At 38.7% G+C, this 72,089-nt stretch overlaps 1 protein-coding gene across 1 annotated transcript; it reads left to right on the top strand.

Annotated features, from left to right (window-relative positions):
* Positions 1–38,679: 38,679 nt before the first annotated feature.
* On the top strand, positions 38,680–67,898 carry ITM2B (integral membrane protein 2B). Its single transcript, XM_047723426.1, has 6 exons — positions 38,680–39,007; positions 61,245–61,373; positions 63,061–63,267; positions 65,288–65,398; positions 66,037–66,187; positions 67,143–67,898. Exons 1-6 carry the CDS (start codon positions 38,891–38,893, stop codon positions 67,226–67,228), a joined length of 801 nt encoding a protein of 266 aa, XP_047579382.1. The 5' UTR covers positions 38,680–38,890; the 3' UTR covers positions 67,229–67,898.
* Positions 67,899–72,089: the final 4,191 nt, after the last annotated feature.

Here is a 72,089-nt window from a genome sequence, read left to right as displayed (position 1 = left end):
CTGTGGTCAATAAGGGGTCATGTCAACAAATTTTAAAATAAGATTTATTTATGTGTCTATTTGTTGCAGAGAGAGAGAGAGATTGGCACAAGCAGAGGGAGCGGCAGGCAGAGGAAGAAGCAGCCTCCCCGCTGAACAAGGAGCCTGATGCGGGACTCTCTCCCAGGACTCTGGGATCATGACCTGAGCCAAAGGCAGATGATTAACCAACTGAGTCACCAAGCATCCCTACATGTAAACATATTTAGGGTCTATCTTTTGATATTATCAGACACTTGTTTGTTTTTTATGACTTGGGCAGAAAAGAAATCTTTAGGAGTAGAAAAAGCTATTTATACTTACTGGGATATCAAATTGATATTCCATTTTTTTAAGTTACAGGATTAAAAATCTAGTTTTCCTTGAGTTTAAATTAGTAATCTTGTTATGCAAATTAAGAATAATGCTCTCACTTTTCTTTGATTAGTATTTGATTAGCTATTGGTAAAGAAACTAAATTAAACAATCAATATCATTTAAAAAGTTGGATAATTACATCCCCTTAAACATTTTAAATGGCATTTATAAATTTAACAGAGTCAATTTTTATTTTAAACATTTTAAGTGCCTGCAGAGCACATTTATAACCTAATGAGAAAAACCTTCCCCAAGTACTTAACTAACTCTCATAAATCTAATGCATTATATGTATACATGTGGGTAATTAAATTCTCTTAAACATTCCAATTACTTGGAAAAAAGATGAGTGTTCATACTGACAGGAATCAGGTCTTGGGAAGGAGGTGTGATAGAGGCAAGCCAATGAAAGTCCTTACAGAGATGCCACAGGACCTTGGGACTAACAGATCTGGAACACACGTTCTCTGAAATCCAGGCCACAGGAGTTCCCAACCCAACCTCCATCTCATCTGCTATGAATATTTTGAAAATGTTTCCTGATGCCTGGTGTTACTTGAGTGTCCCCAGACTTCCCATGTCTTCACCCTACCCCTATCTTACACCCACCACATGTTTGCAAATAGTTGGCTGGAGTGCAAAAAAAGCTGCTTCAGGAGATGTGAAGGGGAGCCTGGGGGGCTCAGCCAGTTAAGGCAGTGATGACCTGCCTTCTACTCAGGTCATTATCCCAGGGTCCCGGGATCAAGCCCCGTGTTGGGCTCCTTGCTCAGTGAGGAGCCTGCTTCTCCCTCTTCCTCTGCACATGCTCTTTCTCTCTCACTCACTCTCTCTCTCAAATAAAAAAGAAAGAGCGAGAGCGAGAGAGAGAGAGAGAGATGTGGATTTGGTAACAGTCATCTCATGTCTCCCTCACAAGCAACTCCCCTCGGACAATTGGTTACAGAGGTTGGGAAGGACCTCCGTAGTGAGGGGACAAAAAGGAAGGGATGCCTGAAAACGAAATTATGGAATTCTATGTCTAACTATGTCTTAGACAAAATAATGAAGTCATAAAACTTAATATTTGTACCTAGCACATATGAGAACCCAAGGGCTGGGTTTCTACTCCCTTTTTCCCTCAAATATATGTTTATTTAGTTATTATCAGATACCTTAGAATAGGAATCTGGTGCCAAAAATCTACATTTAAATTCTTTTTTTTTTTTTGAAGATTTTATTTATTTATTTGGGAGAGACAGAAAGCATAAGCTAGGGGGAAGCCAGAAGGAGATGCAGGCTCCCCATTGAGCAGGAAACATGATGCAGGGCTGGATCCCAGGACCCTGGGATCATGACCTGAGCAAAAGGTAGACACTCAACTGACTGAGCCACCCAGTTTGAATTCTGACAAGACTGTGGTGAGGATTTAACTAATAGCCTAATATATACAGGTTCATTGTAGGGTTCAGGTAAAAACATTTTCAAAGCGGTTTCTCTTTCTGAATAACAAAAAATTCAATGAATCTTTTTCTTCTTATTTTAAAATGGGAGCTGCTGTATACCCAATACTGTGTGATGCAGTGGGGAGGTTGTGGGAGAAATCAAGGTGATGCTCCTTTCCTCCAGGCTGTACAATGTAGGAGATAAAACTTACCCACATATAACAATAACAACAACATAAGACCATGTACAGGCAAATGCTAGATAGGATGTGGCATTCTGTGGATGGTGTGGGAAACGAAGAGGGCAAGTTTCTGGAAATGCTTGCAGAAGGCAGTTTGGATTTCACGGAGATGTAAAGGCATCAGCTGACTCTTACAGAATGTGTAGAACTCATACCCCAACCCAGACACCGATTCCTCTGGGTACCTGGAAGGAAAGGCCCATTAGGGAACTATTGAAAATTATGGGTAAGCTGACCACGTTTTCCATAAAAATATCAGAACACATGGTCTGACACATGGTCTAACAACAGGAAAGAATATTTTAAATTGGGGCTGTTCCAGAAAATCTACAACATATGGTTACTCAATTTATGGGCCAAGAAAATCCTAACTATAATAAAGGACTGAACTGACCAGCCCAGATAGATAAGACAAAGCCATTGCCATCGGAGAAGCTCTGAGCTATTTCCTCACCATCATCAGAGTTTATGTTGTTCAGGAAGGTTTCTGTTCACCTTTTCAGAGTTAAGATCAGTGCCTCAACAATAAAAGACAAGATGAGGTGCCTGGGTGGCTCAGTCAGTCAAGTGTCGGCCTTCGGCTCAGATCATGATCCTGGAGTCCTGGATCAAGCCCTACATTGGGCTCCCCACTCAGCAGGAAGCCTGTTTCTTCCTCTCCTCCCTGTTCATGCTCTCTCCCGCTATCTCCGTTTCTCTCTCTCTCTCTCTCTCAAATAAACAAATAAAATATTTAAAAAGATAAGAATTTATATTCCAATTTATTAAATTATGCTTTAATATTCTCTAAACTTATTAAATAATTTTTGTGCTAGGCAGGGTATATGAATAATGAGTATAAAAATGTTTCTCCTAGCTGGGACAATAAAATAAAACCCAATGAAAAGTTTCCTTCCCTACAAGAAAAAGAGGACATCCATATGCCTTGAAGTTCCCAGGCTTTTTATCAGAGCCCTAATTCATACTGAAAATTGTATTTTAAACTACCAAGATTGTTGTCTGTTTTTCTCATCTGATGTCTCACTGTTTTTCTCATCAATAGTCTGCTGTCTGAAATAAAATAAATGCCAGAAGCTTCCTTATCCAGTTTTACAATTAAAATTCTTAGCAATTATTGGAAAAGAAACAATTTTAAGGACTTGAACTCAAGTCTTGGCAGGTTAAAACATCTTCCATTTCACCTTTCAGCCCATCCCAAAGCTCAGAGATCACTTGCTAACTCATTCTCAATATTATCAAGGAAATGCACATTTTTTCTCCTTTTATGGTTAGTGAATACATTGGCCAATATGATGTGGTAATCATTGCTGAAAGAGAACAACAAAGCCACACATTTGAACATTTCCCTTGTTTCTAAAACAAAATCTTAAATGCATCTTAAAATACATTTATTTCTGATAAAAGCAAAAAGACATGTTTTTAATGAGATTTCCTTCCATTATTATATTAGGGCCAAGAAAACCTGGGTACGTTTAAAGACTGAGCCCGACTTTCATTAACAGAGTTGTTAAAAGGGGGAAACACCTAAAGATACAAAACAGAAAGGGAATGTTTTGTAACCATTAAAATAAAAAAATTGTTTTTAGCTCTAAGAAGGAATGCAGTCTGACACATGCTACAACCCAGATGAACCCTGCAGACAGGCCAAGTGAAATAAGCCAGACACAAAGAGACAAATACTGTATGATTCCACTTATATAATGAGAAACCCAATGTAGTCAGATTCATAGAGATGGGAAGTTGAATGGTGGTTGGCAGGGGGCTGGAGTATGAATGGAATAAGGAATTATTGCTTAATGGATATAGAGTTTCCATTTTGGAAGATGAGAAGAGGTCTCGAGATGGATGGTGGTGAGGGCTGCGTGATGGTGTGGACAGATTTAATGTCACTGATAGGCACATTTAAAAATGGTTGACTTGGGGGCGCCTGGGTGGCTCAGTGGCTTAAAGCCTCTGCCTTCAGCTCAGGTCATGATCCCAGGGTTCTGGGATCGAGCCCCGCATTGGGCTCTCTGCTCAGCAGGAAGCCTGCTTCCCTCTCTCTCTCTGCCTGCCTCTCTGCCTACTTGTGATCTCTGTCTGTCAAATAAATAAATAAAATCTTAAAAAAAAAATGGTTGAGTTGGTGGGGTGCCTGGGAGGTTCAGTCAGTTAAGCGGCCAACTCTTGGTTTTAGCTCAAGTAATGATCTCAGGGTCATGATGTCAGCATTATGAGATCGAGCCCACATGAGTCTCCATGCTCAGCAGGGAGTCTGTTTGAAAATTCTCTCCCTCAGCCCCTCCCCGCCACTGCTCACTTGTTCTCTATCTCTCTCTCAAATAAATAAACAAAATCTTTTAAAAAATGGCTAAGATGATAAATTTTATGTTATCTATATTTTACAAAAATATTTATATTTTAAGTCAAAAATTTAATTATGAATAAAGTTCCAGATATTCATATCACCAGTTACCTACCTGGATAAAAATTCTCTTTCCCAACCCCTAAACCTTGGTCCAGTACTGGCAGGTAAATAATCCATAGCCTTTGGAGAACTGAGTCAAATCCCAAGTATTCAATAGAAACAGGTTGGTCGGGGGAGCACCTGGCTGACTCAGTCAGTAGAGCATACTTTTGATCTCAGAATCATGAGTTCAAGCCCCATGTTAGGGGTAGAGTTTACTTAAAAATAAATAAATACATACATACATACAAACAAAATAAAAGCAGGTCGGTGACAATGGTATAACAGTTATTTTCCTTATCTCTTTGTATAAGTAAATGTCAATATATTTTACTATCATTTTAATATAATAATTATAGCTAAATTTCTTAAGTATTTATGGTATACTGAGTACTGGCCTAAATATTAAAATCCTGACAATGCATGTATTTTATATATGAATAAACTAGTCTTAAAGAGATCATTTGCCCTCTGTCATCAGCTAGTAAACTGTGGATCTGGGATACCAATCACAGCCTTCTGGCTTCCATACTTTCAAGTATTAGCCTAAAGTTAGGTTTTTGGAAAACAGATGAACCTAGTGTAAGTACTACCATTTTCATGGGTAAGTCTCCTTGTTCAATCTTTCATTTCTTCAAACATTTACTGAGCACTTACTATGTTCCAGGTAAAATGCCAAGTGCTGAAGAGTAACAAAACTAATAGAACATGGTCTTATGGTCCAATAAAGAGAAAGGGAAGTAAAAGGTACACAAAGAAAGCATATTAAAGAATACTGTGAGGACCACAAAGAGGAAGGGTTCAGTTTTGCCTGGCGTGGACCACTTTGCCTTTTCTCCCCCTTTGCATATTCTAAGAAACATTTCAACCTTTTTTTTTTTTTTTAAGTAGACTCCCTGCCCATTGTGGAGTTTGAACTCACGACCTTAAGATCAAGAGTCATATGCTGTACCGACTGAGCCAGCCAGGTACCCCAAAACATTTCTACTCTTTAATTTCACTGGAATAATATGTAAATAGATTGGGCAACAAAGAAAAGTGAAACAAGTAGCAGGAGATACTTGAAAATACCAGATACTAGAGAACAGAAAACACTCCGGATGGTGTCTTTTCACTATAAGGAAACCAGCTAGAATGGCCAGGTTACAACATAGAGAAGAGTAACTGGGATTGAGGGAGAAGGTAGTAAGAAGACAATGTAAGCAAAAGCACTATACTCATACAAAAACAGTAGGATAAACTACAAAAAATTTCAAGGATACATGGAGCGCTTGGGTGGCTCAGTGGGTTAAGCCTCTGCTTTCGCTCGGGTCACTATATCAGGGTCCTGAGATCGAACCCCGCATCAGGCTCTCTGCTCCGCAGGGAGCCTGCTTCCTCCTCTCTCTCTCTCTGCCTCTCTGCCTACTTGTGATCTCTCTCTGTCAAATAAATAAACAAAATCTTTAAAAAAAAAAAAGAATTCAAGGACACATGCTTCATTGTCAAGAATTCTACAATCTAGCAGAAAGGCAAAAGGCACAAACACATTTTACAAGCAATAATTCAAAGGGGTGAATAAACATAATAAGAAAGATATGTAGGTTTTAATCAGGGACCAGGCAAAAAAATAAAAACCAGTAAGATCCCAGAGGTTAGGGGTCCAACTTAGAAATCAAGAAGGGACAATGTCATTGAAGAGGAACGAAGGCATTGCAAACCAGGAAGAGCAACAACATAGCACAGAAATGGGAAGAGACTGTGTCCCATAAGCCTTGCACATGAACTTCGGAGGAAGCAAGCAGGGAGAGTGACTGTACCATAGGAGATTATTCACAGATGACCTGGAGGAATTCAAAGGAGCAACATGCCTACAAGTTCAAGGAAGAACATCAGAAAGTTGTACAAATTTTAGTTTTGCTGGTTAGAGAAAAGGGGGGAATCGCTGTAGTTGTGTGGATGCGGCCAGCCAAAGGCTGCACTTCAAATCGTTAAGAGGTCAAGTATTTACCTTATTAGAATGAAATTAACAGAAGAGCTCAGATTTGTCATGGAGACCTCAACATATGGGAAAAGGCTGAGAGAGCAGGATCCCATCAAACAGAAAGTCTGCTCTGCAAAGTCTAGTAATCCCAGCTCTCATAATATACATTGTATGTGTCAGTATGCACTGGACATTATCTTAAGGGCTCACGGAGGGTTCACTCATTTCATCTGCACCATCCAGCCGGTGGTAGTAAGGGCACTGCTACCCTCAGAGCGCAGGCCTTCACCATGAGGCCATACCCATTTTGTAGTGCTTTTCAAATAATTATGTCAGATTCTGTCTGTTCCTGGAACAGAGGGGCAATGAGCTGTATGAATGCAATGTAACCAACATTTTCCAACCGTGGTCTCTCCAGCCTCAAGAATCTGTTTTAGTTTTCTGAATTTAAAATGAACTTAATGAATTTACTTATAGCCTGCCACATGCCAGGAAGGGTTTGTGAGCAAAACAAATACAGGTTTGGGAAGTAGATGGGGAATCAGGTAGACTCTACATATGGCACCATATAAAATTGTTTTGAATTTTGAAAAGTGTCAAGAATGAGTCACAGAGAAGTAATTAGACTGGACAGAGTTTATTCCCCAGACCTCTGTTTGTTTACAGGTCTGGAGACTTAGAACCAGCCGAGCCCCCTTTTTGGGAATCATGACATATGCTCATCTGGGAACTCAGCAGGTATCAATTCACAACCCAATCTGTTCCCTGAACGATAATGAATGACTTTGTAATATCAGTCATCAAAGAATAAATATTCATCCTCTGACACTCTGAAGCGAAGATAAATTTAAAATGTCAGTTGTGTTTCATCCTAACTGGATGAAAATTTGTTTTATTCCTGTCAACCTGTTAAATAAAAAAGCCACAAAACATAGAAAAGCACTGAAGAGGAACCACTGAATGCAGCAAGCGTTGTAGTGCAGTGAACACAACACCACTCCCTAGAGATGACCAGTAGGGCTAAGAGCACAGGGTCTAGTCTTTGATCTCGGCCTATCCAGTCCCTCTTCTTGATGCCAGTGTTGTTTAATTGCTATGATATGGGCTGAGTTTTTGTCACCTCCAAATTCACATGCTGAAGTTCTGACCACCAGTCTTTGTGACCTCTCAGAAAATGACTATATTTGGAGACAGGATCTTTGAGGAGATAATCAAACTGAAAAGAGGTCAAGAGGGTGGACATTAATCCAATATGACTCGTGTCCTTATAAAAAGAGGAAATTTGGACACAGACACAGTTCTTTTTTTTTTTTTTAAGATTTTATTTATTTATTTGACAGAGATCACAAGTAGGCAGAGAGGCAGGCAGAGAGAGAGGAGGAAGCAGGCTCCCCGCTGAGCAGAGAGCCTGATTCGGGGCTCGATCCCAGGACCCTGGGATCATGACCTGAGCTAAAGGCAGAAGCTTTAACCCGCTGAGCACCCAGGCGCCCCACACAGTTCTAATGAGAAGAAGGCTGAGGGAGAAATTGGCCATCTACAAGACAAGGAGAAAGACCCAGGAATAAGCCAACGGTGTCAACATCTTCATCTCAGACTTCTGGCCTTCAGAACTGTGAGAAAATCAATTTTTCTAAGCCACTCAGTCTGTGCTATGGTGTTATGGTAGTCCTAGCAAACTAATGCGCTGTATTTTCCCTGGGACCATAAGCTGGATGAGGGCCAGCCTGGGTCTGCTCTCCCCTCACATTCCCAGGGCTTGACATGCAGTAGGTTCTTAATAAACAGTATTGAATGACTAGCTAACTGTAGCTGGATGTCTTGATCCATTTTACTGGAGTGCAGGGATATAACCATAACCAAAAATTATCAAAAGGAACTTCCTTCTTTTATCGAAAAATAACTTTAATTCGTATTTTTGGAATGATGCCCATCCATTCTGGAAATTAGAGAACAGTATAAAGAAGGGGTGGGGTGGGATCACTATAGCCCTGCCAATTCGAGATGACCACTTTAACTTTTGGCACTTGCTGGTCTTTTTTTTCTAGACATACACATATTTTAACATAGTAGAATAATATTGTATCACCTATCATATGTCACATTTTCCCGATGTTGTTAAAACTTAATAAGTATTTTAAATGCTTACGAAACATATCATACCATATATATTTTCATAGCTGAAACCTTCATGATTAGACATTCAGGTGTTCCTAATTTTTCCTATCATTATTAGTACCACAATGAATATCTTTGTGTGAAGAAGCTTTACTCCTCTTTTCTGAATTCTTTCAAGGATGACATTCTAGCACTATATTACTGATTCACAAAGGCATGGCCACTCAAATGAATTGTTAGGGCCTTTGATACACATTCTTCTATTGCTTTTGTGGAAAAGATGAGCCAATTTATTCTCTTACCAGCAGTCCATGAGATTTCCCAGCATGCTTTACCCTTAAGTATGATTTTTACAAATCTTGTTAATTTGATAATCTAAAACGGCATCTGGGAGTCATTTTCATTTTCATCCTTTGAATATTAATGAAGCTTTCCATTTTCCTTCATGCATTAACCACTTATAATTGTGTCTTTTGAATGGCCTACATGTGCCTTTTGAAAAGGGTCTTTTTCAGGGGTCATTTCTAGCTAGGCCTCTACTACAGTATTGCCTGCCTTTCAACAGAGACCTCTTCTTTTAAGTTAATGACACAGCATGTCCCAAAGCTGTCCCAGAATTTTATCATGAGCAGTGACACTATAATGAAGTCCACTGTTCTGAATAGACAGGGAAACTAGTTCCAATTATTTACCTCTTACTAACCAAATTTTGATACATCAAGTGCATGTGGATATATTTAATTCAGCTCTCTAGGTATGAAATCAGTTTTCTTGGTGGATTGAAAGTTTTCACTTCAAAAAAAGAGGAACTTTTAGGAGCAAGATGGCAGAAGAGTATGAGACCTAAATTTTGTCTGGTCCCAGGAATTCAGCTAGATAGGTATCAAACCATTCTGAACACCTACGAACTCAACAGGAGATCAAAGAGAAGAAGAGCAACAATTCTAGAAACAGAAAATTGACCACTTTCTGAGAGGTAGGACAAGTGGAGAAGTGAATCCGAGGTGATGTATAGGAACAGAGACCGCGGAGGGAGGGGCCAGCTCCCAGCAAGTGGTAGAGCAGCAGAGCGCAAAATCCAAACTTTTAGAAGTCCACTCCACTGAGCGACATCGATCCAGAGGCTAAGCCGGGGCAGGTGGCGGGGGGAGGGGTGGCGCGGGGGTGACGCAGGAGTGTGCAGCAGAAATCTGCTGAGTTTGGAGACTCTAAAAAGAGCTGTGCACCAGAGATAGAAACTCTCAGTCACCAGCCGGGTGAGCTCAGAGTGCGGCAGTGGAGACCAGGGAGACGGGAGAGATTGAGAACGTTTCTCTGAGGGCGCACTGAGGAGTGGGTCCCTGAGCTCTTGGCTCCTCCCGGCCGGAGATTAAGAGGTCGCCATTTCATTCCTGCCCTCCAAAGCTGTACGTAAAGCATTCAGGGAACAAAAACTCCTGAGAGCAAAACCGAGCCAATTACTTAGCCTGGTACCTGGGAAGGGCGGTGCAGTTCTGCCTCAGGCAAAGACATTTGAATACAGGGTTTCTTTCTTTCCTTTTTTTTTTCTGAAGACTTTATTTATTTGACAGACAAAGATCACAAATAGGCAGAGAGGCAGGCAGAGAGGGAAAGGAGGAAGCAGGCTCCCCGCTGAGCAGAGAGCCTGATGTGGGGCTCGATCCCAGGACTCTGGGATCATGACCTGAGCTGAAGGTAGAGGCTTTAACCCACTGAGCCACCCAGGCGCCCCAACAGGGAAAGACATTTGAGAATCACTGCAACAGGGCCCTCCCCGAGAAGATCAGCAAGAACATCCAGCCAAGACCAAATTCACTAATCAATGAGAACTGCAGAACACCACTGTTAGGGGAATATAACACATGGAATTCATGGTATTTTCCCCATGATTCTTTAGTCATTCAAAGTTAAATATTTTTAATTTTATTTTTTTCTTATTCTATTCTTTTTTAATTTTTCCTCTTTCCTATTTCAACCTATTTAACTATTTTATCTTATTAATACCTTTTTAAAAATCTTTCAAAATTTTCATTGTTATAGTCATATTCTATCCCCACATTGTATTTAACCTTATTTTTGTATACATATAAGTTGTTCTTCCTTTAAAATTTTGGAATATAGTTTCTTCTAACAGATCAAAATATAACCTAAATCTGGCATATGGTTTTGTTCTAGTCTCCAGCCTGATCACATTCTCTCCTTTTGTTTTTCTTTTCTCAACCAACTTCTTATCTTATCAATTCCTTTTTAAAAATATTTTTAATTTTTCATCTTTATAGTCATAGTCCATCCCTTCATCATGTTTGCCCTTATTTGTGTGTGTGTGCATGTGTGTGTGTGTGTGTGTGTGTATGTTTTTCTTTCTTTAAAATTTTGGGAGACATTCTCTTCTAACAGACCAAATTACACCCAAAATCAAGTGGGTGGGTCTGTTATACTCACCAGTATGTATGTATGTGTATACACACACACACACATACACACACACACAGTATGCGTATGTATATTTTTTTCCCTTTATTTTTTCCCCCTTTCTTCCCCCTCGTTTCAGGTCTCTTCTAATTTGTTTACAGTATATTTTTCTGGTGTTGTTGCTACCCTTTTAGTATTTTGTTCTTTCATTCATTTATTCTTCTCTGGATAAAGTGACAAGGCAGAAAAACTCACCTCAAAAAAGTACCAACAGCTAGGGACATAATCAATACAAACATTAATAAGATGTCAGAACTAGAATTCAGAATGATGATTATCAAGGTGCTAGCTGGGCTTGAAGAAAGCATGGAAGATACTAGAGCATCTGTTTCTGGAGAACTAAAATCCCTCTCTGGAGAAATGAAAGACCTAAAATCTAAACAAGTTGAAATAAAAAAAGCTATTAATGAGGTGCAATAAAAAAAGGAGGCTCTTATAACGAGGATAAATGAGGTAGAAGAGAGAATTAGTGATATAGAAGACCAAATGATGGAGAATAAAGAAGCTGAGAAAAGGAGAGATAAACAACTACTGGACCACAAGAGGAGAATTTGAGAGATAAGTGATACCATAAGATGAAACAATATTAGAATAATTGGGATACCAGAAGAAGAAGAAAGAGAGAGAGGGGCAGAAGGTATATTGGAGCAAATTATACTAGAGAACTTCCTTAATTTGGGGAAGGAAACAAGCATCAAAATTCAGGAGGCTCAGAAAACCCCCCTCAAATTCAATAAAAATAGGTCCACACACCGTCTAATAGTAAGACTCAAAAGTCTTAGTGACAAAGAGAAAATCCTGAAAGCAGCTTGGGACAAGAGGTCTGTAACATACAGCAGTAGAAATATTAGATAGGCAGCAGACCTATCCACAAAGGCCTGGAAGGCCAAAAAAGGGCAGGCATGATATATTCAGAGCACTAAATGAGAAAAGTACACAGCCAAGAATACCATATCCAGCTAGGCTGTCATTGAAAATAGAAGGAGAGATAAAAAGCTTCCAGGACAAACAAAAACTAAAAGAATTTGCAAACACAGGGACGCCTGGGTGGCTCAGATGGTTGGACGACTGCTTTCGGCTCAGGTCATGATTCCAGAGTCCTGGGATAGAGTCCCGTATCGGGCTCCCAGCTCCATGGGGAGTCTGCTTCTCCCTCTGACCTTCTCCTCGCTCATGCTCTCTCTCACTACCTCTCTCTCAAGTAAATAAATAAATAAAATCTTAAAAAAAAAAATTTGCAAACACCAACCAGCCCTATAGGAAATATTGAAAGGGGTCCTCTAAGTCCTAGCCTCAGTAATCAGACAACAAAAAGAAATAAAAGGCATTCAGATTGACAGAGAAGAAGTCAAACTCTCGCTTTTTGAAGATGATATGATACTTTACGTGAAAAACCCAAAAGACTCCACTCCAAAACTGCTAGAACTCATAGAGAAATTCAGTGAATTGTCAGGATATAAAATCAATGCACAGAAATCAGTTGCATTTCTATACACCAAAAACAAGACAGAAGAAAGAGAAGTGAAAGGGTCGATCCCATTTATAATTGCACCCAAAACCATAAGATAGCTAAAAATAAACCTAACTAAAGAGGCAACAAATCTGTCCTCAGAAAACTATAAACTACTCATGAACAAAATTGAGGAAGACACAAAGAAATGGAAAAACATTCCATGCTCATGGATTGGAAAAACAAATATTGTGAACATGTTTTTGATACCTAGAACCATCTATGCATTTAATACAATCCCTATCAAAATACCATCAACTTTTTCAAAGAAATGGAACAAATAATCCTAAAATTATATGGAACCAGAAGAGACCCTGAATAGCCAGAAGAATGTTGAAAAAGTTGGCATCACAATTCCACATTTCAAGCTCTATTTACAGAGCTATAATCATCAAGACAGTATGGTACTGGCACAAAAACAGACACATAGATCAATGGAACAGAATAGAGAGCCCAGAAATGGACCTCCAACTCTAGGGTCAACTAATCTTCAACAAAGCAGGAAAGAATGTCCAATGGGAAAAAAGTCTCTTCAACAAGTGGTATTGGGAAAATTGGATAGCCACATTCAGAAGAATGAAACTGGACCATTTCCTTACATCATACACAAAAATAGACTCAAAGTGGATGAAAGACCTCAATGTGAGACAAGAATCCCTCAAAATTCTCAAGGAAAACACATGCAGCAACCTCTGTGACCTTGGTTGTAGCAACTTCTTACTAGACACATCTCCAAAGGCAAGGGAAACAAAGGCAAAAATGAACTATTGGGACTTCATCAAGATAAAAAGCTTTTGCCCAGCAAAAGAAACAGTCAACAAAACCAAAAGACAATGGACAGAATGAGAGAAGATATTTGCAAATGACATATCAGATAAAGGGCTAGTATCCAAAATCTATAAAGAGCTTATGAAACTCAACACCAAAGAATAAATAATCCAATCGAGAAATGGTCAGAAGACATGAACAGACATTTCTCCAAGGAAGACATCCAAATGGCCAACAGACACATGAAAATGTGCTCAACATCACTTGGCAGCAGGAAAATACAAATCAAAACCACAGTGAGATAACCACCTCACACCAGTCAGAATGGCTAAAATTAACCGGTCAGGAAAGGACAGGTGTTGGCAAGGACGCAGAGAAAGCAGAACCCTCCTACACTGTTGGGGGGAACTGCACACTGGTATAGCCACTCTGGAAAACTGTATGACGATTCCTCAAAAAGTTGAAAATCGAGCTACTGTATGACCCAGCAATTACACTACTGGGTATTTACCCTAAAGATACAAATATAGTGATCCGAAGGGGCACGTGCAACTGAATGTTTATAGTAGCATTGTCTACAATAGCCAAACTATGGGAAGAACCTAGATGTCCATCAACAGAAGAATGGATAAAGAAGAGGTGGTGTATATATACAATGGAATACTATGCAGCCATCAAAAAACATGAAATCTTGCCTTTTGCAACAACATGGATGGAACTAGAGGGTATTATGCTAAGCAAAATAAGTCAACCAGAGAAAGACAATTATCATATGCTCTCTCTGATATAAGGAATTTGAGAGGCAGGGAGGGGGAGGTGTGTCATGGGGTAAAAGGAGGGAAAAATGAAACAAGACGGGACAGTGGAAGGAGACAAACCATAAGAGACTCTTAATCTCAGGAAACAAACTGAAGATTGCTGGAGGGGAGGGTTGTGGGAGGGATAGTGTGGCTGGGTGATGGACTTTGAGGAGGGTATGTGCTATGGTGAGTACTGTGTGTTGTGTAAGATTGCTGATTCACATAACTGTACACCTGAAACAAATAATACATTTTATGTTAATTAAAAAGATAAAAAATAAAATAAAATAAATGGAACTTTTATAAAGAAGGCAGATAGTTCTCTATTTTCAATATAATTTTGGCATAAATGCATCTATTTCAGCTGCATTTATTAAATTCAGGACACAAAGGACATTAAAAATACATGTATTTTCCAACTGATTTATTCTAAAATGAACATCCATAGTGAAGCAAAATTGTGTTCCTTGAATAAACCTTCGAAGTCTTCTAATCAAATGCTTATATATTCAGAGGAGGAAAACTTCAACAGAGCTCTGGTGGCAGAGCTCTGTTTCAGAGAGAGAATGGTTAGAATTTGCAGAGAAATGCTGATGGTGCAGATTAGGGGGGCCAGTCAAGTACAGTGAAATAAAGACCAGGCAACTTTGAATTCCTTAGTTTGCTTCCCTTCCACATCCCCACTTAGCTAATCTGTACCCATCCTTGTGCTCTGTTTCAGAGTCACAGGGGCAGAGGTGTCCTGTGTCTTTCCAAGGATGGCCCCTGCCCCTCCCTTCCTTATCCTCTCCCCTCGCACCTCCGGATGTCATCTGTCTCTTCCCTCTCTTGTGTTGTCATCCTTCCCTCTCCATCTGTTCTCAAACTAAAAATACATTCGACTTTCCTTTTCCTATAGAAAGCTTCATTCTAGGCTTTCCTCGCTAACATTACCCTATTTGTCCCCTTCTCAGACTCCTTGAAATGTACACTTTGTTTTTCTTTTCCACCAATTTCCTACCCACACATATATATTAAGGTAGTTGTTGCTCTGACTCTCCCGCTCCTCCAATTAGGTTTGCCTATTCTTGAACTTTGTATAAGTGGACTCACACAGTGTGTAGTTTTTTGTGTCTGGCTCTTTCATGCATTTATTCTTTTTTTAAATTTGGTAAAATATAAACTTTACATAAACTTTAATGATATATTTCTAGGTATATACTCAGAAGAATTGAAGCAAGGACTTAAGTAGTTACTTGTACACAAATGTTCATAGCACTTATTCACAGTAACCAAAAAGTGGAAACCACTTAAAGGTTCTGCTCATCCATGGAGGAGCAGATACACAAAGTGTGAGACACAGATGCAATGAAACATCATTCAGTCTTATAAGGGAGAGGTTCTGATACATGCTAGGACAAGGGTGAACCTTGAAAACATTATATTTAATAAATATAAACTTTATTTATATTTATATAAATAAACTTTACATAAACTTTACCATTCCATAAACTTTATCATTCCAACCATTCTAAGTATATAGTTCTGTGGCATTAAGTACATTCCCATTGTTGTGCAGCCATCACTATCTCCCCATCTCCAGAACGTCCTCATCTTCCCAAACTGAAACTATATACCTGTTCAAAGCTAACTCCCCATTCTCCCTTCCCCTCCTTTCCAGCCCCTGGCAGCCTGTTATCTACTTTCTGTCTCTATGAATTTGCCTATTCTGGGTGCCTTATAGGAGTGAATTCATACATTGTTTGCCCATCGGTGTCTGGCTTATTTACTTAACATAATGTTTTCAAGGTTCACCCTTGTCCTAGCATATATCAGAACCTCTCCCTTCTAAGACTGAATGATGTCTCATTGCATCTGTGTCTCACACTTTGTGTATCTGCTCCTCCGTGGATGAGCAGAACCTTTAAGTGGTTTCCACTTTTTGGTTACTGTGAATAAGTGCTATGAACATTTGTGTACAAGTAACTACTTAAGTCTTTGCTTCAATTCTTCTGAGTATATACCTAGGAATATATCATATGGCAACTCTGTTTAACTTATAGTTGCTACACTATTTTCCACAGTGGCTACACCATTTTACATTCCCAGCACTTCTTTTCTCCATATCTTCACCAACACTTGTACTTGATATCTGTCTTTTCCTTCTTTCCTTCCTTCCTTCCTTCCTTCCTTCCTTCCTTCCTTCCTTCCTTTTCCTTTCTTTCATAATAGCTATCCTAATTATCTTATTGTGGTTTTGATTTATGCACTTATTTTTAAAATGCTCTCTGTCCTTGGTTCCTGTCCTTATATTGGTTCTTTGTTCATTTTTCATTCTCCTTGGCTGACTCCTCTCTTGGCCTCTTGAATATGAGTTTCCCTGGTTCCTCCTCAGCCTCTCCCGCTTTCTTTGCACATGGTCCCTGGAGAGTTCATCCACTCCCATACTTCTATGATGGGAGTATCCTACCCATGTTGGGAGCTCTTAAATCTGTATTTCTCCAGTCAGGACCAAACTCTGAGCACCATATTGCCTTTAAATCACCGCCTTTGGAAAATAAAAGAAACTTGGCTAAAAATATGGACACAATTAATGGTCTTTGCTGCTGGTGAATGAGATTAGGAAGTGAGGAAGAAAGGAAAGACTCAACATTTTTTAAATATCGTGGTAAAAAATACATACAATTCAGCATAACCATTTTTGTTTAAAAAAAATAGACTATTTTTTATAGCACCATTAGTTTTAGAGCAAAATCAGCAGAATATACTCCCATATACTCCCCGCCCCCAATATCCACAGCTCCCTCATTTTAAAATCTCCCACCAGAGTGGCACATTTGTTACAATCAACGAAACTACTTTGATACATCATTATGACCCAGAGTCCATAGTTTACATTAAGGTTCCCTCTTGGCGGTGAATATTCTATGTGTTTGGGCAAATGTATGCACCATTACAGTATCATAGCCAGTGGTTTCACTGCCCCCCAAATCCTCTGTGCCCTGCCTATTCATCCCTCAATTCCTCCTAACCCCAGCAATCACATATTTTTACTGTCTCCATAGTTTTGCCTTGTCCAGAATGTCATATAGTTGGAATCACATAACACCTAGTCTTTTTAGATTGTTTTCTTTCACTTAATAATATGTATTTAAGTTCCTCCAGGTCTTTTCATGGCTTCATAGCTCATTTCTTTTTATCACTGCATAATATTCCGTTGTCTGGATGTACCATAGTTTGATCCATTCGAGGAACATCCTGGTTGCTGCTGGATTAGGGAAGTCATGATTAAAGCTGCTATAATCATTTCTGTGGACATGAGTTTTTGACTCATGTGGGCAAAATCAAGGAGCACAATTGCTGGATCATATGTTAAAAATATGTTTTGTTTTGCAAGAAACCACCTGAATGTCTCCCAAAGCAGCGTATCATTTTGTGCTCCTACCAGCAATGAATGAGAGTACCCAGCGTTCCACCTCCTCACCAGCATTTGGGGGTGTTTGTGAAAGAAAGAACTGATAAAAAAATTTCTTCTCTGCAAAAGACACTACCAAGAGAATGAGAAGACAAGCCACAGACTGGGAGAAAATATTTATAAAAGACACATCTGATAAAGGACTATTATCTCAAGTACACAAAGAACTCTCAAAACTCAACAATAAGAAAAACAAACAACTTGTTTAAAAGAGGCCAGAGACACCTCCCCAAGGAAGATATGCAGATGGCAGAGAAGCATATGAAACGACATTCAACATAATATGTCATGAGAAAATTGCAAATTAAAACAAGATACCACTACACACTTATTAGAATGGCCAAAATCCACGGAAACCATTTAAAAAAATAAAATAAAATAAAATTGGAAAAAATAAACCATTTTAAAGTGTACGTACATTCGCATTGCTATGCAACCAATCTCCAGAACTCATTTCACCCTGCAAAACTGAAACCAAACGCCTATTAAGCAATAAAACCGCATCTCTCCCTTCCCCCAGTCCCTGGTAACCACCTTTCTACTTTCAGTTTCTATGTATGTGACTACCTTAGTTACCCCCCATAAGTAGAATCATACTGTATTTGTCTTTCTTTGACTGGTTTATTTCACTTAGCATAATGTTCTCAAAGCTCATCCATTTTGTCACACGTGACAGGATTTCCGGTGTTTTTTTAATTAGAAAAAAGGGTTGATGCTTTCAATTAGGAAATATATGCTGTGCTGGGCATTTGCCCCCCTCCTCCAACAGCCATTCCCCACCCTTCTCTTGGCTCTGCTGGGAGTCCCAGAAGGCTGACCTCTGTGGATTGCCTCACCCTTGCCCTCTAATTTCTGGTTGGGTTTGGTTAATGGAGCCGGAGAGCATGAGGTATTTATTTGTGCCCCCACACAGCACTCCCTTCCTGCCTCGCCCTTCATTGAGGCTGCAGAGGCTCCAGATTCTTCTTCCCCAGCACTAGCTCACTCCGGGCTCCCTTCACACTGTTCCCTTCCCCCCCAGCCCCCGCCCAACCCCCTGGCCTCTTCAGGCCTAAGGGTAGGAACAACTTCCTGTTGTGGCCAGTCCCTGCATGCTTCACCATTCCTTTTTTGTGCCTTTAGCCTCACCTACACCTTGGTAGAGAAAATCTCTTTATTAAAGTCTCTTCATTAAATCCTTCTGAGTAAGCCATCTGTTCCTATGACTCCCGCTGTGATCCTGAATCAGACTCATCCAGCAATAAAAAGAAAAAAAAATGGTGTAGAAGGCTAGGAAGTGAAAAATAAAAATCTGTATCTACTTTCATAGCCTTTACTCCCTTCTCGTCCATCTACACCTACTGCCATTTTGTTTGTTGTTTGAGGGGCTTTTGGGGGGTAGGGGCCAGGGATTGGAGTAGGGGTGGTAGTATTGACCTTGAGTTCACCTATTGGGTGAACTTTAACTGGTCTCAGACAATCATGTTAACTCCTTCTCCTTTGCTGGTAACTGGTTCAAAAAAATTCAGGCCTAAGCCCTAACCACAAGATAGCTGGGACTGGGCTGAAAATGGGGTCCTGACCGATCCAGCTCAGGTCGATGAAATCCAAAGGGAAATTTGCTGCGGGGGGGGGGGGGGGAGAGGGGGGTTTCCTCTCAAGAACACCATGCTTGAAAATGAGGCCCAGAACTGCTAGAACCTGTTTGAGGAGTCCGGAGAGGAGGCGGAGCCAGGAGAATCTAGGAAACAGAATTGGGCCAGCAGGTGAAGTAAGCTAACCCTAAACCCAACTGGCCTCCACACATGCAGTTATGGTATCTGATAAATTTCATGGTGTTCTGTTTACTTGGAACTAAAGCATCCTAACCAAGACTTGTATATTCTGTAAAACATACACACTCAAATGGAATCGTATTATAGGTATTGTACTGAAAATTGTCTTTTTTTAAAAAAAAGATTTTATTTATTTATTTGACAGAGAGAGACACAGCGAGAGAGGGAGCACAAGCGGGGAGTGGGAGAGGGAGAAGCAGGCTCCCTGTGGAGGGCAGGGAGCCCCATGCAGGGCTCAATCCCAGGACCCTGGGATCATGACCTGAGCTGAAGGCAGATGCTTAACGACTGGGCCACCCCTGAAATTTGTTTTGTTCACTAAATCATATAATCCTGAACATCTTTCCAGGTAAGCACATTTAGATCAGCTTCTGTATTTTAAATATTGGGTATTTATCCAAAGGAATATTTATTTATTTATCCAAAGGAAACATCTCAGTTTATTTACCATTTCCCCCTTTGAAGAACATTTAGGTTGCTTGAAGTTGTTCCCTATTACAAACGTTGGCAAAATGACACACGCTTTGGTGTTCCTGTATTAATATATACATAAGATAAATTCCTACTAGAATTGCTTGGTCGATAAATCTGAGAATGTAAAATGTTCATAAATACTGCTAGAGTTCCTTCCAAAAGGTTTCACCAATTTATGTTCCTACTCGGAATATGTGAGCATACTTATTTCTTCACATTCTTGCCAACACTGGGTATGATAAAGAGTTTAAACCTTTAGTGATCAGATGAAAATCACATATCAGCGGTGTATTCATCCTTTTATTTACAAGTGAAGTCCAGGCATTTTTATGTTTTTTTTTTCTCATATTCATGTCCCTTTGCTCACTTTTAAATTTAATTTAATTTTTCTTGTTGATCTGAAGTAGCTCTTTGTACATACTTTTAAAATAGCTATTTATGGGGCACCAGGATGGCTCAGTGGGTTGGGCCTCTGCCTTCGGCCTGGGTCATGGTCTTGGGGTCCTGGGATGGAGTTCTTCATCCGGCTCTCTGCTCAGCGGGGAGCCTGCTTCCCCCTCTCTCTCTGCCTGCCTCTCTGCCTACTTGTGATCTCTATCAAATAAATAAATAAATAATCTTAAAAAAATAGCTATTTATGACAGATATTATAAATTCTGTGTCCCACTTTTGAGAATTATTTCAGTTCGCTTATGGTACATTTTTATGAGAAAGTCTTATGCAGTATACTGTATTGATTGATGTTTACTTCATCATTTAAGATGATTGCTTTTGCCTAGAGTCCTTCTTCACACTAAGATTGTTTAAATTCACCAATGTTTTCTTCCAGTAATTTTCTGGGTTTAAATTACATTTAAAAATCTGATCCAAGTGAAAAGTTTTTACTCTCCACAAATCTGCCCTCTAGTTATTTTGTTGCAATGAATATATACTAGTACTAAAATTTTTAAACAATACAGTCACTAGCTAGTGTAGTATAGATGTATCTTTCTATGAAAATCTTAACAAAAACAAAACCAACAACAGATGTAATTTGAAAAAATCAATACGGTAAAAGGATGAAACTAGGCTTTCCATATTTTGCTTTGAGATGTGAAAAATCACCATATGTGAGCCTCCCTCTACTGTGTCTAAACTCCTCCTCTACGTGTACACACTGTTCAGCACAGGAGGACTGCCAGCTTGTTACTGATGGCCACCCCTCCTCGGGCTTGACATCAATCCACAGAAAAAAAAGAAAGAGAAAAAGTAACAGAGATATAGGAAGATAGAATAATCTGTTAAAAGCAGAATCAACATTTTCCACTGGGCAGCAACAACTCTTCCTGTCATGTCTGGACTGCCACATAGTACAATTCATTTCTTGACTCCCGCTTGTAAAATAAAAACTTGTCCAAACCCCCAGCCCCTCCAGTCCACAGCCCCAAAGTGTCTCTGCTTTGCACAAAGTTAAGAACACAGGCTCTGGGGTCAGATCATCGCATTTACACTGGACTCTCCCAGTGACCAGCTGTAAGACCTTGTCACATTGCTTGAGTATCTCTGGGCCTCAGTTGTCTCACCTGTAAAATGGGGATTTTAAAATAATACCTTGTGAGATGTCTTGCGGATGCATCACCTGAGTTAATACATTTAAAGCATTTAGCACAATGCCTGGAATGTAAGTGCTCAATATATATTAGCTCCTATCTTTATCAGAGAGCAATTAAGTTTATCCGAGCTACAAGTCCACTGCAGAAGTCCAAAGGAACACCGGCAAGTTGGGAATTATAGGACATTCCAATTTTCCTGTTGTTTGACAAGTTTGCAAAGATCGTGCAAGCTCTCCCTTTCTATTTTGTTAAGCTATAATATGTGGGTAATTAGTTTCTTATAGCAATTAACTACTAATTGTAGAATGCAGTAAATATGCAAACTAGGGGCTGCTCTTATTAAAGGGGTTCTTACTCACCTGACTTAAGACATGTTATTTCTTCTCCAAATGACTCAGAGCTCTACTCACTACTATTATGCAATGAAGTTAGAGAGTTACTGAATCATGTCAAGCCTATTTATTGATGCTAAGATCCCACTGGATAACAGCAAAAGAAAAAAAGTCTTAGTCATAGAGTAAGACAAAGGCATCATGATGGAAAAGAAAGAAAAAACATCGTACTTGGTAAACTGCTGCTGAAGTGCATTTTGTGATAATGATTCTACCCAGCAACTCCATGAAGTAAGCATTTTCTAAAGTTGTCCTATGACGTTTCCCTCTTACAGAAAAGTGAACTAAAACTTTTTGAGATTATATTACTAGCAGGGACAATAAAGGCTTATTTTAGGAAACGACCCTAGCATGTCTATATGTAGGTATACGTTTTTTCTTTTTTCAAAAAATTTATGAATGCAATTAAAATGCATTTTATTTATTTTGCTGTTTGGTTTATCCACTAGGGCTTTTATTGCAGTGATTACATTTTGTTGTTGCCAAGATCAAAACTGATTCTTTAATTAAGAACTGCCTGCCGGTATGGTTGTAGTACCTTCTCCTCTCTCTGAGGTTATTGATGATAATTAATTTATAATTGTATTTGCTCTAGTAACTATATCCTTGGGCATTCACGCTTGTATTTGTTGGGTTTGGTGGCTGCCTTTCGTGGTGTTGTTTTTCCTTAAAAGCCTGATGATTCCTGGTTTGCTGCTTGTTTTTGTAACTGAGCATCCCCATCTGTGGGAGATGTTCTGTTCCAGTGAGCTCGCCTCTGTTCATTGTGGTTGGGCCAGGGTAGAGGTACCAAGAGGATCTCCCCATTTCTCTCCCGTTCCTTCTGTATCTCACTTCTCTCTGAAACAATGTTTTTCCACCTTTTTTTCATTATTGTCCTCCAAAGGAATCTTTTTAGGCACTTCTCCCCCTAATCACCACTTGTGCCCAATGCAATTCCACGGATATGGCCACAAGGTACTGCAATATCTAACTTTTTCGCTTCCTTTTTCCCCACCCTCACTGAGAACGATACCACCATACCCTCCGTTGAAAATGCACGGCCTGAAGAAGGTCCCTGCCTTTCCATACCAGCTGTGCCGGAGGTAAATGGTCTTACTCTTTTCTGCTTAAAAAGGACTTACCCAAAGAACTTACTAGTTCCTTTATCCAATGCATCTGAATTTAAAACATTCCTATTTCTAAAGTCTCTGACATACTAGGGTTTTTGTTGTTGTTGTTGTTGTTACTTTTTAATTGATAGACTTTATTTTTTTAGGGCAGTTTTAAGTTCACAGTAAACTGAGCAGGAAATACAGAGTGTCCGCCTACCTCCTCCCCACCCCACAATCGCCTCTCCCTGCCCTCAACATCAGCAGTGCACACGGGTTACAATCTGCACTTGCTTCAGAACAGGGGTTTGCTCTGTTAATCTGATGATATAAGCTTTCAATATTTCTGGAAGTCCTGAGAGCGTTTTTTGTTATTTTCAAGCAATAGAATGAATTCCTCTTCATCTTTACAATGATTGTAATTTTGAGGAACTGGGGCAGATGGCTAGGGAGGCCATTCTTCACATCCTCCAGCAGGGGGGTGGGTGGGGGGAAGAAGGTCCATAGACTGTTATTCTAAGTCATACCAACAGTCTTCCAATCTTAGCTCAATAATTCTTCTAAATTCTAAAAGGCAAGCAAGTTACTTTTAACTAAATATTCAGCATTTTTTTTAAAAAGTAGTCTCTATGCCCAAAGTGGCTCAACCCAGAGACCAAAAGTCACATGCTCTACTGACCAAGCCAGCCAGACACCCCTAAATACTCAACACTTTAAATAAATAATATATTAACCTATGTATGATAAAGTAGAATGGCTCTATTTTTATGAGTTTTTTCTTTAATATATTGTATTTGTGATTGTTGAATTTGTGACATATTTAATTTACATAGTATATTAAAATTACTTACCAATACTATATGTTTAAGCAATTTTATAGAAAAAAGACCACAAAGGCATTAAGTTCTATTGCTATTGCTCCATATTCAGTTTTAATCTGTCAGTATACATGAACTCATACTGCATAGTTCCAATATTTTGTACACACCATTTTTGTACTGTTTTGTTAACCAATGTGTATGTATATTTACTTACTTTCAAAATTGCCATTTTTATTTCCCATATAATTGTTAAACAGAATGGAATCATCATGTTTACTGACATCTTGTGAGTATTAAGAATAGATTTTATTGTGTCGAAGAGTACCATTATGAATATAATGAATACCATAAGGCAGATTTCTAAAAAACTCAAACAATTGGGGCGCCTGGGTGGCTCAGTGGGTTAAAGCCTCTGCCTTCAGCTCAGGTCATGATCCCAGGGTCCTGGGATCGAGCCAGGGAGCTTGCTTCCTCCTCTCTCTCCGCCTGCCTCTCTGCCTACTTGTGATCTCTGTCAAATAAATAAAATCTTAAAAAAAAAAAAAACCTCAAACAATTTACAGTGCCTTGTCAACCCTGCTAAACACTGGGTTCAAAATTTTAATTCTTTTGGAGGCTTTTAAATTGATACTTTTTTTTTTTTAATTCGTGAACACATTTTCCCACTCAGTGACTTCCTATCTGTATTCTCACATGTACGAAAGTGTTTGTGGTAGACTGCACTTTCCTAATCTGTTTGTAACAACCAAACTGCCCCATACCTTCTTCTTGGACACTCCTCCCATTGAGAGGTAAAAGCTTTGATTTTCTTCTACATTTTGAGTGTGACCCTGTGTGACCTCCAAAGCTGGGAGAGAGAATGTGTGGGTTCAAAAGAAGTGTATCAAAAGATACACCTGCTCTTAGAAGTAAGCCACCTAGCTGGGAGGAAGCCCAAGCAAACTGTAAAGAGGCCGGTGTGGAGCAGAACCCAGGGCCTCAACCCACGGTCCTGGCTGAGTTCAGTAAAAAGCCAGCCCTGACTTGATAACCACGTGAGTGAGTCACCTTCACGCACCAGCACCGGAACTAGTCACTCTTGCTAATGCTGTTGGCTGACAGAAGTATGGCAACCCTGCTCAGCTCTGCCCAAATTAAACATTTATGAGCAAAATAAATGACTGTTTTGTTTCAAACCACAAAATTCGGGACTGGTTTTTTTACCCAGCAACAGATAATTGATACGGTGTGTAGATCTCTTTTAACCATGCATGGAGTGCAATTTGGAATGCTCACGTGTGCAGGCATAGCTCGGATGTATTGCAGGTTTGCTTCCAGACCATTGGAATAAAGTGAAGATCCCAATAAACTGAGTCAAATGATTTTTTTTGTTTCCTAGTGCATATAAAAGTTATGTTTACAATGTGCTATAATCTATTATGTGTGCAACTGCCTTACGTCAGAAAAAGTACATGCTTTAATTTAAAAATATTTTATTGCTAAACAATGCTAACCATCATTTGGGCTTTCAGGGAGTCATAATGACTGATGAGAGATCACCATAAAAAAACATAATAATAATGAAAAGAGGGGCGCCTGGGTGGCTCAGTGGGTTAAGCCTCTGCCTTCGGCTCAGGTCATGATCTCAGGGTCCTGGGATCGAGCCCCACATCGGGCTCTCTGTTCAGCAGGGAGCCTGCTTCCTCCTCTCTCTCTGCCTGCTTCTCTGACTACTTGTGATCTCTCCCTCTGTTAAATAAATAAAATCTTAAAAAAAATAATAATGAAAAAAATTGAAATATTGTGAGAATTACCAAAATGTGAGAGACAGATGAAGTGAGCAAATGCTATTGGGAAATGGCACTGATAGACTTGCTCACACAAGGTCACAAACCTTCAACACGTAAAAAATTCAGTATCTGCGAAGCGCAAGAAAGCTAACACAATAAAATGAAGTATGCCTCTATTTGTCTAATCCTTTATTTGGAATAACCACTTTTTTTTTTTTTTTTAATCTGAGAGAAAGCAGTAGAGCATAAAGTGTAAGAGCACTCTGGCATTAGATTGCCTGGGGTCAGATCCTGGCTCTGCCAATCACCAGCAAATTATCCTGTCAGCTATTAAATGAGGCTGATAATGACAGCCATCTCATTAGAAGTATTCTGAGGATTAAATGAGTTAATGTATATAAAATACTTAGCTCAGTACTGATCCCAAAGTAAATCCTCTTTAAGTGTTAGCCATTCTTAACAGTTACATATTTTCACCCATGACTCTATTTTGTTGCCTTTTAAAAAACTGCTTTATAAGGGATGGGGTGGCTGGGTGATGGACATTGGGAAGGGTATGTGTTGTGGTGAGCGCTGTGAATTGTTTAAGACTGATGAATCACAGACCTGTACCCCTGAAACAAATTATACACTATATTGTATGTTATGTTAATAAAAAAATATGTTAATTTAAAAATCCAGTCTTGACCTCTACTTTACACCATCCACAAAAATTAAACACATTTGGATTGTACATTTAAATAAAAACATAAAACAATTAAAAATTGCATTTTGACATAAACATTTTCTTTCCTTTTTTTTTTAAATATTCCCTTTACTTTTATATTTGGTATCAGTCAGGATTGGGGTGCCTGTGTGGCTCAGTCGTTGAGCATCTGCCTTCAGCTCAGGTCATGTTTCCAGCGTCCTGGGATCGAGCCCTACCATCAGGCTCCCTGCTCAGCGGGAAGCCTGCTTCTCCCCCACTGCTTGTGTTCCCTCTCTCGCTCTCTCTGTTATAAATAAATAAAATCTTAAAAAAAAAAAAAAGAAGAAGGACATAGCTTAACTAACTTAGTAAGAGGTCTTCGTAGAACAAGATCTGGGGTTGATCAGTCTATCATCTCAATAATCCCCTCAAAGATCCACGGTCTATTCAGCTCCTAGATTTCCTAATATTGGCAACAAAATGACTAGGTAATTCTAAGCATCATATCCAAATATGAAGTCTAGAGGAAGTAGACAGGCCATCTTCTCTTTTGATTTTCTCATAGGAGCTTGAAAGTTTTTCTTCACAGACTTAACGTTCATTGGCAAAAATTGTGGATGTACCCAATTCAGAAACAAATCCTTTACAATATCATTGAAGTGGAAAGAATGTTGGCCCATCAACCACAATGTTTATTGAACTTTGAACTTTTTAGCATATACAATTTGCTTTGGTAATATATACCCTGTTTCATTGGTAGTTCTGATTTCTTCTCTGACTAGGGTATTTAAGAGTGTTCTAATGCTTTCCAGATGGTTGGTTTTACTTTTAAATTCTATTTTTGCTGTTGTATCATAGACAAAGTGACATGTAGAATTATGGTCTTTCAATTTTGATGCATCTTTGAATCTCATTCTACTTCTCAAAGAGAAAATCTATTTTTTTCTCTCCACTTACTTCATTGTTCAGCTATATAATTGATTAATGGTTTAATTGATCTGTCATTTTGATAGGGATTTTAAAGTCTTCCATTATGAATACATTTCTATTTATTTCTTCCTATATTTCTGCATTAGCTTTTGTTTTAGATATTTGTTTGCTTAATTTCTTGAAGACAGTTAGTTTTTTTTTTTTTTTTTTTAAGATTTCATTTATTTACCTGACAGAGATCACAAGCAGGCAGAGACGCAGGCAGAGAGGGAGGGGGAAGCAGGCTCCCTGCTGAGCAGAGAGCCTGATGTGGGGCTCTATCCCAGAACCCTGAGACCATGGCCTGAGCCGAAGGCAGAGGCTTTAACCCACTGAGCCACCCAGGCTCCCCGAAAACAGTTAGATTTAATGTTAATATTTTACATGTTAATATCGTTTTTACCATCACATAGCAACCCTGTTTCTCATTTGTATTGTTTTAGTTTCTGATCTATTTTACCTAATACTATAATAGTAACTCTGCTTCTGCTTCTCTCTCTCTTTCCACTTTTTTCCCTTAATTTATTTTTGTTTTGTTTTCAGACAAACGTGTTGAAACACAGACCATCTCTTAATAGCCCTCTTACCTCTCATTTTATAACAACACTTAGCTTAGAAAATCACAAAAACATCTATTGATTATATGTTTTATCCCTATTCTAATTTCCTGGAACTTTGAGAGCCAAGAGCCCCTGATATTTGCATTTTTAAATAAACTCATCTTTTACAAACCAATTTGTACTTCATTATGGAGTATCATCAATACCCTTATGGTTAATACCATATTTTCTTTTAATGAAGGTGACTAGTTAGATACAAGGATACTACTTCAAGCTTTAGCCAGAGTCAGTGATACCACAAAGGTTATTTTATCATCCAGTTTTCTATTCAATAATATTTTGAATGCATTACAAGTAACTTTGTATAGAATTCCGCAAATAGTGAAAAACATATGGATTCTCTATGAACATTTGCTGGCTTTTAAATTGTTCTCCAAGTAGTCTAGGGATGACTCCTAGAATAGTTTGGGTATTGTGTAATAACTATGTATGTGAGACAGAATGGAACATATGTCTGTAGTCGGCTGAGAAAAGACCCCAAAGATATCAGGTCCTAGAGCCTATAAATAGTGCCTTATTCTGAAAAATTGTCCTTGCAGATGTGATTAGGGTAAGGATCCTGAGACAGGGAGATTATCCTGGATTATCTGGTGGGCCCTAAATGTCATCACAAGTATCCTTATATGAGGAAGGCAGACGGTGATCACACAGACACACACACACACACAGGGGGAGCTGAGAGAAAAAGGAAGGAGAAGAAGATGGAGGTGGGGGGAGAGGAATGGAGGAAGATTTGAAGACGTTGGCCTTGAAGATTTGAGTAATGAGGCCACAAACCAAGGAATGTCAGCAGCTACCAGAAGCTGGAAGAGGCAATGGATGGATTCTCCCCAAAGCCTCTGGGAGGAAGCAAGTCCCTGTAAACACCTTGATTTCAGCCCATTGATATTGGTTCAGGAATTCTGGCCACCAGTTTTCTAACAGAATAAATTTCTGTTGTTTTAAACCATCAAATTTATGAATATTTGTTAGAGCAGCCATAGGAAATGAATATAGTGCCAATCAATAATACGTTTTCAGTTATCAGAAGACACAAGAACCATACCTTTGGGGGCACCTGGAGCTCTTTTCTTCTTCCAGTCCTGGACTCGTGGCGCTATTACAAGTCAATTGCATTGCAGTCTAAAAAGAAAACCACTCTGCAATATCTTTCATTGCCTATGTTATTAGCCACATTGAATAATTTCTCAAGAAGTCTCAATATTATGTAGGCCAACAGGCATTTCCACCCACTACCCCAACGATTCCATATAGGTTGATCTCTAAGGACCTGGTCATTTCTCAAATTGTCTGATCCATCAGAAGACTCTACGTTTAGTGGGGTCCTATGCGATGAGAGAAGGGTTCCCAGATGTAGTAGTAGAAACCAACCCTGGTAACTAATATAAAACCAGAAGGCTATATGGAAGTGGCCCACAGTGGTAAAGTGAGTTGCCTTCAGTCCCAGGAGAAGATTCTGCTAAGATCTCGAGATTCTTCCTAAATAAAATGGGCTTTAATTATCTAGTTAAGAAGAACATGGGAACACTCTAGCTTCAATAAAACTGAGCTGAACGGGGAGACTGTGTGGCTTAGTCGTTAAGCGTCTGCCTTTGGCTCAGGTCATAATACCAGGGTCCTGGGATGGAGCTCTGCATCAGCCTCCCTGCTCAACAGGAAGCCTGCTTCTCCCTCTCCCACTTCCCCTGCTTGTATTCCCTCGCTCACTGTGTCTCTGTCAAGTAAATAAATAAAATCTTGGGGGAAAAAAAAAAAACAAGCTGAACAAAACACCCTGCTTCTAAAATACCAAGTGAATGAAACCTACAAAAGGAATGCAGCTGTACAGGTAAGGTGTGTCACTTCCCGGCTCGAAGAGATTCCCGTTTGACGGAGTATCTCTGTGTGCAGGTTACTTTATTTTATTTTATTTTTTTTTAAAGATTTTATTTATTTATTTGACAGAGAGAAATCACAAGTAGGCAGAGAGGCAGGCAGAGAGAGAGGAGGAAACAGGCTCCCTGCTGAGCAGAAAGCCCGATGCGGGGCTCGAACCCAGGACCTGGGATCATGACCCGAGCCGAAGGCAGCGGCTTAACCCACTGAGCCACCCAGGCGCCCCTGTGTGCAGGTTACTTTAGAACCAGCTGCCCACCCCCCCCACACACACCCCTGCAGGCACTGGAGACAGATGCCAGGACTTCACAGGTTTCTCCATCTTTTTTTTTCTTAAGGTTCCCTTCTTGGTTTTATTTTGTTTTTCAAACCAGGAAAGTGGCCTGCATTTCCAAGGTCATTAGCTCCTCTCCTGTCTCTTCTTTTCTTGACCATATTCTTCTGTTTTGTTTTCTTTAACCTAGGGAAAAAAAAAGTGCAACCACAAAAGTAATGTTTACCCTTCAAAATAGCAGCTGAAAAAGGCACAGGATGTGTGAGACTAAAAACGTTCTTTTGGTTTCCTCTCCGTTTTTGTGTGACTTTCCTTAGGTTCCTCCCAGGGGGAGCCTCCTCTAAGTGACTTTCTTCTGTTTGGCTTAGGGGGAAAAGTTCCTCCATTGAGAGCAGCACCACCTTAGGAACATAACCAACCTGGTCTGTTCTGTGCCTTTTGGCACAGGCTTCACTGCAGTTCAGGGGTGAGTCTCCACTGCCTTGTCTTTTTCACTACGGACATGACTTCAAGTGGATTAGTCTTCACTCTTTGCAATTGTTTGAAAATAATCATGGGTCATGGATCCCAGTGCTTCTGAAATACTGGCTTTCCTTGGGAACACTGTAAGAAAAACTTCTTGGAAATCTGTCTTCAACCAACAGAGCTGTTTCCTTTCTTTTTGGGAGCCTTCCATAACACAACAGGATTTATGAGTTCAAATTCTTGCCTCACAGAACTACTTGTTCTCAGTGACATGTGTCCTTTCTGCCACTTCTCATTCCCTACACCCTCTTTGCTCACTCTGTCTTCCTTTATTTCTAGATCTTCTCACAGTCTTCTGCAACCACCTACTCGTTATTGACTGGGGCCCTTTCTCACCCCTAGTATTTTGGATGTGACTTTTATGAAGTGTATAGGAACTGTGGCAAGGGGTTTTTCAAAACACTGAATTGGGTTGCTCTGATAAGTGCCAGTAAGACTCCTTGTCTGCAGTGCACATCTGTTTGTTTCTGTTACATGTACTCTAATCCTTCAAAAAGTTAACTGTGGTCTCTCAGAATGACGGTCATGCTATTTCTTGGTAATGACTGTAACACAATTATTTTATTATGCCTCCAAAGTATCATCTTTCTCTTCGCAAGAGATAATTAATTCACTTACAGAAAGAAACGAGTTTCAAAGTTTAAAAATTAATAATGCAAAGAAAGGAAAAACTGGTTATGGTCTACCTGGAGAGGCACGCTCCATAGTTAGTTTGACCCACAGCACTGAAAGAGTCAAGAACAAGTGGTCCCCGTCTGAGTAGTGTATAGCCACATTGACGTATCACCCCTCCTTCTAGCTTAAATTTTTTTTTTTTTAAGTAGGCTCTGTGCCCAAAACAGGGCTTGAACACAAGACCCTGAGATCAAGAGATCAATGCTCTACTGACTGAGCCAGCCAGATGTTCCTAATGTCTCTCCTTTTGGTGACTTAAGGAGCTTTAACTGAGATCTATTACTTTAGGAAAGTTCCTAAGTGTATGGATATTTCTAGAATGTCTAGTAATCTTTGTTTCTTTTCTACTGACTGGAGGTTTACTTGCAATTTTACTGGGCTTATTTGCATTCTCCCCCCCCCCCTTTTTTTTCAGGTCCATTAAAGAGGCCTGGGACCCAGGCTGATTTGCCCAGTATGGACTGAGGAATAAATAACTCCTTTTATATCTGAGCTCCTTTGGTTCTAAGTTCTCAATTCTTTCAGAGAATGTCTTCCTGCATTTGTTCCTTCAAATCTGGCCCTGAGTGAGTACTTAGAAAGGGGAAGAAATGCTCTTTTTTCTTTGCTGTTTTCACTGAGGAAACCAAAGGCAGACCACTTCCTTGGTATATCTTTTAGCATCTTATCAGATGGTCTTTTATAATATTTTTTCTTTCTGTGTGGTCTCTTAATGCAAATGGCAGTTAAGCGTGCTATTTCTGGCTTAGGTCAGGTATTTTCTCATGACAGATTTTACAGGCCTTTTATGCAGTGTGATCATCTAGCCCCAAGAAGATCCTAAGGAGAAACGTATGTTTAGTATATACCTAACATGCCTGAATTTCCCTTGGCCTTCAAAATATATGTCCTGAATCAGCTCTTATTTTATCTGTATGAAACATCCTTTAAGGGAGAATCCAAAAATAAAAAAGTGGTTTTTACATAAATATTTGGATCTTGGTTCTCTGGAGTTTTAATAAGTCAAACTTTTCTCCCCCTTTGCTTAAAATAAGCCAGAGGAAAACTAGTGAAAGATTACACAGAAATCGACTCTTTAGATGCTGTCTGCCTCAAAGTACAAACAATTTTTCTCTTGGGTATAAGTCCTCTCTGTTATGCAATGACAGGAGAATGCAAAGCATAACAGGAGAAAGTGGATTATACCAAATTCAAAGTAAAAATTCAAGTAGATTTCTCCAGCTGTGATGGGCTTATTTTCATTTCCCATATTTTTTTTCGATGTCTGTTATAGTGGTCTGGGACCCAGGCTGATTTGCCCAGTATGGACTGGGGAATAAATAACTCCTTTTATACCTGAGTGTTTTGTAGGGAGCAGTCTGGAACAGGGAGGCTCTTAGACACATTTCTTTAAGACCTCTTTCTGTCCCTGGTGTGGGTCAGCAGGCACGTGTACTTCTTATACTTTTATCTCACCTGGAGCTCCTTTGGTTCTAAGTTCCCAATTTCCTTTACCACTATAACCTCACTAAAGAGAGAAATATTTTTAACAGTCTTCTCTTCAGCATCAAAACCATCTTAAAAATTGTTTTTTCTTAAATAGAGAGTACTGGGGCAAAAGAAGAAACCAGGTCATTTCACCAGTCCAAACATCTGGCAATTATCACCCAACTCAAGAAACACAGTTCTGAAGTATGTTCCCAACCGCTCCTTGTCCTGGGAGTGCAGTAGCATGGAATCTGATATGGGCAACATAGGTTGACTACGTCCTTCAGTTCTAAGGGTTTCTTTGACAATAACACATTGTCAGGCCTTTCCCGGTCTTTGTGTCTTCTAAGGGTGAGGAACACAGGGGACAGTTTTAGGTAGGCACAGACTGCCATGCTGATCTAGGACATATCTCTGAGTAAACAGGAAAGAGCTTCCTCATCAATATCTATGGCTGAAAACTGTCTATCCTGGAGGCCACCCAGAAGTCACAAAGACTAAGTGTGGAAAAAAAGCCCTTACTGTTTCTGTGCTGCTAATTACACTACTTTATGAATGATTTTCTTGTTTAGTAACTATTGCCAGATGCAACGTATCTTGGGGTTGGAAGATAGAAAGGTCACTTAAATGAACTTTGACCACAGTTCCACTGACCAGTTTTGCAGGAGACCAAAATCATTCAAGTTTTTCTTTGATTTTTGAATATTTTTATTTAATGATCATAAGGAAAGTGATTTCGTAGTGGCCTTTAAAAAGAAGTCTGTCTAAATAAGCATGAACTTCCCATTAGGTTGAATTGCATTCTGTTCTTGGACTAGGCAGAGAAAGAACTATCAGAACTTCTTGAAGTCTTTTTCCAGGACTGTGAGTCTATTAATTAGAACATTGTTTGAACACAAGGCAATGTCCTCTGGCTATTAAGTCTGAAAACATGGAACTTCACATTTATAGTTTTCAGAAATTTAAGTATCCCAAGCCAGCCACATTTGTATTTTGACTTCCTGCCCAGCACTTTTTCTATTTTGACTTAGATTAAAATTGCACATATTTTTTTTTAAATTGCACATATGTCTTAGATGTAATTAATGAATATGTATGAAATATAAGGTATAATATACAAATATATTTAGAGATGTGGAATATCAAACCCAAGTAGACTATGTCACTCATTGTCATAAAGATTCTAGACGAAATAATTTTTAAAAATGATTTAGCAGTTAAATTTACAAAATATTTCTAGGAGATAATGTATATTTCCATATGTTTCACTAATGAATGCAGCTGCATTTTAAACAATTTTTCGGAGTTAGGATTAAGTGATATTATTTTCTTTATTTCATTCAAGTGTCACAGTGTTAAATAATTCACCAAAATCCACATAAAGTTACCATTGTTTCTGTTCTCTGCCATGGGGAAAAGATTAAAAAATAAGGAAAAAAAATATAGGGATCTCATGGGGCCTTTTAATTAGATCCTGGGGTAATTAATACATTTTTTAAAATATCAGTGTTATATGGAGTCTGCCTTCAGGTGCTTTTTATATGTGTTCTACTGTATGTGTCAGGTTTATCTCACTTTAGGAAAGTGCACAAAAAGATGGAATTAACTGTCTGGAAATTTAATCAAGCATCTAAGAAACCCACTGAAAGAAATTTCTTAGCACTAACTTCATATTCCTCTTCTGTTATAACAAAATGGGATTAAAAATGATAAATAATTGCTTTCTCCATATTAATTAAAATAATAATTTTGGTATAGATAGAAGGAGGGCAGATTCCTATACTGAAAGCCAGCCAGAACAGAGTGGACAGAGCACTGGGGCCTAAGTCTGGCTTGATGACACAGGGCCTTGGAGTTTAGATTATACACATACACACATTTGTGCATGGTGGGGATGGGAGGAGGTTGTAGATCCTATACGCGGTCATGACAGAGAAATATCAGTGCCTCCTCCCACATCCACGTTGCCAAAATAATGATTATAACAGCAACACTTCTACACCATTTGCCTGGAAGTTCTAGCCTTCCTGGGTGAAGCCCGGTAAGATACTTGGTAGGATTTCACTGGCATAGGGCAGACTTTTTATGATATTTAGCTAGCCTCCATGCTTATTTCTTTTGTCTTGCTTGACTTGTACACACACAAGACCTCTAATATATGTTATTAGTAATGTTGGTTTATACAGTACCCCTTTTCCTAATATATGAGTATTAGAAATGTATCTAATTTATCCTCATTAAGAAAAACAAAGAGGGAAGATGTTTCAATGGCCTGGAAACTTCTGTCTGGTGTTTTCTTCTTCCTCATTCACTCAGAGTGCCAATCAGTCTTTATAGAGCAATTTTGTTTTGTTTTGTTTTGTTTTGTTTTGAACAGGTTATTTGCAGAAACTTTCAGCAATTCCATCAGAAAAAAAATTCCAGGGGCGCCTGGTTGGCTCAGTGGGTTAAAGCCTCTGCCTTTGGCTCAGGTCATGATCCCAGGGTCCTGGAATCGAGCCCCGCATCGGGCTCTCTGCTCTGCAGAGAGCCTGCTTCCTCCTCTCTCTCCACCTGCCTCTCTGCCTTCTTGTGATCTCTGCCTGTCAAATAAAATCTTAAAAAATAATAATAATAAAAAAAAAAGAAAAAAAATTCCACACTACTCATTGTGCCATCCTGCTGTTATGCCCCGCATTAGCCAGCATGTAATTTTGTGGACCCCTGGCTCAGTCCTCTCTCATGGTGGTCTTGGTGTCCTTGGTCATGCTGTTTCCTTCATTCAGGGTGTTCTTCCTCTTCCTTTCTCTGCATCCAAATTGTTTGCATTCCTCCAACTAAAATCCTGTCTCCTCTATGAAACTCCACCAGGTCCTCCACGTTATTCTAGACTTCAATGTTGTATTATGAACAGTTGGATTATTCAAGTATTACTGGTAAAATGTGAGGTATGTGAAGTTTAAGCAAGACTAGGGTTCAGGTTGTTTGAGTGGATTCTGCTTGTTGGATTGTCTCTGTGCCTTTTTGCCATTTCTTTCTCTCTCTCTTTGACTCCTTATTCTCATCTTTTCTTTCTTTTTTTCTCCCTTTCTTTTAAATGTGAAGAGACATATTACAAGCATGGATGTACTTGGAAAGCCATGCTTTGGAGGAGGGAAGCTAATAGATGGCAAATGAAAAGGCTGTGGAGAGTATCCACTCTTTCCACCATCAGAACAAAACAAAACAAAACAAAAATCCCAAATCCCACAATCAATCAAATCAAGAGAACTGCATTTATTATTAGGACAATTCCCAAAGGCATATTATAGCTTGAGATTCTGAGGGGAAAAAAAACCCAAAACCCTGAAAAACTAATTAAGTCAGTTCATCAAGGAAAATAATGACATGGTATAAAAGAAAATAATTGAAAAACACATATGGTATTAAGGTAGGAAGGCAGTAAGAAATATAAACCTGGGAGATAAGAAATTTAGAAACAATAAAGATGCATCTAAAGTTATGGAGAGAAGAACAGTGCTTGCTTAAATCTGAAGAGAGGCAAGGTGAAGCCTTCACCATAGCTTGGAAGAAATTCTTCTTAAATAAAAGCTGAGACAGCTACAAGAGCCCCAGCCCCAGCCACACATTGGGTTAGGAAAGAAGTCAAGAGCACATTTCAAAGGGCATACTGAGTGATGCTGTTTAGCCAAGGGCCCCAAATTTGCAAAAATCTCCAATTCTCCTGCTAAGTCTGAAAGAGAATGAATTGAAAGTATGGAGATGTAGGGGGCCTGGGTGGCTCAGTGGGTTAAAGCCTCTGCCTCCCACTCAGATCATGATCTCAGGGTCCTGGGATCAAGCCCCACATGGGCTCTCTGCTCAGTGGGGAGCCTGCTTCCCCCTCTCTCTTTGCCTACTTGTGATTTCTCTCTGCCTTAAAATCTTAAAAAAAAAAAAAAAAAAAAAAAAAGAAAGTATGGAGATGCAAACAACCTAAAAAAAAATCCATCTCCAAGCACATCATATGAGTCTAAATGGTCTAAGATTCTTGAATTTAATTTTCTGATTCTATTTTGTCTTCCCTCCTGGTTAAACTGAAAAACACCAACATCAAGGTGAAATGTAAAGCAAGGACCACTTTTAAAATAGAGTCTCCTTATTCTTCCAAAATCACTGTGAAGAAAGAAAACAAAGGTCTTCTAGAAGCTCCTTTACATTCAGTAGTTAATGGTAACCAATCACTATGTTTTTAACTTTCTTTTGTTGAGTCATCAACTTTCATCCTCCCCAACTCCCTCCAGGGTCAACAGGCAACCTTTTATTAAATCAGGGGACTGCCTTTGCTATGTTTGGTCTTGATTCAACTTCTTTATTATCTCTGCTGTATTGTTGTGCACTACAGGAGACTATTCCCAGACTGTTTGCCAACTGATTTTAAGCTGTTGCTGGATACTAGTATGCAAAATAATGGTTTTTTATTCCCAGGTCTTGTAGAATAGAAATGGGGGAGGGTGTCAATTGCCTTCATTCTTCCTTTGCCTTAGTTTCCTGACTTAACAGTGTCCAGAATTTTGTTTTATTTTCTTCCCTAATTCTATGTAGTGCAAATGCCTTAAATATTTTTCCAACATCCCATCATAACAAAAGGAGAAGCAGGAAGGATATATGTATAATCCTTTATAGTCCTCCAGATCTTGTTTTCAGAATTCCTTAGTTTTCAATTGTAGTGTGTCAGGAAATCTATGGAAATGAAACTATGCCAGTTCACAAAGTAAACCTTGCAAAGTTGATCCCTGGACAAGAGGGGCCCAGGGAATTTCAATAAGTTGCCACAAGACGTATGGTTGGCTAGGGTCAGAACTCACCAGACCTGGAATTCAATTTTTGCCATTCTCTACTAAGCACTTAATTTTCACTGAAATTTCAGAATGCCTAAGCAAAGTTAAGTTCTGGTTTGGGTTTCTCTCTCAGTCCAGTATGATCTTTGGAAATATACAATCTGAAAGATACGAAGATCTTGAACTATTTTACAAGGATTTTATATCTGATTCTATAGAATTTGAGACCTAACCTCTTCCTTGAGCAGAGCCACATTTCCAAGCAGCTCAGCCTCAAACTACTTTCTTCACAGTTGACCTAGGTCAGAGTTGACACAGTTGAAACATTTCTAGAGTATACCCACATCTCAGGTTGAACCAGGACATAGTGTGGTGGGAGAAGGGTACAAGACCAACCATTTGTCCAAAGGGTCACACAATCATTAATCCAGGAACAGTGCAGGCCAGTATCCTTTCTCACACTGGTTATAAGTAAAATCTTTTCAAAATGTAATTTTGCTTTATCATATATATATACCTTCTTTTCTATATTCTTTATATGTGTGTGTGTGTGTGTGTGTATTCTTATTTTGCAGAAAACTACTGAAGATTCATCATGGAGTACCTTGATTTTGAATCACAAGACAACCCGGTGTGCACGTGGGTTTTGTTCAGATCTGCACAAGAGTGGAACATTTTGTTTTAGGAATGTGAGATGTAACAGATACGAATCTGCTAACAGCCTTCCTCCAAATTGCTCTGGGAGTAGGCAGGGGAGGGAAGGAGGGAGAGAAGACGAGGCAAGTCTGCGTGAGGTAACGCCCTTGGGTGAGGTCCTAGGAAGATAAAAAGTCAGTTCACAAAGATAGAGTTTATTAAACATTCCTGCGCTCCACTGGGTCGGTTCCCTAATACAGAGGAAATGGAGGTGTGGACGCCCAAAAGTTCCAGTCTTTAGACTTGCGGTGGGGGCAGCAAGCAGGGAAAGGACGGTCTAATCCGCCGTGCCCCGCAAACCCAGGAAAGTTCACCTGATTTTGTTACAAACCTGCAACATTGAGCCCCGAGGTTAAACTGCTGGAAACAAACTCAGAACCGGAAAATCTGGGCGCTCACCCAAGGAACGCCCGTCCCGCCCCGGCTGGGTGCTGCGTGGGACCTGGGGCGGGAGCAGAGTCTGGCGCGGCGCGCGGCCCCGCCCCTCCCGCCTGCCTCCGGCCCCGCCCCTCCTGTCCTCACCGCTCTGACCCCGCCCCTGGGGATGCGAGCCGTCTCCGCCCTCGCCCGGGAGCTGCGAGGCTGCGGGAGCGGTGCCGCAGTAGCCGCCTCAGCCACCACCGAGCGGTTCGCCCGTCCTCAGCTGTAGCTGAGCCGCGCCCGGAGCCCGGCCGAGGAGGCTGCAGCCGCAGCCAGGAGCCCGCAGCCCCCGCCTCCAGCCCGCCGCCGCCCCCCGAGGGCGCCCCAGGCCGCGCCATGGTGAAGGTGACGTTCAACTCGGCTCTGGCCCAGAAGGAGGCCAAGAAGGACGAGCCCAAGTGCGGCGAGGAGGCACTCATCATCCCCCCAGATGCCGTCGCGGTGGACTGCAAGGTCCGCGGGCAAGGGAGGTCGGGGGAGTGGGCGGTCAGTCCGGCCGGCAGGGCTGCGCGGGGCCGGGGGCGGCTCTGCGCGCGGAGGAGGCGTGGGCCACGGGCGAGGGTCCCCGGGGGAGCCGGGCCCTGCATCTGGGGCTGCTCCCTTTTCTTGTCCGGCCGCAGCTTCTCCTTTGTAAGAAAGTGCGTGTGGGGGAAGTGGAGCCTAACACGGGATCGGGGGCTTGGGAGGCCTGGAGAGAGGGATCGAAGAATTTGGGCCGAGTTCACGGTCGTTGTGCAGTCGGGGGAACGTGCGTGGGGTCTGGACTGGGTTCGTTCCACCCGGAGACGAGCGGCGACATGCAAAACAACAAAAACAACAACAGAGTTTGGCACTTCCTCCCAGTATAAATAATGTTCCTAAAATGGCTGACATCATTCCAAGCCTAGACCTCTGTTGCTTCCTACTTTCGTTTCTAGGCTGAACAGCACTTGGACTAAGTCCAGCTGCTTGCTGTAAGCCTCTTAATTTTAAAAGCATTTTCTTCGTTACCTCCTTTTCCACGGCCTTTGGGTATTGGCAGGTGAACTTCACATTGGGGTCTGGAGAGGGGGCTGAGGAGCGGTTGAGGGGAGAAAGTGAGGTGAAGATCTGCTCAGAATAGGCTTTGGTTGTTGTTTATAATTAAAACAAATATTCCTGGTAAGGATCAGTAATTACTGTGTAGATGCTACTGTAAAACCCACGACTGGCTTTTAAATTACATAAGCATATTTATGAGGACCCCTTTAACACTAAGTGAAACTAAACGGGAGAAACTCGTTCACGTCCCTTTTAAAATTCTCCTTTACTTTCACAAAATCCCTCTTTTTAGTCCTAATTAAAAATCAGGAGTGGAACTATAATTGTGCCAACTTTTAGCGGATTACAAAAATAATATATTTAGGATATATAATTGTAATTGTCTCAGGTTAAAAAGGAAAGAAAGCCTCGTAGCCTGTTCTCTACGAGATGATCTTTAGGCTGCAAACATTCAGTCCTGTAAAAATTAACTGTAGAAGTTTATTTATGTTGCTCAACTTCCTTTTTCCTTAGCATTTTTCAGAACCTGTTATCAGTAGGGTAAACTTAGTTTTAATTTCAAAAAATGCAATGATTGTGTGCAGGTGTGAGTAATAAGTGTTTTTTAATATTATGTAATGAAAATTACTGTTGAAAAATATGGCACTAATATACTGTCAAAAAATTTGAGATTGTAATGTTAATGGGGACTTGCCTGTACTTATTTTTTGGAAATGTTCTAGTTAAAACCAAAAACGTCAGGGTTTGATATTTAAATGACTGCCTTGCCTTGAAATACAAACAGGGAACTGATTCCCTAAAAGGATTAAGAGTTTTGATATTGCTATTGTTTTTCTGAATCCATTGCAAACAGCTTGGTCTTAAAAGAAAATGTTTGGAATGCACAGAGGATAATTAAGAGTAGCAAATTATTATCTTAGCTCTATGTTTATCTAACATTCATTGTACCTAAAATAGATGGTCAAGTGCCCTGTCATAACAATCTCAGATACATATAGAGATTTTAATCCTAGTATGTATCTCTTAAAAATCCTGTAAATATAATTCCTTCCTTTTAGAAAAGGAGAGAGGGAGAAAGAATCAGATGATGTCACTTCAGAGAGCTTTTCTCTTGATCTGTATTGAAGGATATTTGGCACTCTGGATAAAAGTCAGAATTAATTTGCTAGATAGCTGTAAATCTGACTTTAGACATTTTCTGTCATTCCTGAAACATAACCCCATTTTCATACTCTCAGAATTTCTCATAGTTTCACCATACTCAAATTTTGTGGTCACAGCTGCTGTGAAAAAGTAACCATTTGTAGCTCTGTGCATTTTCTGTTTCTATTTTCTTAGATCCCATATCCAGATTAAAAATACTGGAAATAAGCTGTGAGGTCCAGAGTATTCCTTTGTAACCACGCAGCAGTCATGGATGAATAGGCAGATTAAAAAAAATGACTACTTCTTTTTCTAGCTATAAACTCAAAGACTTCTTTTCTTCACTAAGAGACAAAATATTGCTCTACATTAAAAGTAGAATCCTAATAACCAGTCACTTAACGGTAAATGAAGACTTAGCTTATAACAGACATTGTGAAAGAACTTCTCATCTTTTCATCTTGCACTTCGACTGTGATTACATAATGTGCTCTAGCTCCTTGGGGTGACTTTATGGTAACCACTGAATTTGACTGCCTGGATTCGGCACAGAATCAGCCTTCCGGTTTGCCTGGGGCATATCCTTGCCTGCTTGGTTGGTTGAGAGAATCAAGTAAAGCTGGTTATGAACCAGAACTCCTGAAGAAGAAATTTTTAGTACCTTTAAATCCTAGATCACAATATCCAAATGATGTTTGTTTCTCAAGATGTACACTCCATGGCCCCCTGCCCTGGTGTCATCTTGAATTCTAGTTTAAAAAGGCAGATTCCACTACCTTAGAATCTACCAAAGAATTCTGGTGTCTCTCTGCCACCAAAAATTCTGATCACTCCAGTCAGCTGTCTTATGTAACACACATTCCAGTAATTTAATGTTGCTCCTGTCCCTTGTTATTTCTTTAGCTCTTTTCTTGTTACAGGTTGAGAACCCTCTGAAAGCAGTGCCATTGCCCTTTTTTCATTCTTGTCTTTCAGTAGCTCTCAACTCCAACAGTCCTGTCTGTTGATCTCAACTAGCTTGCTATTTACTATTCTTTTCCTACATTTTCGCCTTAATTTTTCACCTTCCTCTGCCTGTCCCAACTGACACAAAGCTCAGAGATACAGAAATAGCAAAGAGTATGACCTCTGTTTTTTGTAACAGGTGAATTTTAAATTATATATGTGTGTTATGTTACAGGTCGCGGTTCATTGGTGGTTGTGTCTATAACTTTGATCTTTGGAAGACTGTTATGTATGTGCAAATACCAAAGAAAATACCTAATGAACTAAGTCAGAAGTCCCAGTTTTGTCATTACATAACTGCTTGATCTTGGGCTTAAGTTTTTAGTTTTCCTTATCTGTAAAAATGAGAGGGTCTGTAAGGACTCTTCCAGTTTTAAAATTCTCTGAAGATGTGAGGATTACATAATTAAATTTGGCAGGAATTAAATTGTTTTGTGAAAAATAACGACCACCTCTTCATCCTAACCAGACCATTCCCTTTCTTCCCCATGTTTAGCATGTTACATTGCTTCTTCGTATTAAGTAGCAGTGGGTCAAAGAGAAAAGAAATGGACCCAGGGTATTATGTAATAAACCAAATTTTTATTGTGGGTTACCTCACTTTAGAGCAGTAGTTGTTAACACTTTTGTGTGTGTGTGTGTGTGTGTGTGTGTGTGTGTAATGCCTAATTGTGAAATACCTTCCCAATATCAGGACTCAGCTTAAATTTGCTTCACAGATATCCCTGCAAACTGTACTGCTGGAAAAATAGTATTGTCCCTCCTTTACCCTGTATTATAGTTGTAGACCTCAAAGGGAGAGAAAAGGAAAGTGCTTGTGTAGGAGGGAAGATGGGGCAGGATGGAAGTGGGAGAGAAAAGTGCAAGACTACTAACCCGGTTAAGTTCTGAGTTACTCATTACAACATGGCTCTTTGGACCCTAGTTCTTTGCAGTTTCTGGTATTTTCTGTATGCATAAATAGGACTGATGGGTTTGGTAATTTAACTTTTTTGGTGTTGGTGGTTTTTTTTTTTTTTTTTGTGGGGGTTTTCTGGGGATAGGAGAAACAAAAGATACGAGGACGTTTATTGAAATGTGTTGACCTTTAGAGGAGGGATTTGGGAGCTCGGTTCTTTTTGAAGAAAGTACATATCATGACCCAGTTGTGTTATTTAGTGTTCGTAAGCAGTAGCCAGTAAAAACTTTACAGTCATTACATTTTGGTTCTTGGTGAGGGTATTGGTAGCTGAAGTGTGAGGGTTTAGTACTGGGAGATAAATTAATTGCCCCCTCTGCCCCCCCTCCCCTGGGGGGTTAGGACGTGACTTGGCAGGACAGGTTCCTGTCCCGTGTCCCCGCGCCCCCCCCACCCAGACGTGCCTGGGGTGGGGGGTGCTGCTGCTGCAGAGGTGGACAAAGGTTGGACAAGGTTGTATATTGCATATTTGGAGGACAAGTTACCTGCCTGGGGCTTCACAGTGTCATCTTAAAACATATTTTGTCTGGACTTAACAGAAGCAAGTATGTTAGTAAAACATAAGCCCCTGAGACGTTGTGGCATTCAGCTCTGCTGTGTAAGAGGTTTAAGTAAGTGAAAGTATCTTTTTTACCCAGAAGTATCTCTTAGAACACATGGCACAGGCTTATTTAAGTTGATTCAGTATGTAACTTACAAAGTTTTCATTATGTATTACTAAAACTTGACTTGCTTTAAGTGTTTGTCGAAAAATGTAGTAAGTAGTAATTCTGGGACGTTTTACTTCTTTAGTTCTGTCATAATTTAAATATCTAGGGTGTGTATTTAAAATGCATTTTCTTTTTCCAAAAGGAAATACTTTCTGAACTTATAACTTTCTGAATACTTTCTGAACTCAGTCCAAGTAGCTGGACTGCTTTGCATATCATAGTGTCAGAGGAAAATCTAGAAAACATTTGTCTTTTCAAATACAATATTGATGAATTCATCCTCCTAAACTTTTAGGTAAACTTGGCAGTTTTTATTAGAACTTAGACTGAAGGAGTTAAGTACTTGGCCATCAAAGAGTTTTTTCAGTAATAACTACAGCCTGTTAAAATAAAGGATTTGACAGTTTGGAATTTCTCAGTGAGGTGGTTTTTGTCCAAAGGATGTAGAAAATATTAACACTGGCACTAGTTTTTCAAGAAGCTTGTGTATAAAGTATTTTCTGCTGGTCTTATTTTCTTCGCACAAACCTTGGCAGTGAATGTTTTTATAAGATAGATGGCTGAAAGTTGGAAAATTAGAAATTTTTATTACAGATATGATCTAAGAACATTATTAAAAAATCATTTAATTATGATTATCCCCTCTAATTGGGATTTATGATACATCTTAATAGCTTTAAAGACAGCTGTAATATAATTCTCTTTTTGTGTGTTACCAACAATTGAATGAACAAAATAATTTTCAACAATTGGAAGATTTCTTTAAAACTCTTTAATCAATTTGAAGGGAAGAAAGAACTTTATGAAGTATTTCTGTAATTTTACCATTTGGGGGGGAATCAAGTAAGAATGAATATAGACTTTATTCTTAAGTAGAAGAATTTTAATCTTGAGTTAAAGAAATGAAGAAATTATTTTTATGATAGGGATAGTCTGATTTTTTCATTTAATATTTTATCTTTTAGTGTTGATAATTTTCCAGCAGTAATTGTATGTAAATGTGTATATGTATCCAAATAGAAATTAATGTTGAGGTAAAATTTGCCTCATTTATAAATACTAATCATATTCGAGTTAAATATCTAGGGAGCTTATTTGGGAAATGGACACTAATTATGGTGTTCAATATGTAATACTCGGAAATTTTAAAATATTTGCATAAACTTGACACAGTTGAATTTCATAATTTAAGAAATTTAAGTTTTGATGGGTTTTTGTATATTTGAAGGTTTGTTTTAATGCCAAAATTATTTTTAAAAATTTGTTTTGCAGAATGTGTTAAGAATAAAGCTTAAATCTTGAATTGTTTTCTCTGCTTTAAATATGATTATCATGTTTAAAATTAAGATTAAAAAACCAAAAAGGTAAGGTGCATTGTTAAGTAATGACTTGGATCACTGCAGCATCCAAAAGAAGACCCAGCTTTATTGCTGGGAAAAATGATTTCCAGAATCAGTGTGTCTGCATCGCATTTTTTTGTTTTTTTAAGATTTTATTTATTCATTCGGCAGAGAGAGACACAGCAAGAGAGGGAACACAAACGGATTGAGGGGGTATGGAAGAGGGAGAAACAGGCTTCCCGCTGAGCAGGGAGTCCAATGCAGGGCTAGATCCAGGACTCTAGGATCCTGACCTGAGCCTTCACAACTGAGCAACCCGGGTGCCCCGTGTGTCTGCATTTCTTAAAATTCATTTTCTCAGCCAACCTTTGTAGTATTTTTGTTCTGCTATATACACTTCTCTGTCAGTTTTTATCTTTCCATTTATAGCTTTCTCCTTCAGTGCATTTTTTCCTTGCTTTCATCCTAGCGCTAGGACAAACATTTACCAGGCAAGTCATCAGTGTTAGCCAGGGCAGTGCTAGACGTGGAGATCATAAACTCAGTGCCTCCTGGGCCCAAGCAGAAGTAGTGAAGTTGGGCTTTTTACCTATTAAACAGTTTAGAATAGTCTTCATTTTCATTTAAAAAAAAAAGGGGGGGGGTCAAGTGGTGTTTGGTTCTCCAGTCTTTAAAGGCAAGCTAGAATCAGGATGATTTTTGACACTTAAATATTAAGTATTCCCAACTAATTTATATAAGAATTTCAAGCAAGGCAAAAATACTGACAATTTGACGTGTGCCACTTGTTTTAGTCTCCTTTACAGTAGAGAGCCTGGCAAATGATGGAGCGTGTGTCCAGACGTGGCATGCTGCCTGTTTTTGTATGGCCCATGAACTAAGAGTTATTTTTACATTTTTAAATGCTTGGGGAAGAAAATCAACCAACTTCTCCCTTTTGTCCTAAACAGTAGAGGGGTGTACAGTTCAGGAAGAAATACTATCTACTTACTGAGAACTCAGACTATGCACTTAAACTTCAGGGTTTAATCCTATCTCTGCCACTTACTGTGTGATACATGAGGTGAGTTACTTCAACTCTCTGTCTCAGTTTCTCCTTCAGCAAAATGGGGAGTATAATAATCTGTAAAAAGTTTATCACCATGGCTGGAATAGAGTGAGAATAAGACTCAGAAGACATTAGGGACATAACAGACTGGATGGCTCAGTCTGTTAAACAGCTGACTCTGGATTTGGGCTCAGGGTAGTGAGATCCGATTTTTGTCAGCTCTGTGTGCTGGCCCTGGAGCCTGCTTAAGATACTCTCTCTCCCTTTGCCCCCCCCTTGCCCCCACTCTTTCCTCCCCCCCAAAGAAGAGACATTAGCTGCTGTTACGAGTACTACTGTTACTGTTACTTAAAACTACAACTGTCAAACAGGGTTTGGCAGTCCTCAGATTGTTAAACAGCCATGTGATGTGAGACCAAATGTTGTATCTTTCTAGTTTTCCAGTTGGCTTTGGTTCAGCTTTGCAGATGTCACTTTTTCAAGTAAACTTACCTTCAAAATTTCTAGGAGGGAAGACTTAAAGATAGAAGTAAAGTTAATGAAGCAGAGCAGTTCTTAAAATTTCTGCTTTGTTTTTTTTGTTTTTGTTTTTTTTTTTTTTTATAGACCAGTGCCACAAACCTAAAGCCACTTTCAGATAGGTTGAGATCCTGCTGTCAAAGGTTAATGTCGCAACCTGGGTCTGGTAACTTGGACAAGTCAAGAAACTTCCCCAGGTCTCAGTTCTCTCATTTGCAAAATAATCTGGTGTACCAGCCCTGAAGTGTTGTTGGGATAAAATTGAGAGTGCCTGCTACTTAGAAACTAGTTAAATGTTAAATGCTCTTCCTCTGTCCCCATTTATTGAAGTCCAATTTTTCTCCCTCATCATTCTTGTTTTGGAGTAGTACTTCTGTTACCATTATTGTTTTATCCCTATGTCGCATGTCAGTTAGATAACATTATTATTGTTAAATCATCCTCTACAAGGTATTCTGGTGAGGATTTCTCCCTGTAATGTAGAACTCTTAGCATGCAGTACTTTTATCCATTTTCTTTAAAAAGTGGGTATTTCTCAGGGCACCTGGGTGGCTCAGTGGTTTAAGCCTCTGCCTTCAGCTCAGGTGATGGTCTCAAGGTCCTGGGATCGAGCCCCGCATTGGGCTCTCCGCTCGGCGGGGAGCCTGCTTCCCCCTCTCTCTCTGCCTACCTCTCTGCCTCCTGTGACCCCCTCCCCCCCGTCAAATAAATAAATAATTTTTTTAAAAAGTGGGTATTTCTCCATTACATAAAGGACGTTGAATTTAATTTTGTAAATTTAATTTTGGGTTTTACCAAATAATGCTTAGTTTTAAAATGCAAATATTCCTGCCCTATCATAGAGGAACTCACTTTTTAAAGATTATAGTATATTTATATATAATACAGTACGGATTTTGAGTGTACAGTTACATAATTTTAAATACATGCACCTGAATAACAACCCAGTCAAGATAGACCTATCAACTCAGAAAGTTCTCATGTCCTTTTAGTGCCTGTCCTCTCCCCTTAGAGGCAACCACTAATCTAATTTCTATCTTTGAAGATTAATTTGAGGCAATTGAGTTCAGTTTAGCTTCTACGCTTTCTGTAAAATAAAAAAGAGTGTGGTTTCGGTGAGCAGAATACAGACTGGATTCTGGCTCTGTTGATCTCCTTGGACTGGCATCCTTGTGCCAGAATATTCTGCCTAGCTGTATATGGTGATCCTAGCTCCACGTTTCTGTAAAAAACTGGTTTTCACTTTTTGGTCTCAGGACACCTTTGTACTCTTAAAAATTGTTGAGGAGCCAAAGAGGTTATATCTATTGATAATTACTATATTCGAAATTGACTATTAACTAATTTAAAATAGCAATGATAAACCTATAACATATTACCATAAATGGCATTTTTATGAATACTAAAATTTTCCAAATAACCAGAAATTAAGAAGAGTAAGGGTAACATGTTTACATTTTTGTAACACTCTGCTGAATAGCTTAATAGAAGACTATTAATAATAGCTGATTCTCACATCCGCTTTTGTTGTCAGCCTGTTGTGCTATCTCACATTCAGCTTCTGGGAAAACTTTACACTAGTCAGAGCGTGAGAATGAAAAAAACACTGTCTTAGTTTTATTATGAGAAGGTTTTGACCTTGTGGAACTCTTTTTAAAAAAAATTTTTTTTTTTTTTTAATTTATTTGACAGACAGATCACAAGTAGGCAGAGAGGCAGGCAGAGAGAGACAGGAGGAGGCAGGCTCCCTGCAGAGCAGAGAGCCCAATGCGGGACTCGATCCCAAGACCCTGAGATCATGACCTGAGCCGAAGGCAGAGGCTTTAACCACTGAGCCACCCAGGCACCCCGACCTTGTGGAACTCTTAAAAGGGTGTCCTTGGACCTCATTTGGAAAACTTAAACTCTATGCACTTTCTTATGCTGCTGTTGTTGGTTTTTGTTTTATTTGTATTTTTCGCAATTTTAGGTATCACCTATTGGCTTCCTAATACTGAAAGTGAATATTTAGCTTTTTCTGTATATTAACATATTACAAACATATTCTATCTTAAGGTGTAGTTACAGTAATTTCTGGTTAAATTGATATTCTGTACTTTTATTGTAATTAACAAACATTTACGTCTGAGTAACATAGTATAACCTAATAAAGTTACTAAGTTCTTTCTTATACAAAATTGTTTTATTTTCCCTGGATTTAATAATTGTTTCTTGGGCCAGGGAGGGTTGCTTAATTTTCTGTGTATTTTTTGCTAATTCATCCTTAGACTATGACTGCAGTATAATTGCCTTCGGGTATTTACAAACTTATTAGATAACTTACCAAGTTTTGTATTTTTCTTGGCAGTTTTCCGTTTGTCATTCTTCAGTCTTGCCATCCAGACTGGTTATAATCTAGACATATTGCTATCCAGATGCCCAAGAGTAATTATCATCCTGGAATTGAATTGGTTTGTCTTTATCCTGTGTTTTATCTGCAGTTTAATGAATGTGAGAAAACGTATCAGATCAATTTTTTTTTAAAAAAACCTTTCACATCTGAGAATCTTTATCCTCACATTTAATTGGTGATTAATTTGGGTATAAAATTCTAGGTTAGCTGTAATTTTCTTCAGCATTTTGATGGCATTGCTTCATGCCATTCTGATGCCTGGTTTTTTTGACCAGTTTTTTCACCCCGTCTATAGAAGCATAAGATTTTTTTCTTTATGCTTCTGGCTCTCGAAATTTTTATTGATGTAGTTTGTTTCAGGTCATTCATTTCCATTCTCTGGCTAAAGATGTATTTATTTGTTTATCCCTTTATTATTAACTTTGTCAAGTTTTCAGGAAGAAAACATGACCATTTAATTGGAAATCATAGTGCTTCTATCTCTGCTGTCTTAATAGCTTTTTAAAGATTATTGGAATATTTCCTTTCACATTAAAAATAGACTTGGATAATAGCTATTAATGGAAACCATTATTGTCTGGAGTATTACTATTGCACTAGGGTTTTTTTTTTTTTTAATGTTTGTTTATTTAAGTAATCTCTACTCCCAGCGTGGGGCTCCAACTCATGACCCCAAGATCAAGAATTCCATGCTTTTCCATCTGAGCCAGCCAGGTGCCCCATATTAGCACTAGTTTCAGGGTCCTACAGGATGGCCTAAAAAAGATACATGAAGCATCACCTTCTGGTCTCCCTCTTTAAATTTAAAAACTGTCTCCGTCTTGAGTTAGAGACAACTCGGTCACTACCAACTTTGTGATTTTGCTTTGTGGCTTTGCTACTCTACTTCAGTTTCATTTTTGCAATCAATATCTTGCCTTCTCTATTTATTTTCAAATGCCTGTATGCTTGTAAGCCTGAGTTATTTTCCTTTGTTGTTTTTGCTTCATGCACATAGGATTTTAATATTCTTGTTACTGTCCTTTGTAATTTGATGAAGAGAAAAATCCTATTAATTTGTTTTGAAACTTTTTTTCAAGATTTTATTTATTTATTTGAGAGAGAGAAAGAGAGAGAATGAGCAAGGAGATCAGCACAGGGAGGGAGAAGCTGATTCCCCACTGAGCAGAGAGTTTGATTACAACTGAGCCAAAGGCAGATGCTTAACCAACTAAGCCACCCAGGTACCCCTAACTTTCTAAACATAATAATAACACAACTGTTGTAATAGTTAATGCATAGTGCTTAGTGTGAGTGTGGCTCAATTCAGGTAAAGTCTTTAGAGCAGAATTTTGTGGAAACTCAGGCTAAATCATTTCTGATTGGATATCAGCATTATCCTACCAAGACATGGTGTCAAGTCATTATTATCAGAGTTAATTTGCGTGGTTGAAAAGCCCCATGCTTTTCCTTCCCTATGATGTACATGGAGTGTGAGAGGGTATTCAGGCCTTATGAGTACTAAGATACTACACAAATAATTTTACTTCTCTGGGCCTCATTATATTTATCTGTAAAACGATGTGTTGTACTAAATGTGCTTTCATGGTCCTTCCACAGTAGATGTTTTCTTTTTGAGAACTATACTGATCACATATTCAGAGGCATGTACCTCATGGCCAGGTGCTATATTAGGAATTTAAAAATTACTAAGCATCCCAGTCTTCAAGTAGCAGCTCCCTGGGAGAGACCAGCTGATTGTGTAGACCAGCTTAATCACAGCTGACTCAAATGTCACAAGAACACTGCACCCTTGGATCCAAGAGCCAGGGGAGTGGTGAAATAAGGAGCAAGATCCAATGATTGATTACTGAGTATGTATTGTGCATGTACTTGGTGCTGGGCGTAGGTTCAAAGGACTTTTGACATGTTCATGATAGACACATACCTCTGATCTCCAGAACTGGAATATTTTCCAGTAGTCCTTTTGTCTAACTTTAAAAATTCTAAACTTGGACAGAAAATATACTTTCCACATTTAAATTATTTCATGCCTTTAGAAGAATATAATTGGAAGTTTTTATCAAGAGTTCTGCATTTTAAATAGAATTACTCATATTTGAATATAAATGCATCATTATCTTGTTGAATGACATTAAATCTTGGATTTATACAAAAATGATTCCAGAACAAGTTTGCTTCCCCCCCCATCTTGACACTTAATTTTATAATGAATTATAGACAGTAGAACATTCTTATCGTACTTCAGGTTTTTGTTTTGTTTTACGCTTCAAGTTTTAAGGAAACAGTTGATATTCTTATTAATAACAGTAGGAATTCATAATTCAGCCAGTGCCAGAAGAAATCTGTCTTGACCATTTTTTTTGATGTCTGGTAAAGGCTATGATTAACAATAAATAGCAATTGTATATAATGCTCTTGACTATCCAGTACCTTTAGATCTCACCAATATGAATTTGAAAATCTGGGGTACCTGGCTGGCTTAGTTGGTAGAGCATGGGACTCTTGATCTCAGGGTTCTGATTTCAAGCCCCACATTGGGCATGGAGCCCGTTATTTAAAAAAAAAAAGAAAAGAAAAGAAAGAAAATCTCCTGAAATTTCATTTCCTAAAATAGAAAGTTCTCTTCAGTGTAGATTGAATAAACACCTTGAAGAATATTGGCTATCTTTAAAATATGTATAAAAAAGAATAGAGAATGTTTAAGGTGTTCCTACATTACCATTGTGCTTTGTGTTAGATACTCTTCTTGTCCCTAATATAAAGTGATGAAGTGGGGTGCCTGGGTGGGTCAGTGGGTTAAAGCCTCTGCCTTCAGCTCGGGTCACGATCTCAGGGTCCTTGGTTCGAGCCCCGAATCAGGCTCTCTGCTCAGTGGGGAGCCTGCTTCCCCCTCTCCCTCTGCCTGCCTCTCTGCCTACTTGTGATCTCTGTCAAATAAATAAATAAAAATCTTAAAAAAAAAAGTAATGAAGTCGTGATCCAGCACTAAAAGCATTTATAGCCATATATATACATATATATATATATATATATTTTTTTTTTTTAAGTTCTGACCTATATATTTTTTTTAACCTAGGCCTGTGCCAATTTTATATACTGTCAATAATTTGGTTCAGGTTTAAATTTTTCAGAATAGTCATATTATGCAAGAGCTTAAAAATTTCTTTTTGTTTATTGCAGCTTTTTTTCAGAATAGTTCTATTATGTAATAGCTTAATTTCTTTTTGTTTATTGCAGTTTATTGCTTTTTGTGTATTGCAGGATTTGTTCACAAAAAAAAGGACATTAATGAAAAATCTGTTTTGTAGACATTGTATTTTTATTGATTTCTCACTTTTCATTTATTATTATTTTAAGTTCTCTCTACACGTGGGGCTTGAAGCTACAACCCCAAGATCAAGATTCGCACGCCCCACCAACTGCACCAGCCAGGCACCCCAGTTTCTTACTTTTTAAACCTCTTTTTAGTCCAAGTACAAATTAATGCAGTAACTTTATTATCCATATAATGCCAAGCACTTGGAAAACTGCTTCCTTTTTGTGTGCTAGACACAACATTTGTCATGTGGACTTTTCTCACCATAGAGGAGATAGTAGCGATCTTAATTTGAAAAGTAAAATGAGAAAGCATAATTCAGATACTGATTTAAATGAACAAGACAAAATGTCAACAAATATTTGATGTCTATAGAGGTTAGCTTTTTAGCCATAGATTTTGTGTTTTTACATAGAATATATATTTGATAATCAGTGCTATTAATACTGAACAGATTGCTGGGTCATTTTTTTCGATGCCTCCATACTTTGGAAAGAAAACTCATGTACAAGTCAGGTGGACAGAACATGTACCAGCAGTAAATGCATGGCACTGCTATACTACATAATAGTAATCTGTTGGGGTCATCACCTACATAGCTTTTGTGGGTTTTTTTTTTTTTTTAAAGACTTTATTTATTTATTTGACAGAGAGATCACAAGTAGATGGAGAGGCAGGCAGAGAGAGAGAGGGAAGCAGGCTCCCTGCTGAGCAGAGAGCCCGATTCGGGACTCGATCCCAGGACTCCGAGATCATGACCTGAGCCGAAGGCAGTGGCTTAACCCACTGAGCCACCCAGGCGCCCCGGCTTTTGTGGTTCTAAGAGAAGAGTTGGGAAAGAATTTTGGAAAAATTTTAAATAGGTCTTAAATGATAACCAAGGTTTGTTCATTTGTTACTTTAAAATTCTTACTGGAATAGGAAATGATTTAATTTCCCCCTCCTGTACTGTTAGTCTTTTTCCAGTTGGCCTTTTCAGGATTTTGTTGTAGATGGCTTTTTATTGGCTTCAGCCCCAGTGGATACTTGTTTCAGTTTAACCTTTCTCAGCTAAATCAGGTGGTGGTGGGATAATAATAACTATTACCTATTGATCATTTACTGTTTACTGTGTACCAAACAGTGATCTAAATGTTTCACATGTTTCCTCATTTAATCCCTGCAACAGCCCTGTGAGTAGGTGCTACTGTTAATCCATGTTTAAGATGACATACATGAGATAGAGAAGTTAAACTTGTCCAGCTTTCCCATCCTCCAAAATTCTGACATTTTTTGTCTGCTGTCTTCAGTTTTGTCTTCACCTATCTTTTCTAGCTTCTTTAGTATCATTTAATTGAGTCTTAGGAAAAAACTGTCCTGTTGCTTGTAAATTGGGGAAGAGGAGAATAATTTGATTTTACTTGAGTATTATTTACATACTGAAAATTCAGCCCTTTTAGGTATATTGTTGTGTTAATTTTGGCAAATGTAGTTGTATAATCATCACAGTCAAGATGTAGAATATTTTCCTTACTCCAAAGTGTTTTTTTTTTTTTTTAAAGATTTTATTTATTTGACTGAGATAGAGAGCACAGGTAGGCTGAGCGGCAGATAGGGGGAGAGGGAGAAGCAGGCTCCCTGCTGGGCAGGGGCCTTGATGCAGGCAGGGTTTGATCCCAGGATCCTGGGATCATGACCTGAGCTGAAAGCAGCTGCTTAACAGACTGAGCCACCCAGGTGCCCCATAGTGTTCTTTTTGATACCACTTTATAGTTCTGGCTGTCATTCCATCCCTGTTTTGACTTTCTGTATTTTGCCTTTCCTGGAATATAGACTGTATTACAACCAAGTTGCTTTCTGTCATTCTCTAGCTGTTTTTATGTTTTCTGGGAACTGGGAGTTGTCTGGAAAAGGTCTTGGATTCCTGTAACTCTTGGCCCACAGTTTTCTCTGGGCTTGCCCAGTTCTACCTCTTCTCTGTTACACTTTTGGCTTGCTTATGCCGTTCATACTCAGATTCGATGTTCGTAAGAGAATTCGCCTGTTGTGTCATTTAAAGCATTAAGGTTTTTAATTCAGAACATTAATCCAGTCTGAAGCTCAGAAGTCAGAATTCTTTATACCGGGAATGGTTTAGACTAGTTGTTTTATAAAGTAAGTTCTCAGATGGGCGTATATACCCAGTCATAGCGGGACTTTAGTTCAAAACTAGGCAACACAGTAGCCAATAACTTGGTATGTTTGGTCTTCATCTAGGGAGAAAAATTAGGGGGAGTTGAGAAACCAGGAAATTCATGTGTAAAAATTTGAATCATAAGATTTTTTTAAATGTTGGCAGCTAATTCTGTATTTTGGAAAATAGTATATAGGCCAGATATATCCATGGGCAGCTGGCCTGTGCATCTCCAGGTTTATTCATATTAATCAAATGTATTTTTTTAATATTTTTATTTTTGTCAGGGAGAGAGAGGGAGGTAAGCAGAGAGAGAAGCAGGCTTCCTGCTGAGCAGGGAGCCCAATGTGGGACTTGATTCTAGGACCCTGGGATCATGGCCTGAGCCAAAAGCAGACACTTAACCAACCAAGCCACCCAGGCATCCCTACCAAATGTGTTTTAAAAATGTACATGTTTCTTGGGTACATGTACATGTTTCTGAGCCTGGGTGGCTCAGATGGTTAAGCGTCTGCCTTCATCTCGGGTCATGATCCCAGGGTTCTGGGATCGAGTCCCACATCGGGCGCCCTGCTTCTTGGGGAGCCTGCTTCTCCCTCTACCTCTCCCTCTGTCTGCCTCTCTCTCTCTCTCTCTCATGAATAAATAAATAAAATCTTTTAAAAAAAAAGTACATGTTTCTAAATCTATTTCTGAAGGTTCAGTAATTCATGCTGCTTTGAGTTGAATAAATTGTATTGATTCTTTATTTCTGTCTTGTTTTTATACTTAAAACATTTTCATACCATCTCTGTCCCCTTCCCTCCCTGCTTCCCTCTCTTCCTTCTTCCTCTTTCTTTTTTTCTTCATTGATATGATTTTTAACCCTAAGAGATGTTTTCCTTTTTAATATTCTGGTTCCTAAGGCTTTGTGATTGCATTTGCCATAATAATTGCATAATAGGGTATCTGAGAGCTTTGGAAAAAATGTGTCTTCATTCATCCTATAAAGAAGGCTCAAAGAGAAGTGCCTGAGGATGTACAGTGATTTGTTAGTATAGGAACGGAATCAAAATTCTATGAAAACCCTTGTGTTTTGTCTGAGTTAAGCTGATAATGGAAGCAACATTTACGGAAACCTCTTAGGGAGCTGACTGAGGTGACCTAATTCTTAACTAATTGAAGTACCAGAACAGAATTTATCCTTCATTTTGCTTGAAATATAATTGGTTAAGTAATATTACTTTATCATGTGATGAGAAGATTTATTTAAACCAGAAATTAGTACAACGAGAGAGGAAGAATGCTTCCAAAAACTGTGTCTTTCCATACCGCTGTAGAGGCCTGATTATAGGCCAGCGCGTGCTTCAGTGTCTTCATTTATAAACTGGGGTAAAAACTTGAGGTTTTAGGAAGATTAATGAGATGATAATTGTGCAGCACCTGTGGGAGCTCTTCTACCTTCTCAGCATAATTTAAGGTGTACCAGTTCTGTTGGCAGTACAAGGGGAGGAAATGTCTCTGACTTGTTCTAAATTAGGCCAGGTAAACTCCTATACCCTGGCAAAGAAGCCCTTGTTCATGAGTGATTTTCCTTTTTTTTTTTTTTTTTGGTTGATTTTTGTTGTTGTCCTTTAGTTATGAAATAATCCAAGCATACAAAGCCAGAGAATTTATAGTACCATTTGGTATGTTTTTAAAGTCTTAAATATATACTGGTAATATCCAACTTGGCTTTTTTTTCCTCTTTTGTAATTTGGGATCGTGTTTCTACGCTCTTAAAACCAACTATGGTAGTTGATCTCATTTTAATTATTATATGAGCCTATAATACTTTATTCTCCACTTGATGGACATGTAGGTTATTTTTAATTTTTCCCATGTTGACCATTCAGCAGTAATCATTATTGGACCTTTTTTTTTATGTACACAAATAAAACTCTATCTAGGGGCCACGTTCCTAGAAATGAAATTGCTGGGTCATGGAGGGGTGTGTGTGTGTGTGTGTTGAACTTTATTAAATACTGCCAAATTGTTCTCTGAGCAGTTGTACCAACTCCTGCCAACTATATGAAAGTTCTCAATTCCCATTGCTCCATACTTTCCCTAGCACTTGGCGTCGTTAGTTTTCTCTTATTGCCTGCTATGGAAGAACTCACTTGATCCCCCCCACTTCCTATATTAAAATATAATTTACATGCAATAAAATTCATCCATTCCCTGTATATGACTTGATTGAATTTATGGTAATAACAAAGTTGTATATCCCCCACCATCAAGATACGAAACATTTCCATTATCTTTAAAAAATTTCCTTATATGTCTTCAGTCTCTCCCTCACCAGTTCTTGGCTGTGACAACCACTGAACTACTTTTTTGTCACTACATATGCCTTTTCTGGAATTTGATAAAAATAGAATCATGCAATAAGTAATCTTTTATGTTGGATTTGTTTCACTTAGCATATTTTTGATTCAGTATGAATATCCCACAGTTTATTCATTCATCACTTAGTGGATACTTGTGTTGTTTCTAGTTTGGGGCTATTATGAATAATGATGGTATGACTAATACATAAATCTTTGAGTCAGTTGATTTTTAATTACCAGTCTTCAATCTTGCTGAACTTCAATTAGTTTGAATTTTACTTTCTCAGATTTTCTAGACAGTGATATCATTTACACATAATGATAGTTTTGCATTCTTTTTTGTAATCTTTATATTTGTTCTTGTGCTTCTCAGTTGTATACTAGCTAGGATTTCTAATACAATGTTGGATGGAAACAAAGAATCAGTTTTAGTGGGCAACCCTCATAATTCCTGACTTGAAAGGTTAATGGTATTAAGTCAGAAGTTTCACCATTAAGTATGAGGTTTACTATGGGTTTTTGATCATTATTAGCCTTAGTCATGTTAAAGAGTTTCACCTCTTTCCAGGTTGCAAAGAAATTTGATTATGAGTGGGAGTTCGGAGTTTGTCAAATGGATTTTCGACATATATTGAGATGGTCATGGGGCTTTTCTTCTTAAATCTTGCATATGTGGCCTTTTAAACTTTAAGCTTACTCTTTCTGGAGTTAATCATTTAAAGTACACTTTTTTTTTTTTAGATTTTATTTATTTATTTGACAGATCACAAGTAGGGAGAGAGGCAGGCAGAGAGAGGGGAGGAAGCAGGCCCCCTGCTAAGCAGAGAGTGCCCCACGTGGGGCTAGGTCCCAGGACCCTGAGCTCATGACCTGAGCGAAGGCAGAGACTTTAACCCACTGAGCCACCCAGGCGCCCTTAAAATACACTTTTAATAAATCACTTAGATTAAAAACTTTTCTGTTCTCAATATATTTTAATGCTTTCTCCATGACTCAGATTGTAATATGGTATGCCCTTCATCTGTCATGAATAATGTTAATTTTGACTGCGAATTACTTAAGACATGAGCCATGCCTTAATTACATTTGTTTTTCCCACAGGATCTTCCACAGTATATTGCAAATAACAGGTCCTTAATAAATGTCAAACTGTACTAAGTACTTAGGGCTACTGTTCTTTGCTAAATAGCCACTATCTGTTTTGTGTCATGAAGTCTTACGTTGCTCCCACCCCTCACTATCACACTGGCTGTGGTTGTAACTTTCATGCATCATTAAAAAAATAAATAACCCAAGCTTTAAAAACAGATCTAAATTTCATTCACTCATCAGATATTTGTTGAGTGCCAGCCAAGTACTAAACTTAGCTTGGAGCTACCAGTAATGCAAAATGAATATGAATGGATAGTCACAAGAACCTTACATCCTTGTTAGGAAGATGTGTATGTGAGGGGCGCCTGGGTGGCTCAGTGGGTTAAGCCTCTGCCTTCAGCTCAGGTCATGATCTCAGGGTCCTGGGATCGAGCCCCACATCGGGCTCTCTGCTCAGCGGGGAGCCTGCTTCCCCCCCCCCCCTCTGCCTGCCTCTCTGCCTGCTTGTGGTCTCTGTCAAATAAGTAAATAAAATCTTTAAAAAAAAAAAAAAGATGTGTATGTGAATTATTCTAATGCAAGGTAGGAAATGATCACTAAAAATTAAGAGGAAAAAAAGAGATTAGATAGATTTTGAAGACCCAGTAGCTCTTTTAGGAAGTACATGATTATGGTGCATGAACTTGGATCTATAATGTGGTTATTTGAAGACTTAGTTTCTGATTCTTAAACCATGGTTCATATTGTTGAAGTGCTGAACAGATGACTTGTGGATAGTGAAGCATTTTATAAATTAAATTCTTAGAGAAATTTAATTTTTTTTAGTTGTCCTTGTCCAGAAATGTGATTTTTGAATGAACATGAGAATTCAGACTCCAAAGCATGGCATATAAAGGCCCTTTGTGATCCATCCCAGTTAACCTCTCCATTCTTAACTTCTTATACCCTCCCCACATATTGGACATGCCAGCCATAGCACATGTGTCCCTTGGAGATGTCATGCATTCTGGTTCCATGATTTTATTCATTCTTTGCCTTCAATATAATGCCCTTTAACTCTGTGTTCTCTGTGGGTAATGAGCATTTGTCCTTCAGCATTCCATTCCAGTATTTTCTCCTCTAGGAGATGTACTCCAAACACTGACTCCTTTTCTGTGCTCTGCATTCTTCTGTTAGAGTCCATATCGTGTTTACGTTCTCTTTGTGTATTTATTTCCCAGGCTGATCCGAATGATCTCTTTCTTGGCAGGGGCTATGTACCAGTGCCTAGCACAGCTCTTGGCCCATAGTAGACATTTATAATTTGTTCTTGAAATTTGCTGACCAGTTAAAAATGATACACTAGAGGCACCTGGATAGCTCAGTCATTAAGCGTCTGCCTTTGGCCTGGGTTGGAGCCCCGCATTGGGCTCCCTGCTCAGCAGGAAGCTCCTTCTCCCTCTCCTACTCCCCTGCTTGTGTTCCCCTCACTCACTGTGTCTCTCTGTCAAATAAATAAAATCTTTTTTAAAAAAATGATATATTAAAAGACCGGAAACTTGTTATCAGTTTGACAGTTGGGGCTGTATATTTTTTTTAATAAGTGTCTGCCCATGGTCTGTGGATATTCATTTATGTGTTGCTAGAGAAGGAGTCTGCCAAACAGGGTGGGTGTTGTACGCACATTTGACTGTCTCAGCAGCTGATACCAAATGTTTGGAAATGACTGTTTCCATCTGTCATCTCCACCCCCCACCACCCGGCCTCCACCCTAAAATCAGTTATGCTAGGAACTGTTTCTTATCTCCTTAGGTATTTATTTTTTTTTTTTAAAGATTTTATTTATTTATTTGACAGAGAGATCACAAGCAGGCAGAGAGGCAGGCAGAGAGAGAGGAGGAAGCAGGCTCCCTGCTGAGCAGAGAGCCCGATGCGGGGCTCGATCCCAGGACTCTGAGATCATGACCTGAGCCGAAGGCAGCGGCTTAACCCACTGAGCCACCCAGGCGCCCCCTCTCCTTAGGTATTTAGCTCAAGCAAAATACTAGACTTTATCATTCAAGTTTCATATTACCTTATGACTCCAGGGAATTCTTGTAACTTTGTGTTTACAGATGGAATATGTTACATGACTTGATAAATTATTCTAGGCTTACTCTTTTTACATACTACTTCGTAGTACACTTGTCTTAAGTACATATACTAACAGCAGAGTGTTAATGCTCTCGCAGTGTCTGATCCAATCCTCAAGTTAAAAGGCATTTGTTCCACAGTGTTACATTCTGTGTTTAAAACCTCAGTTAACCTAGTTGTACACTGTCTAGCCCTGAAGTGTTCTTGGCTGTTTGGGACAGATGGGATTGGACTTTTCCTTAGTAGTATCAAGTTGAAATTCCTTATCTTAGCATTGAAAATACAACTTTAGCTTTCAGTCTTTCTTTCTTTCTTTTTTTTTTTTTTTTTGATTTGGAGCTTTCATTCTCTCTTAACTGTATTCTTGTTTCAGCCATATCCAGCATTGTTAACAGTTTTTCTTCCTTTTTTCTTATATCCTGTTTATCTGTAAAGGTGTGGATCAAGTCTGCATTCTCCCTTAATACAGCCTACATTGATTTTTCTAAGCAAAGATCAGAGTCCTAGCTCGAGAGGCTATACATACATACTACTAACGAGAACATCTTCTATTATGTTGTTTTCAGGTCAATTGGAGCCTTTCTTCTGCTGTCTGTACAATATATCTTGAGCCATGAGTTTGATGACGTGAGCAGCTAATCTCAATTGTCAGCTCTTTGACATGGACCTGAGTCCAAATCAGAAATTAGCCTTAAATCTGAAGTGACAGAGTGACTGAGTTAAAGGGCAAGGGGAGTATTTAAAGGCCTGAACATTGTGACTCCATTTGACATTCTGAGGCTAAATTATTTCTTTGAGTGGGTCCAAATCAAAATTCTAACTAACTGCATGTCTCTTGACTTAATAAGCTTTTTTTTTTTCTGTTCACTCTTTTTCTTATTTTTCTACTGCTTCTATCTTAAAAATGAAGACCTCTGTCAAACTAGATTTGTTTTTTAGGGTATGGCAGGAAAATTAATAAGATTTTTTAAGACTCCAATGGTTCAAAGAATTTCTTTCATATTAGTTGTTCTGTCCCTTAATTTCCTGTTACTTTTTCTTGTGTATTGTTAGGAGGGGTTTGATACTTGCTATGAAATACGAACTACCTTTAGCAGGCTAATACATAATTTTACAATATAATATAGTGCACACTGAGGTTGTATAAATAAGGCTCAGCACCGTAATATTGCATGACAGAGTTGGGTTGTAGCCTTTTCTGAATTTTTAAATGTTAGAAGATATTTTAGTCACCAAAGTTGTGCACAGAAATTAGGAATTATGCAGTGTGTTACCGCTCGGGAGGTATGAGTAGCAAAGGTGTTGAGAGAAGAAGGCAGAACTCTCCCAAGAGACTGATGGCTGTGGTGAGTCCTGGCACCACCACCTAATAATTCCTGGGTTGATTTTGTTACGATATCTGAGTCCATTGGTCTTTCTTACCTTTATTTATAAAATGATCAACCTTTTCAGGCTTCTTTGAATCCTGACCCTTCTGTGATTCTGGCTGGAGATAACGATACTGACCATTGTTGGTCTTTTTCATATTTTAGGACCCAGATGAAGTGGTACCAGTTGGCCAGAGAAGAGCCTGGTGCTGGTGCATGTGCTTTGGACTAGCATTTATGCTTGCAGGTGTCATTCTGGGAGGAGCATACCTGTACAAATACTTTGCACTTCAAGTAAGTGGAAAAATGCTAAGAAGGACTTTTGCCTTTCCTTCATGCATATTAGAAAGTAGGTCCCAATTTGTTCTAAGCCTGCATTTTTTGTCTGTGGCCTTTGGCCAGGGTGGTAGTCCTGTTCTAAAGTTACTTTTTAAAAATCTGAACATAAGTTTGCTGAGCCTATTGGGCAGTCACTAAAAGCAGAATAATGTTATTTTGAAATGTTGCTGACTAAAGAGGACAGATTATTGGATGATTTTTCAAAATTGGCTAGTCTTCGTTTGTTTTCCTACTCTAGTAGCTAAGATATACTATGATTATTTGGCAGTTGAGTAAATACATCAGATAACATCAAAATGTTGTTATATTGATGGATTCTAACTTGGTAGCCAGTTTGGACTTGCCTACAATTTGACTTTACTCCTGGACACCAGGTGCACTGGCACCACGTCTCTCTGCCTCTTCCCCAGCCATTGATTTTTCTTCAAGGATTGTGTACCTTCAGCAGTGATGTTGAAGTGATTTGGGATGAACGTTGATCCTTAATCTTAGTGGGTTAAGACAGATACTTCTAATGATAATCATGATTTATGATCTCTGTTTTGTGATACATTGTTCTTAACAATAAGTTAGTAGGGTTTTTTTTTTTAACATTTTAAAATTTGAAGAAACCATTGGCATAGATTTTACTAAAATAATGAAACATTCTTCCAGAGGAAATGTATACATTTCATGCCCATTTGCATGTTGATAGACATTACTGAAATACTAGTCATCTTTTTTTTTTTTAAAGATTTATTTATTTATTTATTTATTTGTCAGAGAGAGCGAGGGAGAGAGAGCGAGCACAGGCAGACAGAATGGCAGGCAGAGGCAGAGGGAGAAGCAGGTTCCCCGACGAGCAAGGAGCCCGATGTGGGACTCGATCCCAGGACGCTGGGATCATGACCTGAGCCGAAGGCAGCTGCTTAACCAACTGAGCCACCCAGGCGTCCCACTAGTCATCTTTTTTAATGCAGTTTTTTACAGGAAATGTATTTGATACAGAAAAAAACAATTTGTAATTCCACCATTCAGAAACACTTTTGCCTTAACGTTTTGTTATGTACTTATAGCCTTCACGTATACTTTTTAAAAAAACAGTCTTTATAATGATTATTGTAATCTGATATTTTCCACTTAATTTTAATTTATTTTAAGGAAAAAAATCACAACCACTTGTATTCCTGTAAAAATTACAGAAAAACTATCCCTTTTTTGGCTAGTAAGAGAGAAATCATTTAATCAGTGACTCACATCAAAAAGTCTTAAAAGTATATTCTTTCAGAAAAAAACCACATTTATTTAAAATACATTTTTCATAAAAATAAAGCCTACAGGTAGAAATAGGCCTATGTATTTCTTCACATTTACTTGTCACCAGATGAATAATTGCTTTAAATTCTATTTTTGTCAACTACAAAAAGTAAAGGAAAAAATCAGCTGTTTTTCTCTTTCTGAAACCACTATTTTTTTCCTTTACAATACTTAAGAACCCCATCTTAAAGGATATATTAGCTCTGTAATTAAACTGTCTGACTTGTCATCTGAAAGAGTTTGCAAGCAAAATGCTATTTAGATAACTGTGGCAGCTTAAGTAATGCTTACATTTAAAAACCTGTCTCCCACTGAATTGCTGAAATAGTGTTTGAACTCTCTATAGCCCGATGATGTGTACTACTGTGGAATAAAGTATATCAAAGATGATGTCATCTTAAACGAGCCTTCTGCAGATGCCCCGGCTGCTCGCTACCAGACAATTGAGGAAAATATTAAGATCTTTGAGGAAGATGAGGTTGAATTCATCAGTGTGCCTGTCCCAGAATTTGCAGACAGTGATCCTGCCAACATTGTTCATGACTTTAACAAGGTGAGCCAGGTGCCTGGAACGGTTTAAAAAAAAACAAGGGCAGGTTTTTTAACTGATGTTCTTTACAGTTTTAATTTCAGTATTTGCTAATTTCCTTTATTTAGAGCTGACTTGTTATTTAAAGAAATAATGGACTTGGGTTTCTTCTGCTTTAAAAGATATAAACTGTCCAACATCTGATGTTGAGCCCAACTCTGGCTGCTGTTCTTTTGCTAGTAAATTGCTACTATTTCCTATTCATCCTGTTTTCTTAGCCAAGGGGAGATTCATGGTCCCATTTCTTTTTTTTTTTTTTTTGAAGATTTTATTATTTATTTGTTACAGATCTCAAGTAGGCAGAGAGGCAGGCAGAGGAAGGGCAGCAGGCTCCCTGCTGAGCAGAGACCCCCCCCCCCCCATTCGGGGCTGGATCTCAGGACCCTGGCATGACCTGAGCCAAAGGCAGAGGCTTTAACCCACTGAGCCACCCAGGCGCCCCCATGGTCCCATTTCTATGTAGCATTTTCAGAAACTAGTAACTTTAGTTCTGTATCATTTTCTTTTTTTTTTTCTTTTTAAGACTTTTATTTATTTATTTGACAATGAGAGATCACAAGTAGGCAGAGAGGCAGGCAGAGAGAGAGGGGGAAGCAGGCTCCCCGCTGAGCAGAGAGCCCAATGCGGGGCTCTATCCCAGGACCCTGGGATCATGACCCGAGCCAAAGGCAGAGGCTTTAACCCACTGAGCCACCCAGGTGCCCCTGTATCATTTTCTTAATCAGTTTTTAAGTTATCATTCTACATTTTCCCTAGTGTTGAATATTGTTATGCAGTGCAGAAAAGACGAGGTGAGAAAACCGTGAATATCCCAAATTCTCCACCTAGTTCCAAAATTTTACACTATTAATTTTCTTTTTCTCATATTTGATACTTGAACTCTTGTCTCTTCTATATAATTCTATATCGCTATCACATCTAAGAAAATGAACATAATATAGTATTATTTAATATCTAGTTGATATTTAAATTTCCCCAGTAATTTTTGTCCCAGGAATGTTTTGTTTTCTTAAACCAGGATTCTGAAATTCATAAGTTTACATATTTTCTGTGAATTTTGCATCTGTATATAAGTTTGCCAGTTTAAATACTCCGGAGGCATAGTACTGAAGTTAGCTTTGCAAATATTTAATGCCTCATAAATACATGTGATAAATGTTTATAAAGTAGATTAAAAAATACATACTTTAAAATAATAAGCCTGTCTAGGGGCGCCTGGGTGGCTCAGTGGGTTAAAGCCTCTGCTTTCAGCTCAGGTCATGATCCCAGGGTCCTGGGATCGAGCCCCACATCGATCGGGCTCTCTGCTCAGCAGGGAACCTGCTTCCTCCTCTCTCTCTGCCTGCCTCTCTGCTTACTTGTGATCTCTGTCTGTCAAATAAATAAATAAAGTCTTTAAAAAGAAAAATAAAATAATAAGCCTGTCTAAAACAAATAGTAAATAACTAATACTGAGCCCTTAGAAATCTGAGTGTTTACATGATTTGATATAACTCATTTTAATCCTCAAAACCGTCCTATGGGACAATCTTTCTGAACCATAAGAACACAGAAAAATCATTTAATTGACTATTATTTCAGTTTCTCTAAGGATGGTAGTAATTAGTACCATTCTAAATGCATAGGAGAGAAGTTAATTTTTACATGTAACAGATGGATACCTTGGAACGTGTTAGGGCTTAAAAGTGAGAGAAGTGACTGTATCTTAACCAGATGATAGGCTATTTGCAGTTAATTTTAATAGTTTATTGTTAATCATTTATAGAACAAACTTGATAAATATTTTGTTTACTAGTAGCAATAATTTTTTCCTCTCATTACTACCTTCTGTTCCTATCCTACCAAATACTTCATTTGTTGAAATGAAAGTGATTTATATGTCCTAAAGCCAGCCCATTTTAATGGTATAAATTATTCTTAAAACTCCAGGTGCTGCCTGTGCTACAGATATTAATCTAATGAAAATGTATCTTTCTCTTTGCAGAAACTCACAGCCTATTTAGATCTTAATCTGGATAAGTGCTATGTGATTCCACTGAACACTTCCATTGTTATGCCACCGAGAAACCTGCTGGAGTTACTTATTAACATAAAGGTATAAGGTGTTGAGATATATTTTTTTTAAAGCTTTTATTTATTTATTTGACACAGAGAGAGAGAGTGCACAAGCGACAGGCAGAGGGACAGGGAGAGGGAGAAACAGGCTTCCCCCTGAGCAGAGAGCCTGATGTGGGGCTCAATCCTAGGATCCTGGGATCATGACCTGAGCCGAAGGCAGATGCTAACAGACTGAGCCACGCAGGTGCCCCTGTTCAAACGTTCAAATATTTTTTATGAATAATGCTGTTATAGGATCTTAGAATTCCCGGTTGAGATAATAGCCCTATAAGTGCCCATCTCACCAGATGCATAGCTAAGAGCTTTATAAAGAGGAATTAAGGTTCAACGATTTTGGGGTTTTTCCTTTTATTATTTTATATTTTGAAATAAAATACAATCTCTTAAATTATTATCTGAGTTTTCCCAACGGGCCTGATAATAAATAGTAGGCTTTCAAGAAATAAGGTCTGTGTTGCAAACTATTCGACTCATGGACAGTATGTAAATAGGCATGACTGTACTGCAGTAAAACTTCATTCATGAAAACAGATGGTGGGCAGTAGTTTGCCAATCTCAATTCTATACCTTTCCTGTATCCTCTGAGTATTCATATAATATTTCTTCCAAATGTAGGCTGGAACCTATTTGCCTCAGTCCTATCTGATTCATGAACACATGGTTATCACTGATCGCATTGAAAACATTGATCACCTGGGTTTCTTTATTTACCGACTGTGCCATGACAAGGAAACTTACAAACTGCAACGCAGAGAAACCATCAGAGGTAATACTTTTTACTATTAAAGTCCTGGCAGAAAAGTTTGTCGTTTCACTTCACTATGTCAAACCAGATTTAGATGTAAGCTGGTGTATTGTTATCAATATGCTTGCCAGGAGTGAGAAAGTAAAAGTTATGTGTCATTATATGGTATTTCTAGATTTCCAGAGAATCATCTGAATTCTGAATCCGCTCTTTTCAGGTAGAGAGAATTAGGTGAATGTGAAGTGTCAATGCCTTGAGATGCTGTTACCTCACTTTCCATGTGGTCACCCAGCCCAACCTTCCATCCCACCACTTTGGTTCATTGACCCTGGGCAAGAGTTGTTCTTGTCCAGGAGGTCTCTGGAGAAGCTCTGAAGTTATGTGCTCAGGGACCTGGATTCTAAACATGAACTTTTGGATCACGTTGAAGATAGTCACAGTCAGGTTAATTACACAGGAAATGATCACGTTGAAAATAGTCACAGTCAGGTTAATTACACAGGAAATTGGCTGAAGAATTGAGAGCATCGACACAAGTAATGTAGCTTTGCCAGATCATTTAACCTTTTTTTTTTTTTAACCTGAACAAGAATGACAGTATCTCTTCATTTCCTTTCATTTCCTTTATAGTTGATGATTTTTTTAAAGCCAGATTTACACATATGATGAAATTCACCCTCTTTAGTGTGCAGTTCTGAGTTTCAACAGATTACTACCACAGTCAAGATACAGAATATTTCCAGTACCTTCAAGGTCATAAATTTACATATGGCATTATTATTGGTTGCTAAGATCTATTAAGATACTTAGTTTAGACAAGAGAGGAAAATTATTTTCTCCAGGATTAAAAAATTAAACTACAGAAATTCATCGAATATAGAGTAAAATATTTTTTTATGTATAAATAATACAGCTGATGATAAGTATGAATTACTTAAAGAACCAGAAATTTAAAAAATTTTTCCCTCCCCAACAGGTATTCAGAAACGTGAAGTCAGCAATTGTGTTACAATTCGGCATTTTGAAAACAAATTTGCTGTGGAAACTGTAATTTGTCCTTGAACAGTCAAGAAAAACATTAATGGGAGAAAAACTTAATATCGCAGCATAACCCCCTACCCTTTCTTTGTATTTTGTGCAGTGATTATTTTTTAAGATCTTTCATGTAAGTAGCAAACAGGGCTTCACGATCTTTTCATCTCATTAATTCAATTAAAACCATTACCTTTTAAAAATCTTTCCTTCTTTCCAAGTGTGGTGTCTTTTATCTTGAATTAGTAGTTGTATGAAGTCATAGATAATACTACACTTCACCATAGATCTTATGTGTTAGGAAGAATTTAAATTTCTTTGAATCATTTATCCAGATTTTTGTGTTTGAATTAATGCATTTTCCAGAGGAGGGGTTATCTAAAGAATAATCATATATATGCATACGTAAAAATGGACCACAGTGACTTATTCGTAGTTGTTAGCTGCCCTGCTACTTAGTTTGTTAGAGCATTTGAGCACACATTTTAATTTTCCTCTAATTAAAATGTGCAGTATTTTCAGTGTCATATTTAACTATTTAGAGTATGATTTCCACCTTGATGTTTTAATATCCTAGACATCTGCTGTAATAATATTTTAGAAAATGTTTGGAATTTAAGAAATAACTTGTGTTACTAATAATTTGTATAACCCATATCTGTGCAATGGAATATAAATACCACAGAGTTGTTTGACTAAAGGACTGTGTGTTGTTTTTCCCATATAACAAAACCAAAGAGTTATTTGGTTCTTTATATCTTAAGATAATCCATGTAAAAAAAGTATTTCTTAAAAGTTCAGTTCACTATTACGGTGGGTAAAATTGTAGATTTTTAAAAAATAAAAACAAGCTTTTAAAATAAGTTATATTCTTCATGGATACTATTGAAGTAACATCTAAGACTCAACCGTGACAGATGCTGTGTAATACATTTAAACTAATGTTTTTGTAGTTAATGGAAGGGCTATTCTTAACGCTAAAGTTCCCAAGGAGCATAAAATATACTGCTTTTCTGTGAATGTCTCCCTCATAAGTGGAGCATTTCAAGTTACAATGGTGATTCTTTTATTTCCAAGGTTACTTTCTACCTGAAATAATTTAGAATCCACCACCATTAAAAATATCTAAGAGTAATTTCGGGGTACCTGGGTGGCTCGGTTGAGCCCCTGACTTCCTGATTTTGGCTCAGGTTGTGATACTGGGGTTGTGGGGTTGGGCCTTTTGTTAGGCTCAATGCAGAGTCTGCTTCTCTACCTCCCTCCCTCTCTCCCTCAGCCCCTCTCCCTACTGTCACGCTCTCTCTAAAATAAATAAATCATATATATAGATAGATACATAGATATATATAAAATATATATTTGTAATTTCACTATAAATTCCTAAGATTAAAAAATTACAACTCTAAAATTAGGAAGACAGAATTTTTAGTTTCAGCTTGGTCTAGGAACCAGTTGTAGTCTTAAAAGACATTTAATTCCTGGCTCCTGGTTTGATTTCAGGAATTGTTAAGAGCTTCAGGCTAGTCCGATATTACAGAGATTGAGAATTTATTTTACAAGAAAATATATTCTAATAAAATGAGAATTGTTTTTCCCCTACCTTCCAGGCTCTAAAATTTCTTGTTGTTTTAGGGGGCTGCGAACATTTAAGAAAATGTTATTTATTCAGCAAATACCTACTAGCATCCTTTATATGTCGGGCATGTAGTGTTAGTGTTGAAGATGCTCTGTGAAGAAAGACAACTGCCGCCTTAGAGGAGACTCATAATCTCGGGAAAGGAAGTGGTGACTAGACAGCTAATTACTGTACAGTGGCATTTGGTCCTCTGATGGGGAAGAACAGGTCCAGGAACTTCCGGGAGCATTCCCGAGGGACAGTGAGATATTTGGGATGTGAGGTGCATGGAGCTAGGGTATGGAGGACCTTGTATGCCATTTTGAGGACTTCCTTCAATAGATCATGAGCTGCTCTTGAAGGTTGGTATTTTGGAAGGAGCATTTTAGTTTCTATTTTCCCATGGGTAATAGTAGTGCTCTATTAGGATAAACTGCTTATAACAACCCCCAACATCTCAGTGGCCTCAGACAGTAGGAGTTCATCTATTTTTATCATATTTTTATCATACTCCATTGTGACAGGAAGGCTCCAGGCTCCCAGGGATCCAGATTGCTCTATCTATCCTATAACAGTGTCAGCTTTGACTCCTCAAATCTTGGTGGAAGGAGAGGAGCTAGAGTGGTAGGTACTGCAGGGTTCTGTGTCTGGGTCTGGTTTCGTGACTGGCGCCCAGTCATATGACCCGAGGCCAGTGGTAAGGAAGATGGGGAAATGTAGTTGTCCTGTGTGTAAATCAAGAGAGCCATAATGATTTGTTGCACATACGGCATTGTCTTTACCACCAATGGACAATTCGAGTGAATGAATAAAAGAATGAAAAAAATTGCAAATAAAGTTCATGCACAGGGGTACCTGGGTGGCTCAGTGGGTTAAAGCCTCTGCCTTCGGCTCAGGTCATGATCCCAGAGTCCTGGGATTGAGCCTCACATCAGGCTCTCTGCTCAGCAGGGAGCCTGCTTCCTTCTCTCTCTCTGTCTCTGCCTGCCTCTTTGCCTACTTGTGATCTCTGTCAAATAAACTAATAAAATCTTAAAAAAAAAAAAGTTCATGCATGGTTCCATCACACAAATAATCATAACAAAATTTTGGGTGTGTGTGTTTAAAACTTACCTGACTACAATAGTGACATGTTCTTGGTGGAGTTGGAAAATAGGTGAAAGCACAAGGAAAACAAAAGTTGTATGTTCCCTACCAAGAACTTAGCTGTTGTTTTGTTGGTTATTTTGGTGTGTACATTCCTTATATCTCTACTGTTTTACAGTCTTTAGCCTCCATTACACATCATAGACACTTTTCTGTATCATTGAAAATTCTACGTTTTAAAGGCTGCATTATATTTATGTAGGTGCGCCATAATTTTTTTTAAATTTGATTTTATTTTTTTCCTCAGTGTTCCAAGATTCATTTGTACCATAATTTTTTAACACGTATTCTCCTACTGGTAATTTTAAGACATTTTTGCCGATAAAAACACTTGATGAGTTCCTTTTAATAAGCCCTTATATACTTATCCATGACTATTTCCATCCGTTTTTGCAATTTTTCCTTTTCATTTGATCTTCAAAAAATTATTCAAGTTATAGATGCAAATAGAAATCAAGTACTATCAAAGGAACTTAAAGGAAAAAAAAGGCAGTCTCCCGTCTCCTTCCCTATGTCCAGATCAGACTCTCCTGTTAATTCTGATACTGATTTCTATTTTTCTCCTCATACTTGTAATGCTATCTTTAATATCGCTTAAGTTTTTCTTCCCAGTCTGTACTTTTTATTTCCTACTCTTGTGTCCTTGTATTAATGAGGACTTCCAGTATGATGTTGAGAAGAGGTGGTGAGAGGCAACATCTTTGCCCTGTACCTGAGAGTGGGAAAGCTCCTAGTTTCTCACCGAGTGTGATGTTAGCTGTAGGGTTTTGTTGTTTTTTTGTTTTGTTTTTTTTTTAGTCTTTATCAAATTGAGGAAGTTCCTCTCTACTCCTGGCCCACTGAGAGTTGTTTTGTTTTGTTTTTAGAGTTTTTATCATGAATGGCTATTGCAGTTTGTCGAATGCTTTTTCTCTATCTGTTGATAAGATCGTGATATTTTTTAGTTTGGTGGTAGTGGTGGATTACATTAATTGATTTTTGAATGCCGAACCAGCCTTGAGTATCTTAGGATATATCTCACTTGATAAGGTGTTTAATTCTTTTTGTACTTTTTTGGGTTTGATTTGCTAATACTTTGTTGAATCAATGTTCAAGGGAGATTTTGGTCTGTAGTTTCTTGTAGCATCTTTGTCTGGTTTGGGTATTTGGCAATGCAATGCCCTCTTCTTTCTTCCATCCTCCTCTCCAATCCCATTTTCCAAGGGAGACCATTGTTAATCGTTTAATGTGTAACATAATTACCTAGTGAGTAAGAAAAAGAAAATGACTTCCTCTGGTCGTATGATGTGGGCTCATGTGTCATGAGTTGTGTGAGAAGCACAGGCCAGAAACCGTGCTCTGTACAGACTCCCAAGTCATCGACCTCCCAACGTGTTCTGGTTGGCCTTCTGCAGTCATGGTATAACTCACTTAACCACATCAGCTTCCATGCCCCCTACAATCCATTCTTCATGCCACAGCCACAGCAGTTTTCAAAACACAAATTTGATGTTTTATTAATTCCCTTGCTTAATTAAGCACTTTCATGGCATCCCCTGGTTCTTAGGATAAAGACCCAGTTACTTAATCTGCATGATCTAGTCCCAGACCACCTCTCCAGCCTCACCTTAGTACTCTTTGCTCTTTCCATTCTGCCACAATGGCTACATTAGTTTCTTAATAAATGCAGTTTTCCCTCCCTTGAAGTTTACTCCCATCCATTCCTCACTGTGCCCATTAGTTGGCTTCTAGTCAACTTTCAGGTAGTTCAGTTGGGCTTTCCTCAAGAGAAACCTTTCTTGAAGAACTAGGAAAGGTTCTGTTTTTTATATTTTGACATGCTTCCTTGTTTGGGTAATATTATTTCCCCCATTAGACTCCATATATATAGGATGGCTGGCACACAGTTGGAGCTTTTCATTATCTATTGAGTCAGTTAAACACTCCTTCCTGTACCACCCTAGTCTTGCCTACTGTCAGCTCTATTCTAGATAGTATAGCATTTCCCAACCAATTTTCTATACTGGCTCTTCCAGAATCTTTGCTGGCTTTCTCACTCTGGATCTGAGTGAGTTGATTTAAATATTAATCTGTGTTTTTTATAAATGTTCATGGGAGGGGCACCTGGGTGGCTCAGTGGGTTAAAGCCTC

Source organism: Lutra lutra, chromosome 3, assembly GCF_902655055.1.
Source record: "Lutra lutra chromosome 3, mLutLut1.2, whole genome shotgun sequence".
Taxonomy (NCBI): Eukaryota; Metazoa; Chordata; class Mammalia; order Carnivora; family Mustelidae; genus Lutra; species Lutra lutra.
Note: the sequence above shows the minus strand (reverse complement) of the source record. Positions and strands in the feature narration are given on the sequence as shown.

What these genes read in the sequence shown, in the direction of transcription:
- ITM2B (XM_047723426.1), top strand. Translation starts at nt 38,891, where the DNA reads ATGGTGAAGGTGACGTTCAACTCGGCTCTGGCCCAGAAGGAGGCCAAG. An exon ending in CCGTCGCGGTGGACTGCAAG is followed by an intron (nt 39,008 to 61,244) that starts GTCCGCGGGCAA and finishes TTCATATTTTAG; the next exon opens with GACCCAGATGAAGTGGTACC. An exon ending in ACGCAGAGAAACCATCAGAG is followed by an intron (nt 66,188 to 67,142) that starts GTAATACTTTTT and finishes CCTCCCCAACAG; the next exon opens with GTATTCAGAAACGTGAAGTC.